Source organism: Oncorhynchus mykiss, chromosome 24, assembly GCF_013265735.2.
Source record: "Oncorhynchus mykiss isolate Arlee chromosome 24, USDA_OmykA_1.1, whole genome shotgun sequence".
NCBI lineage: Eukaryota > Metazoa > Chordata > Actinopteri > Salmoniformes > Salmonidae > Oncorhynchus > Oncorhynchus mykiss.
Window position 1 is genome coordinate 18,227,331 of NC_048588.1, and position 72,089 is coordinate 18,299,419.

Sequence of the window (72,089 nt, forward strand, 5' to 3'; positions counted from 1 at the left end):
TGTCTCAGTGTACAATCGAAAGTTTTGTGTTCAATAGCTTTAAGCCCTTTTCATTTGAATTAGTCAAATACTAACATTAATTTTCATCTAACGGATTATTCCAGAATGTTCTGTTCTCATTAAATTGACGTATATTTATTCTTACGTCTATTGAATTCTTTACTCAATGCTGACACCCCACATTGTTTGCTGAAAAAAACATAGATCTGTCTGTACTGCATGTCTGTAGGCATTATTCTAGTCAACAAGCTCAACCCCTCTATAGCCCATTACATGTTAGATTTGTGCACTAGTAAGCGCCTAAATTGGAACGCACTGGCTTTACAGTAACATGCTATGCATGAAGTCAGAGTTCTGTTTCTGATCTTCACAGCGCTGTATGGGTTTTGACTAACAGTCATTCTGAATTTGAGCACCGCGCGCAACAAGAAGTTGCCCGGTAAGTGGGCAACTTGTGCCCGTTTTTTTGGTCTTAGTGAGTGAAATTCTGTAAATTAATATGACTCAGTGTAGTCTGAAAGATTAGATGTTGATGATTCTAATAAATACTGCTTTGATATCATACAAGCAAGCCAAACACCTGTGAGTCCAAATGTGCACTTCACATTTCCACATCATAAAACTCACGTCATTATACAGTGTCAACGTTTCTGTTTCTCTGAATTGCCTTGTGAAAGCCTAACACTGTAACATTGGACTGTATAACTTAGCTAGTCATTTTAGCAATAGAACAAGCTTTCAAATCATGCCCACCTGACCCAGCTTGCGATTTATAAAATAACATTTTGGGATTGTGTAAACAATAGTAGTAATTGTGTGATTGTGGGGAAACAGAGTTGTGTTCCAATCGGGAAAAAAAATGACCAGTGTCCTCGCTCTCGTTCCTCAACAGCAGAACTAGGAGAGCTCAAAAAAGTACCTTATAGTTGAAGACTCTTCTTTGAGTCATAAAAGTGAATTAAAATTGCTTAGGAACTGTGTACTCTGGAGAAGTGTGTGGCCACTTGGAGACACCAGTTAGTCCTCTCACTCAAACCCTTATAATTTGTTTGTCTTATGTTGCACCTACCCCACCTTTTCCAGGAATAGTCTCATGTTACTGAATGTATCCAGAGTATTTTCAGATTTAGTTGTCAACAAACGTGGCGAAAAGTACAGTAAATGTAAATGCTAATAATATCGTGTTTGGATTCAGTCTTCTGTCAAATTAACTGTTGTGCATTCACCTGGTCTAATAATTTTCCAATTATCTCCAAACTGTTCCCTTTCAATTGTTACCATGCTTATGCATATGATTTTCATATTTCTTCTGTAAAAAACATTAGGCCAATTCCCAGGAGTGTAAAAGGTTAATGGAGTTGCTGTTTTGAGTGGCAGCTTCAGAGAGTTTGACTGGTCTTGGTGTGATGTGGTTCATTGGTCCAGACAGGTAATCCTAACTCAATGAAACCTGCCTGGTGTCAGGGCAATAAAAGTTTCCCAGACCGTGGTGGTCTGATGCCTAGGTCCTTGCTACTGGTGCTGCTGCCGGCCGCTACATTTATTTAAAGACACTGCACCTGCTGCTGACAGGACAGGAGACCTAGCAGGCCATTTCAGTCATTTGCCTCATAAAGACCCAGTCTTGTCCCAAAATGCACCTTATTCCCTATATAGTGTACTAAATAGTACACTATGTAGGGAATAGGGTGCAATTTAATTAACACTGACTAGAGAGATTCCACACAGGAAGTGAGTGGTGGATTACAGGTTATTCCACACTCACAGGGGTCTGTTTCCATGGCAAGAAGATCCTGGCCTAACATACCCTCATGGACAATCAATTCCTCAATGTCAAAAAGTGCCTATTACAGTAATGAACACGTGTGATGCAGTGCTTCTTTAACGGGATGCTGTGAAACACAGACTGTACGCTTCAGGCTGTAGTCATAAAAGCGGTGTTGTAAAATACTGTTTGCTCCATATTGAAGTGTTATGTGTTTCTTGCTGGTATAACATTACTGTGTTTGGTCCTACCAGTAAAACATAAACTCTGTGATAGTTTAACAATTGTTTCTAAGACCTACTGTAGGGACATATAACACAGGGACAATGCTTAGAATTTGAAATATCATGAATCCTCACATTGAATACTGATAAACAAGAAAAGGTTTAAATAGCCCTCAGGTAATTTGCATTAACAATTTAGCCATAATCCTCTCTGTATACATGGAGTAACACCACTGAAACACGCTCATTAAATGTGTCATAAACAGGCAGTATTCTAATTTGACCCATGACATCAACCACTCAGTTGGCAAATGAGCCACCTTACCACCCTGCTGGGTTTTGGTTAAAAAGGAAAATAAAATGTGCATGTTCAGAAGATGTACACCAATTTCGTGCCAAGTTGCCCCCCTCCGACTACAGAGAATGAATTGTTCATTATTAATTTGGGAGTTAATTAAATATGATTAGGGCGGGTCTGGGAGGGAGGAAGGGAGAGGTACAGTGGGTGGAAGTGGCATGGTGCCGGTCGCTAGCTGTGGTATGCTGTGCTTTCTGGCAGCAAGTGGGGGTCTTAATGAGCTCTCTGCTTTAGGGGAGATAAGCCTGTTACAATTACCTCAATTAACCAGTCAGTCCATATCTGCTGATGGGACTAATACACCAGAGACTGAGCTGGCAGGCTGACTGGCTGAGCTGATTGGCTGGCTTGCTGTATCAGGTATGAAGGTAAGACCCAGATGCAGACAACGTCGAATTAACAATGGTTTAATAATCCAACAGGGGAAGGCAATAGACAGGTCAAGGCAGGCAGGGGTCAGTAAACCAGACGTGGGGCAACAGTACAGGACGGCAGGCAGGCTCCGGGTAGGCAGAGGTCGATAATCCAGAGGTGGGGCAACGGTACAGTTCAGCAAGCTCGGCCTTCAATACCATAGTGCCCTATAAGCTCATTACAAAGCTTATGGCCCTGGGTCTGAACTCCTCCCTATACAACTGGGTCATGGAATACCTGACGGGCCGCCCCCAGGTAGTGAAGCTAGGCAACATTACCTCCTCCACACTGATTCTCAACACGGGGGCCCCACAAGGGTGCATCCTCAGTCCCCTCATGCATTCCCTGTATACACACGAGTGTGTGGCCTCACACAGTTCCAACTCCATCATCAAGTTCGCTGACGACACGACAGTAGTGGGCTTGATTACTAACAATGATGAGACAGCCTACAGAGGCACTCTGACTGTTTGGTGCCAGGTAAACAACCTCTCCCTCAACGTTAACAAAACAAAAGAGCTGATTCTGGACTTCAGGAGGAACCAGGCTGGACACGCCCCCATCTTCATCAATGGGGCCACCGTGGAAACAGTTAATAACTACAGATTCCTCAGAGTACGCATCGCAGAGAAGTTCAACCTCAGGATGCTCCCCCTATGGACATTCCCCTCCACCCCCTCAACAGTCTTTACTCTGCCTCCACCCCCTCAAAAGTCTTTATTCTGTCCCCACCCCCTCAACAGTCTTTTCTCTGCCTCCACCCTCCAACAGTCTTTACTCTGCCTCCACCCCCTCAAAATTCTTTACTCTGTCTCCACCCCTTCAACAGTCTTTACTCTGTCTCCACCCCCTCAACAGTCTTTATTCTTTCTTCACCCCCTCAACAGTCTTTATTCTGTCTTCGCCCCCTCAACAGTCTTTATTCTGTCTCCACCCCTTCAACAGTCTTTATTCTGTCTTCACCCCCTCAACAGTCTTTATTCTGTCTTCACCCCCTCAACAGCCTTTATTCTGTCGCCACCCTCTCAACAGTCTTTATTCTTTCTTCACCCCCTCAACAGTCTTTATTCCACCCCAATGGACATTTATTTATTAATTACTGCTACAGTTGTTATGATGTATATAGTGCTATTCTATTGTTGTTGTTTTTATGACCATTTTCATTATTTTATTTTTAACTTAGTCCTTAACTTAGGCATGTTGGAGCCTAACATTTTCACTGTACCCTGCATCTCTCTCTCTCTCTCTCTCTCTCTCTCTTTCTCTCTCTCTCTCTCCAGACGCAGCTGTGGTGGCTCTAAAACAGTGGTCCCACTCACTGCCGACACATTAACGCCACTGGGAGAATTTTGTCCCTGTGACCCTTCACACCTTCCAGATTCCATTTCTCTGGCACAGGAAAAACACAAGTAGTGCACTCTATAAGGAATAGGCTACATTCAATGATGTGGCTGAGTAATTTGTTTCAGACATTTATGTCACCCTATATTATTCCAGTTCATTGTAAAATAATGAAACATTCTAGAATCAAGGAAGCAGCAGGAAAATATTGACCTGAGTTTCTAAGGCTATACCAGCTTATTACCAATAGGGTCCACAGAATGAGAAAAACTTCACACTAAGCCTGAGAGTCGTCTCATTGGCTGGAAATCCCATTACACTAGCTGACATAACAGTTTCTTTGGCATGTCACTGTCCTATGGGCAAACACACCAACAGTCACACACCTACAGGGCAGGCAAACACACAAGGCTGTAACACATAACAGGGTACATACATCTGCATGCCTCTCCTGTCTCCCTGTAATCAGTGTCCTGACTACTAGAGAAACGGCCTGGCTGGTACTCCAGTCTGGGAGGCAGTGAGTGGCAGGCTCCTGTGTCTGTCACCTCTTGGCTACTCCCTGCTATTTAAAAAATATATTTTACCCTTATTTTACCAGGTAAGTTGACCGAGAACACATTCTAATTTACAGCTATATTGTACTGAAGTAGAGACAAGCCTGGTGGAGAGGAAAGAACTAACCCTCACACAATTTGTAATTCAATATTGTTACTAAACTAATTACAATGTTACTACACAGGTATAAGAGCACCAATATAAAGTGAAGGAGGTAAAGTCATATTTCAGTGCACAGCCTAAGAGTCAATTAATTTCTAACTGTGTTTGGAATGTTTACCCAAAGTCAGCACTATTTTAGTTAGGAAGCCCCTCTCCTCTCATTCCTATACTAGACAATACATTTGAACTGAGTCAGGTCAGTCAGGAGAATCAAACCCATGTGTTAGTGATGTATTGCATAAGCCAATTGAAAAAGCCCAGGCCATTGAAACGTGCAGTGATGACCCTGTGGGGCTCTGTGACTGAGGGTTCTCCGTCCCAAATGGCCACAGACCAGATCTGGTCCAAAGTAGTGCACTTTATAGAGCATATGGTGCCATTAGGGACGCAGGCAGGGGCTGGATGTTCTGCAGCCAGGCAGTGTTCCGTCTTTATGGGCCGTCAGACACAATCACACTGGAACATGTGTTTCTGATCTGCTCATGTTCGAGGCTGCAGCCAGTTAAAGCCCCAATACACAATGATTATTCTCTCCACTGTGTGCCACGGCAACCACAACCACATGCCTCTCTCTATCTGTCTCAACCCAAACGCCCCAACCAACCCCCAGCAGTTACTGCCTGCTCTGTTTACAATCCTGTCCCAAAGGAATCCTGTTCCTACACTCAATGCCTTCTTATTCATTACATTCTAAAGCAGTTATGGGCATTGTCATATTTGATGTTATTGGGTTTGTGTGTAAATTGTTCTGGATATAAAGAATTAGTGGTCTTGCTGTGAGAGTTTGTCCCTTGAGAGGGTTTTACAGGTTACTAGCCCTCACTGCAGTTCGTATAGAGAGTTAGAGAGCTGTTATAAGATATGCTATCCGCTTTTACATTGTTCATCTATTAGAGAGGATACTGTCATATTTCAGGGTGTGTGTGTTTTCCCACCCTCTCCCTAGGCAGATATTGTTGGTCTGCAGAAGGAGAATAAAAGGGGATTATTTGTTGCGGTTGGCTGTGTCGATATTTTACGCTGTCAGATATGGAGTGCGAGACTGGGCATGTTGAATCCAAATCTGTTCAGGCTTCGCAACCTCCTCCTCACGCAGCAAACATGGCTCTCTTTTTCCTCCGCTCATCTGTTTATCCCTATATCGCCTCTTTCCTCTCTCACAGATGCTCTGATTTCATCAGCACTAGTTCAGTATACACACTTTTCTCTCTCTAGCATTCTGTTCAAATCTCCCTACAAATTATTATTATTTTCAATTATCTTCAGTGATGTTGATCATAAATCGCTGGCTTATCCAACCTTATTGTCAGTTCCCCTATGACCTGCTTGAATCTGTGAAGTCACCCCTCTCCCCTCTCTCTCCCTGTCTGGACTGAGACATCTGAGTCGGCTACGACAGCATGTCAGCCGTAATGCTCTGCCAGCGCATTGATCAGCATTCGGATTGAGGTGCTCTAATTTAGTGCTGGGCTCATTGACCACCACTAACAGTCTGTTAGTAGTACTCTGTGTACTCTAGTAAACAGTCAGATGGGGAATGTCCCCCCCCACCTCCACCCTGGGAGCTTCCTAATCTCCTCCACTTTCCCAGGATGCCCTCCTCACACCTACACTGAGCCCACTGTTGACACAGACTACATGGAGAGTAGTGCTGAGCGATTAGCGCTTTTTCAGGTCGGTTCGGTTTCTGTCTGATTATTAAAAAAATAATTGAGGTTTTCAATTTCGGTTTCGATCATTTTTGTTAGACATTAAATGTACTATGCATTATGTGGGTTGAATGCTCTAACAACACAGAATAAAGCAATTATCAAAAGTCCCATGATGGTAGTGACTGCCTAATACTGCTTATCACTTATTAAGTAATATTTATTCACATTACCTTAATTTAATAAAATATTTGTTTATTTTATGACTTTATTATTTCATTCCAAGTCATCATTTCATCTCTATAGAGCTGCTGCCTATTCTGTCTGCCAAAATCACTATTTTAGTAGTTCTTCAAAGTAATTAAAGCATACATTTATGACTGCTGAATATCAACTATCAATCATTTAGATTATGTATTTTCAGGCTTGCGAAGCAACTGCTTTCTATCCCTCTCGATTGTATGTTCTGTCTTCTCTGTCTCCCTCCTCTGTTTCCATGTCTGCTCCACACAGACAGGACCAGTTTAAGCTGACGCACAATGGATTATGGTCATTGTTGTTAATTATTATCATTATTATCATGTTTTCTGCACTAAACTATGTAGAATATTGGCCTGTTGGAAACTACAACTCCCTACTACATCGCACAGTTCAGGCTTGATCTGATTGTTCTCTACAAAAACTGCACATTGAGCTAACAATGTATTTATTTGTTAAATGGAATTCTAATAATTGAACCGACCTTGGTCAATTAGTTGATTAAAAAACAAAAAATAACTGACGTTTCGGTTAATCATTCAGCACTAATGGAGAGTGCTGTGTCTGTGTTCCCTTGCTAGTGTTGCACATTTCTGCTGAGTGGTAGAAAGTGATAGGGTAGACAGGTCATGACCCTTAACTAGTGGTCAGTGGGAAGATGGGAGAGAGATGAGGCCTGTTCCTGTCAGCCTCACACTTTGTGTGAGAGTCTGTCTGTGTACCAAATGGCACCCTATTCCATTCATAGTGCAATACTTTGGACAAGAGCCCATAGAGCCATAGTGCACTATATAGGGAATAGGGTACCTTTGGCAGACAGACTATGTGAACTGTGCCAACTCTAATCTGCGGTTACATTCCAGCTCTGACCCTGAGCTTTCATTGCTCACTTCTACTCCTCAACACTCTATATACTCACTTCAGAAGAGCATATGGCCACTAAGAATACGTTCTCTCTAGTGACAGGTCGCATTCCGCCAGAGGGAAAACCTGGGTGATGACATGACTGACATTTATCTCTGCTTGTTGTCACAAGTCATCATTGTTGTTTTTTGCAAGGCTAGACACATTTTCGAATGAGGACATTTAGCACCAATCTTTTATATCGTAAATAAATAAAAGGGCATGACATTAAGGTGGCTTCAAACATCCTCCCAGGCTTTGTTCAGGGGGTAATTTGTGCTATCAAGTGACATACACAACTGTTCAAAAATTTGGGGTCACTTAGTAAGGTCCTTGTTTTTGAAAGAAAAGCAAATTTTTTGTTAAAATAACATCAAATTGGGCATCCCAGGTGGCGCAGTGGTTAAGGGCGCTGTACTGCAGCGGCAGCTGTGCCACCAGAGACTCTGGGTTCGCGCCCAAGCTCTGTTGTAACTGGCCGCGTCCGGGAGGTCCGTGGGGCGACACACAATTGGCCTAGCGTCGTCCGGGTAAGGGAGGGTCTGGCCAGTAGAGATATCCTTGTCTCATTGCGCACCAGCGACTCCTGTGGCGGGCCGGGCGCAGTGCATGCTAACCAAGGTTGCCAGGTGCACAGTGTTTCCTCTGACACATTGGTGCGGCTGGCTTCTGGGTTGGATGCGTGCTGTGTTAAGAAGCAGTGCGGCTTGGTTGGGTTGTGTATCGGAGGACGCATGACTTTCAACCTTCGTCTCGATGACTTTCAACCTTCGTCTTGATGTATCGATGAGACAAGATAGTAGCTACTAACAATTGGATACCATGAAATTGGGGGGGGGAAATAAAAATAAATAAAAAATAACATAAAATTGATCAGAAATACAGTGGTTAATGTTGTAAATGACTATTGTAGCTGGAAACGGCAGATTTTTTATGGAATATGGAATATCTACATAGGTGCCCATTATTAGCAACCATCACTCCTGTGTTCCAATGGCACATTGTGTTAGCAAATCTAAGTTAATCATTTTAAAAGGCTAATTGATCATTCAAAAACCCTTTTGCAATTATGTTAGCACAGCTGAAAACTGTTGTACTGATTAAAACTTCTTATGGCTGAAATCCTGTTAATAGGATTGATTTGACAACAGCCAGTGAAAGTGCAGGGCGCTAAATTCAAACAGAAATCTCATAATTAAAATGACTCAAACAGACAAGTATTATACACCATTTTAAAGATACACTTGTTGTTACAGTAATCCCACTACATTGTCCGATTTCAAAAAGGCTTTACGATGAAAGCATACCATGCGATTATGTTAGGTCAGTGCCTAGTCACAAAAACACAGCCATTTTTCCAGCCAAAGAGAGGAGTCACAAAAAGCAGAAATAGAGTTAAAATTCTTCACTAACCTTTGATGATCTTCATCAGATGGCACTCATAGGACTTCATGTTACACAATACATGTATGTTTTGTTCGATAAAGTTCATATTTATATCCAAAATCTCAGTTTACATTGACGAGTTATGTTCAGTAATGTTTTGCTTCCAAAACATCCGGTGATTTTGCAGAGAGCCACATCAATTTACAGAAATACTCATCATAAATGTTGATAAAAATACAAGTGTTATGCATGGAATTAAATATATACTTCTCCTTAATGCAACCGCTGTGTCAGATTTCAAAAAAGCTTTACAGCGAAAGCACACCATGGAATAATCTGAGTACAGCGCTCAGAGACCAAAACAAGCCAGATACCCACCATGTTGTGGAGTCAACAGAAGTCAGAAATAGCATTATAAATATTCACTTACCTTTGATGATCTTCATTGGAATGCACTCCTATGAATCCCAGTTCCACAATAAATGTTTGTTTTGTTCGATAAAGTCCATCATTTATGTCCAAATATCTCCTTTTAGTTTGCGTGTTTAGTTCACAAATCCAAATTCACAATGCGCGAGCACTAGGTCCAGACGAAAAGTCAAAAAAGTTACATTACAGTTCGTAGAAACATGTCAAACGATGTATATAACCAAGCATTAGGATGTTTTTGTCATAAATCTTCAATAATGTTCCAACCGGACAATTCCTTTGTCTTTAGAAATTAAAGGGAACGCAGCTCGCTCTCACGGCCGTGTGAGACTTAGCTCATGGCATTCTGCCAGACACCTGGTTCAAACAGCTCTTATTCGCTCCCCCTTCACAGTAGAAGCCTAAAACAAGGTTCTAAAGACTGTTGACATCTAGTGGAAGCCTTAGGAAGTGCAATCGGACCACATTTTACACTGTATATTGGATAGGCAAACCTCAGATTTCGCACTTCCTGGTTGGATTTTTTCTTAGGTTTTTGCCTGCCATATGAGTTCTGTTATACTCACAGACATCATTCAAACAGTTTTAGAAACTTCAGAGTGTTATCTATCCAAATCTGAAAATAAAGGCATATCTTAGCTTCTGGGCCTGAGTAGCAGGCAGTTTACTCTGGGCACCTTATTCATCCAAGCTGCTCAATACTGCCCCCCAGCCATAAGAAGTTAAAGAAGCAATAAAACTGGACTTCTTTAGACGAGTTGAGTATCTGGAGCATCAAATCATATTGTATTAGTCACATGCGCCGAATACCTTACAGTTGAAATGCTTACTTATGAGCCCCTAACCAACAGTGCAGTTTCAAGAAATACGGATAAGAATAAGAGATAAAAGTAACAAGTAATTAAAGTGCAGCAGTAAAAAATGAAATAACAATATATACAGGGGGGTGCCAGTACAGAGTCAATGTGCCTTGGGAAACTGATTAGTTGATGTAGTATGTGCATGTAGGTAGAGTTAATTAAAGTGACTATGCATAGATGACAACAGAGAGTGGCAGTGGTGGGGGGGGGGAGGGGGGTGAATAGTCTGGGTAGCCATTTGACTAGATGTTCAGGAGTCTTATGGCTTGGGGGTAGAAGCTGTTAAGAAGCCTCTTGGACCTAGACTTGGCGCTCCGGTACCACTTGCCATGTGGTAACAGAGAGAACAGTCTATGACTAGGGTGGCTGGAGTCTTTGACAATTTTTAGGGCCTTCCTCTAACACCGCCTGGTATAGAGGTCCTGGATGGCAGGAAGCTTGGCCCCAGTGATGTACTGGGCTGTTCGCAATACCCTCTGTAGTGCCTTGCGGTCGAGGCTGAGCAGTTGCCATACCAGGCAGTGATACAACAAGTCAGGATGCTCTCAAAGGTGCAGCTGTAGAAACCTTTGAGGATCTGAGGACCCATGCCAAATCTTTTCAGTCTACAGAGGGGGAATAGGTTTTGTCGTGCCCACTTCATGACTGTCATGGTGTGCTTGGACCATGTTAGTTTATTGGTGATGTGGACACCAAGGAACTTGAAGCTCTCAACCTGCTCCACTGCAGCCCCGTCGATGAGAATGGGGGCTTGCTTGGTCCTCTCTTTCCTGTAGTCCACAATCATCTCCTTTGTCTTGATCATGTTGAGGGAGAAGTTGTTGTTCTGGCACCACACAGCCAGGTCTCTGACCTCCTCCCTATAGGCTGTCTCATTGTTCTCAGTGATCAGGCCTACCACTGATGTGTCATCTGCAAATTGAATGATGGTGTTGGAGTCTGGCCGTGCAGTCATGAGTGAACAGGAAGTACAGGAGGGGGCTGAGCAAGTACCCCTGAGGGGGCCCTGTGTTGAGGATCAGCGTGGATGATGGTGTTGATGTGAGCCATGACTAGCCTTTCGAAGCACTTCACTTCCCTTCATGGCTACAGCTATCAGCATTTGTGGGTTCGATTACAGGCTCAAAATGGCCAGAAACAAATAACTTTATTCTGAAACTCGTCAGTCTATTCTTGTTCTGAGAAATGAAGGCCATGTGATACATTTCCAAGAAACTGAAGATCTCGTACAACGCTGTATACTACGCCCTTCACAGAACAGTGCAAACTGGCGCTAACCAGAATAGAAAAAGGAATGGGAAGCCGCGGTGGACAACTGAGCAAGAGGACAAATGTCGAGACTGTCTAGTTTGAGAAACAGACGCCTCACAAGTCCTCAAATGGCAGCTTCATTAAATAGTTCCCGCAAAACACCAGTCTCAACGTCAACAGTGAAAAGCTGACTCCGGGATGCTGGCCTTCTAGGCAGTGTTGCAAAGAAAAAGCTATATCTCAGACTGGCCAATAAAAAGCAAAAATGGGCAAAAGAACACAGACACTGGACAGAGGAAGATTGGAAAAAAGTGTTATGGACAGACAAATCTAAGTTTGAGGCGTTCGGATCACAAAGAAGAACATTCGTGAGACGCAGAACAAATGAAAAGATGCTGGAGGAGTGCTTGACGCCATCTGTCAAACACGGTGGATGCAATGTGATGGTCTGGGGGTGCTTTGGTGGTGGTAAAGTGGGAGATTTGTACAGCGTAAAAGGGATCTTGAAGAAGGAAGGCTAGCACTCAATTTTGCAATGCCATGCCATACCCTGTGGATGGCACTTAATTGGAGCCAATTTCCTCCTAGAACAGGACAATGACCCAAAGCACATCTCCAAACTATGCAAGAACTATTTAGGGAAGAAGCAGTCAGCTGGTATTCTGTCTATAATGGAGTGGCCAGCACAGTCACCGTATCTCAAACCTATTGAGCTGTTGTGGGAGCAGCTTGACAGTAGGGTATGTAAGAAGTGCCCATCAAGCCAATCCAACTTGTGGGAGGTGCTTCAGGAAGCATGGGGTGAAATCTTGGGGTGAAATTGACATGGCTGCATGGCTGTAATTGCTGCGAATGGAGGATTCTTTGACAAAAGCAAAGTTTGAAGGACACAATTATTATTTCAATTAAAAATCATTATTTATAACTTTATCAACGTCTTGACTATATTTCCTATTCATTTTGCAACTCATTTCATGTATATTTTCATGGAAAACAAGGACAATTCTATGTGACCCTAAATGTTTTAACGGTAGTGTATGTCAAGTAAGTAAAGTGCCTTGTCACATTCCACTACAGCCATAACCTCAGGCAGGGCATAAAGTTCTCTACTCAGTGCAACAGTTTATCCCTATTCATAACTTTTACATTGCCCCGAATGTGCTAGAGAGCGTGCTGAGACCCGGGATGCGTAACAAATGGCACCCTATTCCCTTTATAGTGCACTACTTTTGACCAGGGCCGTGGTCAAGACTAGTGCACTATAAGAGAATAGGGTGTCATTTGGGACATACCCCCGGAGAGGCTCAATGGGCTGGTGTGACCAGGCTGTATGTGGTGTCTCGTTCTCCCCAGGGCGGCAGTGGAGTGGGGTGGAGAGCAGGATTGTGGGAGCGATCAGGTTCTCCTCTACTGATGTGCTCTGACAGTGTTGTGGCGGAGCCGCTCTGCCGTGAGAGGTACAGATAAAACAGCAGGTCCATTCACACCGGGTGCTCTCTCTGTCTCTGCGGCAGTTGTAGCTTAACCTCCGTGGGGTGGACGGTGTGTGTTTGTGCACAAGCAAAAGGGATTTCCTCATTCCAGAAATGCACATTATCCACCAGTCCCCTATAGACTCTCTTCACATTTATCTCTTTCTGTCCCTCTCTCTCTCTCTCCCTCACTGTTGTGTTTGATTTAACACTGTGGCTCATTGGATGCAGCCCCCTGGCATTCCCGTCTCCTGGGTAGAGGCCCGATACGTGTTTTCTCAGAGCTTGTGTGTGTGGAGGTGCTCACCTCGTGGGAAATGCGTACATTCCACACCCACTTGTTGACCTTCCTGAACTCTCACTCTCACTGCACTCAGGATTCAACATATGCAAGAGAGAGCCCCCCCCCCCCCCCCCACCCACCCACCCCCACACACACACAAAATAAAGCCTACAACACATCGGTTTTGGAGCCCATAGGTTAAGTTGGCTCGCTGTGGATATAACTTCCTGATATAACAATGCCTGCAGTAATGTTACACTGTCTGTGGGTGTAGGAGGTCGACGGAGGACAGATCCCTAATGATATTAACATTACACTGTGGTAGTTATGCCTCAAGGAACCTCAGCAGCAATCTTTTATATCGTAAATGAATAAAAGGGCATGGCATTAAGGGGGCTTCAAACATCCTCCCAGGCTTTGTTCAGGGGGTCATTTGTGCTATCAAGTGACATATGTCAGTAACTCAAGTGCTCATTAGACTATTAAGCACATCCCACACCCTCAGTAGCAGGAAATACTCAATGTCAGAATACCAGGATATTGACAGGAAGTTGAGATGAAAGCAAAAAAATAAAACAGGAAGGTAGACCCCAGTAGAGACTCACTATTTTTGGACCTAAACATCAGGGTTGTACTCACAAAGAATCGCAGAGGAGTGCTGATCTAGGATCAGTTTAGCCTCTATATCAGCACTCCTAAACTCACATACGGTTGCAGGCAGTTTATTTTCCCCTGGTCACAGATGAATCATGTATAAAAAACAATACTAGTGTCACTTTGAGACCCTGTGTATTGCGTGACTGAGAGATGCTCCTGAGAGGTGCTCCTGAGAGGTGCTCCTGAGAGGTGATCCTGAGAGGTGCTCCTGAGAGGTGCTCCTGAGAGGTGCTCCTGAGAGGTGCTCCTGAGAGGTGCTCCTCCCTGCCATGTCCTGGGTCACTGTTGGAATGTCAGCCTCTTTCCATGCTGTTTTAACGAGGTTTGTTTTGGAACAGCTAAGATTTAGATGGCACCCTATTCCCTTTATAGTGCACTACTTTTAACCAGGGCCCATGGTCGCGTAAAGGCCTGATTGGTGGAAACAAACACCCTCTGACACTGTTGCTTAGAGGTAGAGAGAGAGAGAGAGAGAGAGAGAGATACCCCTCTCCTCCCTGCATGCAGCTCATTAAGCCACAGCTGTGTGTTAATTAGAGTGAATGGGCAGGTATATTAATTCATCAGAGGTGAAAGCAGCCTTTACAGAGTGATTACGCATTTACTGACAACATATAATTTGCTTAATCCTAAATTAAAGAAATTAGGACAAAAATGGTTTGGGGGATAGCCTTACTGTTTCACCCATTAAACACAGGATACAGCATTTTGTGTTTGTAAACAGAGATGAGGGATCCATCTTTTTGGCCACAGGGGTCATTTTGATCCTATCAACCCCACCTCTTAGGATTGGTACCAGGCTCTAATGTCTGTTAAACTGGTCTGATTGGCAGATGCCGAACTGATCAGAGCCCCAGAATTAGCTCTAGCTTCAGTCCCTCTCTGCCTGACTGGTAGCATTAATGTAGTAGTGAGGTCATAACGCCGTGCCATGCTCATCATCATTAAGGGTCTGCTCTGCTGTGAGGAACCGCTAAAGCAGAAAAGGCTAATGGACCAGACATGAGAGAGGAGAGATAATGAGATCATTGTTATTCATATCCATAATCCTTGGGATGTCCCTACCCTAAACCCTAAAACCTACTCTAACCTTAACCGTAACCCTAACCATAAGCCTTCACTTAACCTTAACCCTTACCTTAAACATTTGAAATGTCAACTTCAATGGGATAGGGACGTCCCAAGGATACCAGATAGCAAGGACCATCATGGCAATGGGAAAGACTGTTAATGATTGAACACATCATTCCTCTCTCTCCTCTGAATCGATATAAAACATTACCATACATACAGAACTTGTTTCAGGTCCTTATCAGATTTCAGTGTTGTGCTGTGCTGTACACACTTCAAATATGTTTTCAGGACACTTGGTTTTGATCTTCTATTTGTAGTTTTTTTCAGAAAATGTCCCTAATGAAGCTCCATATCCAATCTCTAATTTGGAGGGTAATGACAATGACATCACCCAGGTGTCTTTTGCTTCCATCCCTGTCCTAAAGCTTCAACTCCTATTCAAAGTGTATGCACCTATCCATTCCGTTTTAGCCCACTTTACTTTTTCAAAGGACTTAATCTTGTTACAAGACATCTCCATGAGAGTGACGCTTTAAATGTGTATTTTGCTCTGAGGAGAGGCTCTGGGGCGTGTGGCAGATGCCCTCCTTTCTTCACGGGGCCCTCATTTAAATCACAGCAGCTGGAGACTGCAGGGTTGAAGGGGAGTGGAGATGGTAGGGAGGGATGGGGAGTGGGGGAGTGATGGAGGAGGAGAATGGGGAGTAGGGGGCATCTGTTTGGCTAGTGCATAATCTGGCACACTTCTATACACAGGAACCCCAAGGCTTTGTGTCCTTTGATCCACAAAGGGGCCTGCAGGCCGGGGCAGGGGCAGGGGTGGGCATAGTCTGTCGTGCCTTTCCCTAGGACTCAGATGCAGGGGTTGGGAGCCACAGGGTAAAACAGGGTAAAGGCGGGGGGCCGTAGATGGAGAGATGGCAGGTTGTCTGCCAACAGACAGTGATGCTGCAGTCGGGGCCGTATAGAAGCACACGTCTGTGTGATGCTCACTTTATTCCCTTTGTTAGCCTCCCCTGTGGATAATGGATGCAGCCCATGCTCTAGATGTGATTTTATATGCCACCACATATGATTACCTGGCACGAGTAACAGAGAACTGCAGTGATTATTTCATTTATTTTCTGAATAGGTTGAAGCATGGTGAGTGCATGCTCTCCTGAGGCAGATAGTGGGCTGGACTACATGTAAGGTTCCTGCAGTTTATCTTTGATGTTTGTCCATTGTAGCAGCATTTGAACAGGCCTAGAATAATGCAGGCATCTCACAGGCAGTTGCATGAGTCCCAGTGTGCAAGAGTAACACTTCAGGATTACAGAGACATTGTAAACAATTTGCCCCTTTTTAATTTAAGTATGCTCTCTAAAAGTTATTTAGTCTGTCACTGAATAATAAATTGTCCCCACAGGAGGAGAGTAAAAAAATGTTTGTATGTAGTTCAGTGCTCTCTGAGATAACTGGTGCACCATCAAAAAATGACTGGTGCAGGATCATCACCTTGTGGTAAGAGAGAGTATGGCCCGAAAAAAGAGCAGAGTCTAGCAGGCTCTGTGGTCTCACACTCCTAGTATTTACATTCTTTGTTTTTGAATTATAAAGCCACTGTCACGATCGTCGTATGAATCGGGATCGCCGCTGGAGGCTCCGGACTGGGGACCGTCGCTGGAGGCTCTGGACTGGGAACCATCGCCGGAAGCTCTGGACTGGGAACTGTCGCCGGAAGCTCCGGACTGGGAACTGTTGCGGGAAGCTCCGGACTGGGTACTGTCGCCGGAAGCTCTGGACTGTGGAGGCGCACTGGAGGCCTGATGCGTGGGACCGGTACAAGTGGTACCGGGCTGATGACACGAACCTCAGGGCGAGTGCGGGGAGGAGGCACAGGACGTACTGGAGTCTGGAGGCGTACTGGAGGTCTGATGCGTGATGCCAATACTGGTGGTACCGGGCTGGGGACACGCACCTCAGGGCGAGGAGCAGGAACAGGACATACTGGACTGTGGAGGTGCACTGGAGACCTGATGCGTGGGACTGGTACAGGTGACACCGGGCTGATGACACGCACCTCAACACGCTCGCTCTGCAGCGCTCTCAATGCTAGCACCTCTCTCTGGAATCTTGCGTCGAACTCCTCATCCGACTACGTGACTGGCTCTGGTTCGCTCCTCGGCTCCGCCGACTGCTCCATGTGCCCCCCCGGCCTACCTCATTGGAATAATTCCTCGTACCATCGCCGTTCCGCTTTTGCTGCCTCTATTTCCTCCTTCGGAAGGCGATACTCCCCAGCCTGCGTCCAGGGTCCTGCTCTATCCAGGATCTCCTCCCAGGTCCATTCCTCCTGAACACGCTGCTTGGTCCATTTTTGGTGGGTTCTTCGGTCACGATCGTCGTATGAATCGGACCAAAGCGCAGCGTGGTATGCGTACATTCTTTATTATATTAAGAATGAACACTGAACAAACTAACCAAAATAACAAAACGACACGTGAAGCTATACAAATGAGTGCTGACAGGCAACTACACATATACAAGAACCCACAAACACCAAAGGGAAATGGCTACCTAAATATGATCCCCAATTAGAGCTGCCTCTGATTGGGAACCATATCAGGCCACCATAAACATACAAATACCTAGACCTACAAATACCTAGACATACAAAACCCCTAGACAATACAAAACCCCTAGATAATACAAAAACTAGCGTATTCAACGTAGTCACACCCTGACTACGGTTTCACCTATTACTACCTGTCAGGGCAAGGAGATTGAGGTTGTAACATACAAATATCTTGGAATTTTAATTGATGACGGCCTCTCTTTTAAATTGCATATTCAACAATTTACAAAAAATTGAAGCTGAAATTGGGATTTTATTTTAGGCCTGTTTTTCTTTTGAAGCCAGAAGGAGGCTAGTATCAGCTACATTTATGCCTTTACTAGACTATGGGGATATTTTATATATGAATGCTTCCGCTCAGTGTTTGAGATCAATTGACACCCTTTACCATGGCACTTTGAGATTTATTTTAAACTGAAAAACCCTTACGCACCACTGCACTTTGTATACCAGGGTTGGCTGGCCTTCTCTAGTCACTCGTAGGCTCAGTCACTTGCATACTTGTATTTACAAAGCCATTTTGGGTTTACTACCTTTTTATTTGGGCATTTTTATTGTTCCGAAATGTGGTGGGTACTCTCTTCGTTCGCTGAACTTTATCCCTAACTGTTCTAAATGTCCGAACTGAATTTGGTAAAAGGGCTTTTAGGTACTCTGCGCCATCGTCTTGGAACGCCTTACAAAATACTTTTAAACTGCAAGAACTTGTCCCGATTAGTATTTTAAATCACTGATGAATGATTTTGAGACAGATTCCCTGACCTGTCAATATTTTTAATTTGCTGTTTTTGATTTTGTTATACTCTTGTTAATTCTATGGTTTTTACTAGATTCGTTTTTCATGTTGTTCATCAGTAATTTTTGTAATGACTTGGTGCTGCCTATCTTGGCCAGGACGCTCTTGAAAAAGAGATTTTAAATCTTAATGAGCCCTTCCTGGTTAAATAAAGGTTAAATAAAAAATCTATAAAATTCATATGACCAACCAATACTGGTTCATGCACGTGACAGACCAATAGCTCACGAGGCTTCTTCTCTCTAAGCTGAGACCTTAAAACTGAGATATCTTTCACACAAAACAAGTCTAGGCTTACTGTCAAATTGCAGATACTGATAGTGAGGATTTTTTCAATCAGTCACTTGCATGAACACAGAAATTGGTTATTAGAAAAGCACAAACATAACATTTTCCATCACACATGTAACAAACAGTTACATGACCTACTTCATGGTCAAGCAAGTTAATATTACCGCAAGTCGCAAAGAAAACAGTAGCTGCCTCCACTATTCCAGCACCATTTCAACTTGAACATATTATCAGCATTAAATCACCTATGCTTAGTCTACTACAGTGACAACTAAAAGATACCAAAATAATTGTCCAGTCAATGTAATTGTCCAGTCAATGTAAGCTAAATATGATGTTGCTGTCCATGTTTCTAATGTCTGGCTGTGTGTTTGTGCAAGTAAAAAAAACATGTTGACTCAACCGACTTGTATAGACACGCCAATGCCATCCGCCTCTCTTTCATGTTGACAAAGCGTAGCGCTTAAAAATAGTCTGTCCTCAGTTGCAACAATCACTACCAAGTTCCAAACTGCCTCTGGAAGCAACGTCAGCACAATAACTGTTCGTTGGAAGCGTCATGAAATCGGTTTACATGGCAGAGCAGCTGCACACAAGTCTAAGAACACCATGTACAATGCCAAGCGTCGGCCGGAGTGGTCTAAAGCTTGCCGCCATTGGACTCTGGAGCAGTGGAAACGTGTTCTCTGGAGTGATGAATCCCGCTTCAACATCTGGCAGTCCAACGGACAAATCTGGGTTTGGTGGATGCCAGGAGAACGCTACCTGCCCGAATGCATAGTGTCAACTGTCAAGTTTGGTGGAGGAAGAATAATGGTCTGGGGGCTGTTTTCATGGTTCAGGCTAGGCCCCTTAGTTCCAGTTAAGGGAAATCTTAACGCTACAGCATACAATGACATTCTAGATGATCTTTGCTTCTAACTTTGCGCCAACAGTTTGGGGAAGGCCCTTCCCTGTTTCAGCATGACAATGCCCCCATGCACAAAGTGAGGTCCATACAGAAATGCTTTGTCGAGATCTGTGTGGAGGAACTTGACTGGCCTGCACAGAGCACTGACCTCAACTCCATCAAAAACCTTTGTGATGAATTGGAACTCCGACTGCGAGCCAGGCCTTATCGCCCAACGTCAGTGACTGATCTCACTAATGATCTTGTGGCTGAATGGAAGCAAGTCCCCACAGCAATGTTCCAGTGGATCTAGTGGAAAGCCTCCCAGAAGAGTGGAAGCTGTTATATCAGCAAAGAGGGGTTGCTCATGATTTTGGAAAGAGATGTTCGACAAGCAGGTACATACATGTAGTGTACATACATTTGCCAAGGACGTGTAACATAGACACAGGGAGTCGGGAAACAAGCGCAGTGTGAGTTTAATGATAACGAATATGGAACGAATACAAAAGAAGAGAAGCGTTTAACTAGGAAACATAAACAATACTACCTGACGATTGATAGAACAGAGTGCTAGATGAATAGCAAGGAATCAAGCTAGTAATGAAGTCCGGGTGTGACTGATGATGGGGCACAGGTGTGGGTAATGATGGGTTGCCAGGTGTGCGTAATGATGGGTTGCCAGGACCGGTGGTTAGTAAACCGGTGAAGTCTAGCACTGGAGCTGGCAGTGGGAGTAGACTTGACAGGAGGGAGGCAGGTCAGGGCTGAATGATGCACCCTATGATGGCTTACCGTGTATTGATTGGGGGACCAAGATGAAAAAAATGTGTAGTCCTGCCTTGTGGCATTTCGGAAGGCTCTATGTTATACTGATAACACTATAAGTTGTCATGGATGTAGATATGGTTGTCCTTGTTCGATAGAGCCATTAGACATCTTCCAGCGATGTTTCTATTGGCGGATTCATTGCTAAATATACAAGCAGACATTTTTGTTCAGTCTTCTGAAAGACTGAAACTTGTTTTGGGAGGTGCTTCGTGCTCTGGCCCCCGTCCCTCCCACAAGGCTACCACAAGGCAGGCTTTTTTTTTAAAGGGCTCGGACACTAATAACAATCCTGACCAGATGCAATGGCTTCAAGTGATTCCTCTCATCAACACGAATTTGCTGATGGAGCATATTAGCCACATGGTGACATTTAACCATTCATATTTCAACAGGAATATAGCGAAGAGGATTTGAAACAAAAACTTGGATTTAGCTAACGTTAGAAGCCCAGCTACAGCCGATCCCAAGAAAGCAGATGACAAATACGATGCCTAGCTAAGTAAGTTATTTTTCCTGCAAGCCACCTAGCTGGCTAACTTTAGTTTATCTACTGAAACCCATATTGTGTATTGCCGGCTAACATACTACTGTGGGGGGAAATGTAATTATTTGTTTGTTTGCTAATTTAGTTAGTTAACCCTAGGTGTAAAATAGTAAATAATGGCTACTTCTCAGAAAGTATTAAACTGTCAAGAGAAGTAAAACAAGGTTGTCCACTATCGACATATCTATTTATTACGGCCATCGAAATGTTAGCTGTTAGAATCAGATCCAACAATAGTATCGGGGGGCTAGAAATCACCCTGATTAACTCTTTAGTCATATCCCAGATTATAGTGTATTCAGAAAGTATTCAGACCCCTTGACGTTTTCCACTTGGTTACGTTACAGCCTTATTCAAAAATTGAATACATCGTTTTTTCCCTCATCAATCTACACACAATACCCCATAATGACAAAGCAAAAACAGGTATTTAGCAATTTAGTTTAAAAAAACAAGGAAATATTACATAAGTATTCAGACCCTTTACTCAGTACTTTGTTGAAGCAACTTTGGCAGCGATTACAGCCTCGAGTCTTCTTGGGTATGACGCTACAAGCTTGGCACACCTACAGCACTAGTCAAAAATTTGGACACACATTCACAAGGGTTTTTCTTTATTGTTACTATTTTCTACAACATAGAATTTTTTTGGTATATCCTACCAACGTGACATTACAAACTGTAATATCTTCTGTTTCAAAGAGTCGTAGCTGAACGACAACATGATTAACATACACCCTGCGGGCTATACACTGTAATGAAGTCCGGGTGCGACTGAAGATGGGGAAATTTATTTTTTTACATCATTTCTACCAGCATGCTAAATGTGAAACCAGAACGGAAAAAAACTCTAGACCACCTTTACTCCACACACAGAGACGCATACAAAGCTCTCCCTCGCCCTCCATTTGTCAAATCTGACCATAATTCTATCCTCCTGATTCCTGCTTACATGCAAAAATTAAAGCAGGAAGCACCAGTGACTCGGTCAATAAAAAAGTGGTCAGATGAAGCAGATGCTAAGCTACAGGACTGTTTTGCTAGCATAGACTGGAATATGTTCCGGGATTCTTCCGTTGGCATTGAGGGGTGCACCACATAAGTCACTGGCTTCATCAATAAGTGTTTCGATAATGTCGTCCCCACAGTGACTTTACATACATACCCCAAACAGAAGCCATGGATTACAGGCAACATCCGCACTGAGCTAAAAGTTAGAGCTGCTGCTTTCAAGGAGCGGGACTCTAATCCGGAAGCTTATAAGAAATCCCACTATGCCCTTCGGACCAACCATCAAACAGGTCAATACAGGACTAAGATCGAATCCTACTACACCGGCTCCGGACGCTCGTTGGATGTGGCAGGGCTTGCAAACTATTACAGGCTACAAAGGGAAGCACAGCCGAGAGCTGGCCAGTGACACAAGCCTACCAGACAAGCTAAATGACTTACAGTGCCTTGCGAAAGTATTCGCCCCCCTTGAACTTTGCGACCTTTTGCCACATTTCAGGCTTCAAACATAAAGATATAAAACTGTACTTTTTTGTGAAGAATCAACAACAAGTGGGACACAATCATGAAGTGGAACGACATTTATTGGATATTTCAAACTTTTTTAACAAATCAAAAACTGAAAAATTGGGCGTGCAAAATTATTCAGCCCCTTTACTTTCAGTAAGTTCAGAAGTTCAGTGAGGATCTCTGAATGATCCAATGTTGACCTAAATGACTAATGATGATAAATACAATCCACCTGTGTGTAATCAAGTCTCCGTATAAATGCACCTGCACTGTGATAGTCTCAGAGGTCCGTTAAAAGCGCAGAGAGCATCATGAAGAACAAGGAACACACCAGGCAGGTCTGAGATACTGTTGTGAAGAAGTTTAAAGCCGGATTTGGATACAAAAATATTTCCCAAGCTTTAAACATCCCAAGGAGCACTGTGCAAGCGCTAATATTGAAATGGAAGGAGTATCAGACCACTGCAAATCTACCAAGACCTGGCCGTCCCTCTAAACTTTCAGCTCATGCAAGGAGAAGACTGATCAGAGATGCAGCCAAGAGGCCCATGATCACTCTGGATGAACTGCAGAGATCTACAGCTGAGGTGGGAGACTCTGTCCATAGGACAACAATCAGTCGTATATTGCACAAATCTGGCCTTTATGGAAGAGTGGCAAGAAGAAAGCCATTTCTTAAAGATATCCATAAAAAGTGTAGTTTAAAGTTTGCCACAAGCCACCTGGGAGACACACCAAACATGTGGAAGAAGGTGCTCTGTTCAGATGAAACCAAAATTGAACTTTTTGGCAACAATGCAAAACGTTATGTTTGGCGTAAAAGCAACACAGCTGAACACACCATCCCCACTGTCAAACATGGTGGTGGCAGCATCATGGTTGGGCCTGCTTTTCTTCAGCAGGGACAGGGAAGATGGTTAAATTTGATGGGAAGATGGATGGAGCCAAATACAGGACCATTCTGGAAGAAAACCTGATGGAGTCTGCAAAAGACCTGAGACTGGGACGGAGATTTGTCTTCCAACAAGACAATGATCCAAAACATAAAGCAAAATCTACAATGGAATGGTTCAAAAATAAACATATCCAGGTGTTAGAATGGCCAAGTCAAAGTCCAGACCTGAATCCAATCGAGAATCTGTGGAAAGAACTGAAAACTGCTGTTCACAAATGCTCTCCATCCAACCTCACTGAGCTCGAGCTGTTTTGCAAGGAGGAATGGGAAAAAATGTCAGTCTCTCGATGTGCAAAACTGATAGAGACATACCCCAAGCGACTTACAGCTGTAATCGCAGCAAAAGGTGGCGCTACAAAGTATTAACTTAAGGGGGCTGAATAATTATGCACGCCCAATTTTTCAGTTTTTGATTTGTTAAAAAAGTTTGAAATATCCAATAAATGTCGTTCCACTTCATGATTGTGTCCCACTTGTTGTTGATTCTGAAATGTGGCAAAAGGTCGCAAAGTTCAAGGGGGCCGAATACTTTCGCAAGGCACTGTATATCCACAGTAAAACAAGTCCTATATCGACATAACCTGAAAGGCTGCTCAGCAAGGAAGAAGCCACTGCTCCAAAACCGCCATACAAAAGCCAGACTACGGTTTGCAACTGCACATGGGGACAAAGATCGTACTTTTTGGAGAAATGTCCTCTGGTCTGAAAATAGAACTGTTTGGCCATATTGACCATTGTTATGTTTGGAGGAAAAAGGGGGCGGCATGCAAGCCGAAGAACACCATCCCAACCGTGAAGCACGGGGGTGGCAGCATCAGGTTGTGGGGGTGCTTTGATGAAGGAGGGACTGGTGCACTTCACAAAAGGAAGCGAAATTATGAGAAAGAAAAATTATGTGGATATATTGAAGCAACATCTCAAGACGTCAGTCAGGAAGTTAAAGCTTGGTTGCAAATGGGTCTTCCAAATGGACAATGACCCCAAGCATACTACAAAAGTTGTGCAAAATGGCTTAAGGACAAATAAAGTCAAGTTTTTGGAGTGGCCATCACAAAGCCCTGACCTCGATCCTATGGAACATTTGTGGGCAAAACTGAAAAAACATGTGCGAGCAAGAAAGTCTACAAACCTGACTTAGTTACACCAGCTCTGTCGGGAGGAATGGGTCAAAAAATTCACCCAACTTATTGTGGGAAGCTTGTGGAAGTCTACCCGAAACGTTTGACCCAAGTTAAACAATTTAAAGGCAATGCTACCATTTATATTAATATTGACTAAAATACTGTATATGGGGCATATTTGTTCTTAGAAGTATTTCTTAAGGACAACAACAGCAAAAGCAGGAAGCTATGCCGAACGTGAATTATCTTCATTTGACCAGTTTGACCATAACAGACACATTTTAGAAACACTGTGAGTCACGCAATATGCTGTGAAACCACTTTAGACAACTCCAGAATGACACTGTGATGTTATTTTGTAACTTTCTCACTCATAATTATTCACGATTCATTCAGGATCCCCTAAAATGGGGGGGACTATGTACTGAAATGTCTTAACGGTTCACCCGATATGGATGAAAATACCATCAGATTAAAGCGGACAGTCTGCACTTTAACATCTTAGTCATTGTATCATTTAAAATCCAAAGTGCTGGAGTACAGAGTCAAAACGACAAACTATGTGTCAATGTCCCAATAGTTTTGGAGCTCACTGTACTTGTTGAAAAAAGCTTGTAAAATACTTTAATTGAATGTCAGTAATGTCAGGAGACTAACAAAATACGTAACTAAAGATTTTTCTCTAGGTTCCACTGCAGTGTGAGGATGACCAATTTGGTTTCAATGAAGTTGTGGTTATAGGAGAAGTCTCTTTTCCTTTATGGAGATGTACTCCATTTGTAAGCCATGACAGGTGAGTTGTCTCAGTCTGTATATTATATTTGTAGTACAATATAACTTTAAAAGATGGCGGCCCAATTGATCTGTCAAATTTGCAAAAATTCATGTATGAGGTTTATTTTTGTCTTTTTAGACCAAACAACCTTGCAGAAGTAGACAGAGGTCTGGAAATAATGGTAAGTTTATCAATTATTATCGGGAAACAGTTACCAAAGCACTCCGTTCTGCTACCTGTGGTCTCTTGGCCCCCCCAGCCCTACGGGAGGGTAGCTCCCGCTCAGCCCAGTCCAAACTCTTCTCTGTCCTGGCACCCCAATGGTGGAACCAACTTCCCCCTGAACTTACGACAGCAGAGTCCCTGCCCATCTCCCGAAAACATCTGACACCCCATCTCTTCAAACAGTATCACCCCCACCCCAAAAAAAACCCTGAACCAGCAGTTTTACTTTGCCCCTCCCCCCTTTACTGATAGAAACTTTGAGAAAAAATGACTCTATGCCTGTGATATGTGGTTGTCCCACCTAGCTATCTTAAGATGAATGCACTAACTATAAGTCGCTCTGGATAAGAGCATCAAGTATATTACTAAAATGTGAAATTGCAAACCAATAGCTGGCAACACATGGATGCTTTATAAAGGACATATTTTTTGTTGTTGTCTGGAACTGTATTATGAATCCATGATAAAGATTCCTGTTACATTCCTCTAATCTAATTTATGAGAAGGTTTCTACTGTGCCAGGTTTGGGCTTGATCATTGACATTTGATCTTCTCTCATATTCAGGAGAAATACTGGATCTGGTGGTAAATGAACAACCTTTTCCATTCTTCCCTCCAAGACCATCTGACCATGTGCATTTACCTCATACATATCCTAGTGTGAACAACTACCTCACTCAAGGTAAGGGACTCAAGGTAAGGGACTCATACAGCCACATTGAACTATAACTGTTACCACCAACGATGCCTGATATATCTAAACATATAGTAAACCAAATGACTTATTCATTTGTGTTGTTATACAATCCAAAACACAGAAGTTAAATGATCCACTGAGCAATCAGTCCAAATTATGTGAAGCAATATACTGTATATAGCTAAGCAATGCATTGTCATTAGCTCTGAAGCTGTCCAGAGTACAAATAACTAAAGCAAACCTGCTACGTCTGGTTGCATGTCTTGGTAGATGTGGAGCCCTCATGACTGATCAAGCATTAGTATGAAGAACTAAACATGGTGGATGAGGACAAACAGGATCGGGAGGAGGACAGAGTTAAAGTGGCGTGATATTGCCTGAGCATCAGCATAACTGAACAACACAGACAGCAAAATGATGTTCATCAGCAAAGAAAGAGGGTCAGGAATGGGTGGTTGTCACAACAGCGTGCTAAGTATTGATGTCTCACAAGACATCACGTTAAACGTTTGACCATAACATACACATACTGTAACTTTACTATTTTATTTGCTTCCTGCTCCTGTGTTGTTTAAATGTATTGTACAGTTTGTAATGTTCCTGCAAATAATTATAAAACAACTATTTGAAGTTAAGTTAATAAAGAACAGAAAATGTAATGTCTTGTCCCTCTGATTCCTAAGGATATCTGTCGGTAAATCTGTAAAAGCCTTTTGATATTTTAACTCACCACCCCTAAAAACACCTTGCTGATGTTTATTCATAAGTAAACAGTTAACAGCATATAGCTAGTCTGGGTACCAGTCTGTTTAGCTATCATTCCACTCCTTGCCACTCCTATCATGCTAAACATATGGCATATGACACCAAATACAAAAAGTAGAAAGTTAGCTAAACAGATTGGTACCCAGGCTAGCATATTGCATGATACATCAGATGATTTTGGAGTAGGACAGACTCAGGCATAATGCAATGTCAGTGTGGGCCTAGAGTACAACTTCAGGGGGAAAGGAGGGGAGCCTCACTCTAGATCTGGGCCTTGATTTTGTGTGGGCGTGGGCATGTACGTGTGTGTGTGTGTGTGTGACCACCACTGTGCTGTGCTTTTTTCTCATTTGACTTCAGGAGTGGTATGAGATGCTCACCTTGTGGCGAGAAGAAGAATGGTCACAGAAGGACAGACAAGTAGTTTACCACCAAGGTTGGAGTTAGTTATGTATGTTAACTTGATATGAATTGTTTCTCATGCCTTCTTATTGACATTACAACAAATACTAGTCTTATAAACCTCATCAAGTCAAATGAAACAATGAATGATGATCAGCAAAATGTCAATGGTTCAACAGTCATATTGTCTATACAAGCTAGTTTTATTAAATAAAAAAAATGAGGCCTGAATTCTGTTTGTTTCTCAATAATGATGTTGGTTTACTTCTGAACAAGGTTTAATTTCCTCTTGTAACATATCAGCTTTAACTCAGTCATGACACAAATGGAAACTTAGCACCAACGCACAGAGCACTGTCAACGTTACGAAACCAGAAAATAGGTTTGGCATGAGTTAAATAGTGCAGTGAGTAATAAAGCAGTAGTTTACCGCCAAGGTTAGAGTTGGAGTTAGTTATGTATGTTAACTTGATATGAATTGTTTTTCATGCCTTCTTATTGACATTACAACAAATATGTGGAGTCTTATAAACCCCATCAAGTCAAATGAAACATGAATGATGATCAGCAAAATGTCAATGGTTCCACAGTGCTCTTCTGGTCTCACAATCCTAGTGTCAATACAAGCTAGTTTTATTAAATAAAAAAGTGGGAATGAATTCTGTTTGTTTCTCAATAATGATGGTTTAATTCTGAGCAATGTTTCATTTCCTCTTGCAACATAACTAGCTGCAGCTTTAACTCAGTCATGACACAAATGGAAACTAGGCACCACCGCACAGAGTTGTCAATGTTATGAAACAAGAACATATGTTTGGCATGAGTTAAATAGTGCAGTGAGTAATAATGCAGTCATTTACATATCCCATAAGTGTCTTCCTATTTTATCTATCATTGAAGGAGGACACTCCTTCAAGCGAAACAGGTTTTAGTTGGAAGAACACTTTTTCAAAAGCTCCCAGACATAGCATATACAGCCTTATTTGACTCGGGAATAGGACAATGAACACCATTTGGCACAATAAGTAACTTACTGAAGGATTCATGTCAACAAGACTTTAAGTTTGGAGAAGAGAACCTCCCCAAGGTAAGGAAGCTGAGGAACTGTATGGTTTCAATCAGTTAAATATCTTAAATTATTGATATGTTAAACCCTCAAAATACATAAATGTCTTAAAAATATATACGGTTTGTTACATAGTTACTAAATACTAAGAGTTAAGGTTAAGGAAATGATGCACAGTGACGCCAAACGTACAGTCAACGTACTGACGTAGGTTTGTGGGAAATCCCTTTCCACATTCACACCGAATACAAAACATGGGGAATACATGTTTCAATGCCAAAAAGGTAATGTTTTGTCTTTCGAAATACTATTTTTATGTATTTCTCTGTATATATAGAAATTAGGAACATTGACATAAATTCAACATTGGCTATGTGTATGCATGTATGTAGATTTTTGTCTAAGTGAATGTCAACAGCATGTTGTTTGTGCTATGCTACTCAACAAGTGCAAGCTAATAACGAAACTAAAGAGTATTTTTGCTATCATTTTACAACATTTTGAAAATTTGCACAATAGTGTAGACGGGAAGTTTGACAAAACTGTAGACTATAGGGACCATTCATCCCTCAGAGCAGACCACAGTTGAAGTCAGTTTTGGCCAGGTAACCAACACACGCAGAACTGCTAAAGGCCATTGAGTTTCAAATGAGTAAACTACAACAATTTAACTATATGATCAAGGAAATTGAGCCACAAGTTTGTTTGAGACTTAGTTTTCACTTTGATTATGTTTTATTCAGTACAGAGGATATTAAAGTTATGAATGCATTTTGTGATGTTGCAGACCCAGAGTGAGGAACAGCATGAGAAGAATCAAGATGCCAGCCCCTCTGAGGGTCAGAATCATAATAATTGCCATCCTCACCAACCTCTAACGGTATTGGTTTCAACTACTAAACTACTGGACGGTCCAACTACTCATCACTGAATTTCTAATGTTACAATAACATATTAAATTAATGTGTAACTCAATTAGCTTATATTTGCTGTAACATCAAAAAATTCTAGATGCCACAACAATGTAAAGAAGACCAATCTGGCACCAAGACAGAGGTGTATTATGAAAAACATTTTCTTCCTTGGAAATGGAACATCACAGCCTTGTGAGTTGTCTGTGTATTTGTTTTAGTGATTGGAATTTGGTGATGGTAAGGAACCTTAAGGTGTGTTGAAAAATCTTTTATACCTAGGTCTACTTTTTTTTCTTTTTAGAATTCAGAACAACCACATGGAATCAACTGTGCCTGTAAATAGCAGTAAGTAAAGCTAGTGGAATTAAAGTGGCCTACTAGAAAGTATTCCGTCTACTAGTTTGTCTTAAAGTTTTGAGATTTCAAAATCGTACTAATTGCCACCTGTGAATATTGTATGATATCATGTCATATATATTGTTATCACTTTACCTTTAATATATTCTAATCTCCTCACAACAGCGGTGGTCCCATTTCAGGCTGGGGTGGCGGGTGTGGATATACATCCTCATCTAGGCTTCATCTCAATAGGATCATCTCCAGACTGTGTTCAGGCAGCTCTACCTCATACCGATGGCTCTTCCTCACAGCATTCACCTCAACACCAGCTTCTTCAATGATGGTAGGGTTTCACAATAGTGAGGGAACAAAAGCACAACCATACCTTCAATCAAGCAAGGTATCTAGTTATATCTCAAACAGAATGGAGGCACACAGAGCAGCAACATTAGTAAATATATTTATATTACATAACGTACACAAGAATCCCCAAGTGTGAATTCACAGCCACCGATAAATGAAATGATACCATGCAGAAAGCACACCATCATTTTACGACTGATCTATCATAGATCTAAAACTGAGATTAAACTGTGGTGGTGTTTCCCAAATGAGTCACTCTCAGTCAGATATAATCATCTGTCATTTCATGAGTGCTTCTAACCTGTTCTGTCCTGTTGTTGCAGCAGTCATAACATCAGGTATGAAAAGCTCCAGTAGCCTTGGAAGAAGAGATTAAGTGAAGGAAGAGGCTGCTTATGAAAACATTTCTGCTGCTATTTTCTGCTGCTTTTAAGATGTATGTATGTATGTATGTATGTATGTATGTATGCATGTATGCATGTGTGTGTGTGTGTGTGTGTATAAGCATGTGTGCGTATGTGTGTGTATAAGCATGTGTGTGTGTGTGTGTGTGTGTGTGTGTGTGTGTGTGTGTGTGTGTGTGTGTGTGTGTGTGTGTGTGTGTGTGTATAAGCATGTGTGTGTGTATGTGTGTGTGTGTGTGTGTGTGTGTGTGTATAAGCATGTGTGTGTGTGTGTGTATGTGTGTATGTGTGGTAGCTAGGAAATGTATGTTTTTGTATTTAAGTAAATATTTGCTATTACTTATGCAGTGAGATGGCCTTTTCATGTTCCGATCAAAATCATAAAAACACCAAGAGTGCTTTGGTGATTCCACTCTGGTTGCAGATAATATTTTTTCTGAAAGATTAGTTAGCCTTCAAAATTCTTTACATATGAGCATGAACTAGCCATAATATTATCGCCTTGATCACACTGACAGCATCATTGTGCATTGTCTAGATATGTGTGCAACAAAAGTTCACCTTCTGCTACCATTTTTGTCAAGCTGTCTACACATACAGTATGACTCATACGTTTGATAAATCCAACCTATGCACCACACAGACCGCACTGCAACTGCCTCTGCAACGCAATGCTGTAAGTCAAACGCAGCATTCCATTGGAAATGAATGTACTTCTGGTGTACTAAAACGCAATGAAGCTGTTGGTGTGACTGAGGCATTTTAAGTTGGATTTATCGAAGATATGCGTCAAACTGTATGCATAGAGGGCTTAACAGAAAGGGTAGCAGAAGGTGCATGTTGAAGTTTTGTAGCACACATTTCAAGATGATGCTGCGTACCATTTTGCGCAATAACACTGCAGGTGTGATCAAGGCATTATCCATCGAACTAGCTTACGGCTCAGCTCGTCTCACTACTTTAGATAATTAACATAGATACATAGCTAGCTAATGTTAGCTACCTGGGTCAATCTTACAATTTTCTGTCCCCAGGAAATATCAGTTCTTATTTAGTGTAAAATGTGGATTCCAAAAAGGCATTAAATATAAGGTCATGTGTCCTTTACCTTAAAAACACCAAAATGTGGATCCTGAAATGGAATTTTATGCATTTTAAACACTTTTTGTTAGTGGATGTAGGCGTTTTTTGGAATGTCCTCAGGTGTTATTCATCAACCGCGACAAGAAATATAAGCCATAAAATAATAAAATGTTTAGAATATTTCTTCACTATTTCATAGTTCTAGTTAAAGGTTTTTTTTTTTTTTTTTTTACATTAGAAGGTTCCTATTCCGCTTAAATGGACCCTGTATCATCTGATGTGTCTCCAGTATGACACATGGGTTTATCAAGGCTTCATGCCCAAAATGCAGTAAGCTCCACTGAAAAATGGAGGGTGCTACATTCAGGCATAGTAGTACCGAATTCTGTGAGACTCTGCATTACTATAAAGTATACTGTAAATGTCACACCTGCTTCCGATCCCCCTCTCTGGTGCTCAATGTCACCAGCGCACTCATCATTACACACACCTGCGCTTAATTATGGGACTCACCTGGACTCCATCACATCATTTACCTCCCCTATATCTGTCACTTCCTAAGTTTCATTCCAGAGTCAGCATTGATGTTGTTACGTTTCTCCTGTTCAGAAGCTGTTCTTGTTTTGTTTCGTGTCTATTTATTATTAAATCCACACCCTGTACTCGCTTCTCGTCTCCCAGCGTCTGTCATTACAGAACCGCTACAATAAAGGTACAAGTATCCGGCAGTTAAGGGAGCTCCCAAATTAAGTAAGGCCTGGCCATTGGCTTGTTTTTGCCCTTTGTTTTACCACATACACATCTGCAAACACACACAACACCCTTCTATACAAATAAATATTTGTTTGTGGTGTTAAAACCGTGTCTGGTTTATTGTGTAGGTTTTCGACTTTGTTTTAGTAGGTTCTTCATGGGCTAAAAAGGATGTACCTTCAAGGGCATACAAATGCAATTTACTGAAGTATCGATTGTCTGAATTTTGGATGAACACATGTAAGTTCTCCTGATGAGAAATGTACTGAAAAACCCAATGTAAACCTGCTATAGAGAATCTTTGAAATGTTTTACAACAATGAGTCTGAAATAAAAGGGAAAGAACAGACTCAAAGAACAGGTATTGAAAGACCTCTGTTCTGAAGTTCTGGTGAGGCCTGATCACCCTCGCAAGAAAGATCAGGGACAATGCTTGACATTTTTAATTAATATGTATTCATTGCGAATTTTGAAGAACTTTATAATTGATAAATTCTTCTAAGTGTGATTCAGACCCCGTGAAGGAGAGAGGGAGGGAGCGCTGTCCCTGAATGAGGGAAACCTGTCTCTAGTCTATTTGACTATTCCTTGAATTCCCTTAAGGGATAAAAGTATTTCCTTATGGAGTTATCAAGGGTTGTAATTCTAATTTTATTTGTTCTGAATCGTTTATATTTTTATTTAACCGGCACTGTTGGGTTACCTTGGACGCATGAATCACAGTGTGGCTTGAAGCCTTCCCCACATTAAATAAGGAAGAAAAGACTGTGGCTTAATGCCTGCTACATGATATTGTTCCACGATTCGGTATACCACAAAGTCAAGATAGCGATGAGGGGACACATTTCAACTCAAAGATAATAAAATAACTGTGTAACATGATGCAAGTTAAGAGAAGGTTGCATGTACCATTTCAACCGTAAAGTTCTGGAATTGTAGAACGCTACAATGGCATTCTGAAAATAAACTGGCAAAAATATGTGCTCAACCAGGACTACCTGGGTGGATACACTACCCATAGTCTTGTTTTCAATGCGTTCCACCCCAGTCAGGAAAACTGGACTTGGTCCACATGAGGTACTCATGGCCTGTCCCATGAGGACCCCAGCATCGCCACCAGCTGCAGTCCCAGATCTGCATCTGTTGGATGACACGATGATGATGTACAGTATAACTCTGACTAACTGTACTCAATCTATTCACTCACAGGTCTCTGCTGCCCAAACCTCCCCAGACGACTGTCCCCATCACGATCTCCAGCCCTGAGATTGGGTAATGGTGATCTCCCTCACAAGCCCAACGGTGGTAAAGTGCTTAGGGAAAGACACCTGGATCCACGCCTCCCACTGTAAGCAGGTAGCAGAGCCAGAAGATGTTACTCCCGTTACTCCTACACCCCAGTAGGCAGTAGATGAACAACCTTTTCCATTCTTCACTCCAAGACCATCTGACCATGTGCATCTACCGGGTACATATCCTAGTGTGAACAACTACCTCACTCAAGGTAAGGGACTCAAGGTAAGGGACTCATACAGCCACATTGAACTATAACTGTTAGAACCAACGATGCCTGATATATCTAAACAAACATTTGTGTTGTTATACAATCCAAAACACAGAAGTTAAATGATCCACTGAGCAATCAGTCCAAATTATGTGAAGCAATATACTGTATGTAGCTAAGCAATGCATTGTCATTAGCTCTGAAGCTGTCCAGAGTACAAATAACTAAAGCAAACCTGCTACGTCTGGTTGCATGTCTTGGTAGATGTGGAGCCCTCATGACTGATCAAGCATTAGTATGAAGAACTAAACATGGTGGATGAGGACAAACAGGATCGGGAGGAGGACAGAGTTAAAGTGGCGTGATATTGCCTGAGCATCAGCATAACTGAACAACACAGACAGCAAAATGATGTTCATCAGCAAAGAAAGAGGGTCAGGAATGGGTGGTTGTCACAACAGCGTGCTAAGTATTGATGTCTCACAAGACATCACGTTAAACGTTTGACCATAACATACACATACTGTAACTTTACTATTTTATTTGCTTCCTGCTCCTGTGTTGTTTAAATGTATTGTACAGTTTGTAATGTTCCTGCAAATAATTATAAAACAACTATTTGAAGTTAAGTTAATAAAGAACAGAAAATGTCATGTTTTGTCCCTCTGATTCCTAAGGATATCTGTCGGTAAATCTGTAAAAGCCTTTTGATATTTTAACTCACCACCCCTAAAAACACCTTGCTGATGTTTATTCATAAGTAAACAGTTAACAGCATATAGCTAGTCTGGGTACCAGTCTGTTTAGCTATCATTCCACTCCTTGCCACTCCTATCATGCTAAACATATGGCATATGACACCAAATACAAAAAGTAGAAAGTTAGCTAAACAGATTGGTACCCAGGCTAGCATATTGCATGATACATCAGATGATTTTGGAGTAGGACAGACTCAGGCATAATGCAATGTCAGTGTGGGCCTAGAGTACAACTTCAGGGGGAAAGGAGGGGAGCCTCACTCTAGATCTGGGCCTTGATTTTGTGTGGGTGTGGGCGTGGGCATGTACGTGTGTGTGTGACCACCACTGTGCAGTGCTATTTTCTCATTTGACTTCAGGAGTGGTATGAGATGCTCACCTTGTGGCGAGAAGAAGAATGGTCACAGAAGGACAGACAAGTAGTTTACCACCAAGGTTGGAGTTAGTTATGTATGTTAACTTGATATGAATTGTTTCTCATGCCTTCTTATTGACATTACAACAAATACTAGTCTTATAAACCTCATCAAGTCAAATGAAACAATGAATGATGATCAGCAAAATGTCAATGGTTCAACAGTCATATTGTCTATACAAGCTAGTTTTATTAAATAAAAAAAATTAGGCCTGAATTCTGTTTGTTTCTCAATAATGATGTTGGTTTACTTCTGAACAAGGTTTAATTTCCTCTTGTAACATATCAGCTTTAACTCAGTCATGACACAAATGGAAACTTAGCACCAACGCACAGAGCACTGTCAACGTTACGAAACCAGAAAATAGGTTTGGCATGAGTTAAATAGTGCAGTGAGTAATAAAGCAGTAGTTTACCGCCAAGGTTAGAGTTGGAGTTAGTTATGTATGTTAACTTGATATGAATTGTTTTTCATGCCTTCTTATTGACATTACAATAAATATGTGGAGTCTTATAAACCTCATCAAGTCAAATTAAACAATGAATGATGATCAGCAAAATGTCAATGGTTCCACAGTGCTCTTCTGGTCTCACAATCCTAGTGTCAATACAAGCTAGTTTTATTAAATAAAAAAGTGGGAATGAATTCTGTTTGTTTCTCAATAATGATGGTTTAATTCTGAGCAATGTTTCATTTCCTCTTACAACATAACTAGCTGCAGCTTTAACTCAGTCATGACACAAATGGAAACTAGGCACCACCGCACAGAGTTGTCAATGTTATGAAACAAGAACATATGTTTGGCATGAGTTAAATAGTGCAGTGAGTAATAATGCAGTCATTTACATATCCCATAAGTGTCTTCCTATTTTATCTATCATTGAAGGAGGACACTTCTTCAAGCGAAACAGGTTTTAGTTGGAAGAACACTTTTTCAAAAGCTCCCAGACATAGCATATACAGCCTTATTTGACTCGGTAATAGGACAATGAACAACATTTGGCACAATAAGTAACTTACTCAAGGATTCATGTCAACAAGACTTTAAGTTTGGAGAAGAGAACCACCCCAAGGTAAGGAAGCTGAGGAACTGTATGCTTTCAATCAGTTAAATATCTTAAATTATTGATATGTTAAACCCTCAAAATACATAAATGTCTTAAAAATATATACGGTTTGTTACATAGTTACTAAATACTAAGAGTTAAGGTTAAGGAAATGATGCACAGTGACGCCAAACGTACAGTCAACGTACTGACGTAGGTTTGTGGGAAATCCCTTTCCACATTCACACCGAATACAAAACATGGGGAATACATGTTTCAATGCCAAAAAGGTAATGTTTTGTCTTTCGAAATACTATTTTTATGTATTTCTCTGTATATATAGAAATTAGGAACATTGACATTAATTCAACATTGGCTGTGTGCATGCATGCATGTAGATTTTTGTCTAAGTGAATGTCAACAGCATGTTGTTTGTGCTATGCTACTCAACAAGTGCAAGCTAATAACGAAACTAAAGAGTATTTTTGCTATCATTTTACAACATTTTGAAAATTTGCACAATAGTGTAGACGGGAAGTTTGACAAAACTGTAGACTATAGGGACCATTCATCCCTCAGAGCAGACCACAGTTGAAGTCAGTTTTGGCCAGGTAACCAACACACGCAGAACTGCTAAAGGCCATTGAGTTTCAAATGAGTAAACTACAACAATTTAACTATATGACCAAGGAAATTGAGCCACAAGTTTGTTTGAGACTTAGTTTTCACTTTGATTATGTTTTATTCAGTACAGAGGATATTAAAGTTATGAATGCATTTTGTGATGTTGCAGACCCAGAGTGAGGAACAGCATGAGAAGAATCAAGATGCCGGCCCCTCTGAGGGTCAGAATCATAATAATTGCCATCCTCACCAACCTCTAACGGTATTGGTTTCAACTACTAAACTACTGGACGGTCCAACTACTCATCACTGAATTTCTAATGTTACAATAACATATTAAATTAATGTGTAACTCAATTAGCTTATATTTGCTGTAACATCAAACAATTCTAGATGCCACAACAATGTAAAGAAGACCAATCTGGCACCAAGACAGAGGTGTATTATGAAAAACATTTTCTTCCTTGGAAATGGAACATCACAGCCTTGTGAGTTGTCTGTGTATTTGTTTTAGTGATTGGAATTTGGTAATGGTAAGGAACCTTAAGGTATCTTGAAAAATCTTTTATACCTAGGTCTACTTTTTTTTCTTTTTAGAATTCAGAACAACCACATGGAATCAACTGTGCCTGTAAATAGCAGTAAGTAAAGCTAGTGGAATTAAAGTGGCCTACTAGAAAGTATTCCGTCTACTAGTTTGTCTTAAAGTTTTGAGATTTCAAAATCGTACTAATTGCCACCTGTGAACATTGTATGATATCATGTCATATATATTGTTATCACTTTACCTTTAATATATTCTAATCTCCTCACAACAGCGGTGATCCCATTTCAGGCTGGGGTGGCGGGTGTGGATATACATCCTCATCTAGGCTTCATCTCAATAGGATCATCTCCAGACTGTGTTCAGGCAGCTCTACCTCATACCGATGGCTCTTCCTCACAGCATTCACCTCAACACCAGCTTCTTCAATGATGGTAGGGTTTCACAATAGTGAGGGAACAAAAGCACAACCATACCTTCAATCAAGCAAGGTATCTAGTTATATCTCAAACAGAATGGAGGCACACAGAGCAGCAACATTAGTAAATATATTTATATTACATAACGTACACAAGAATCCCCAAGTGTAAATTCACAGCCACCGATAAATGAAATGATACCATGCACAAAAGCACACCATCATTTTACGACTGATCTATCATAGATCTAAAACTGAGATTAAACTGTGGTGGTGTTTCCCCAAATGAGTCACTCTCAGTCAGATACAGTGCCTTGCGAAAGTATTCGGCCCCCTTGAACTTTGCGACCTTTTGCCACATTTCAGGCTTCAAACATAAAGATATAAAACTGTATTTTTTTGTGAAGAATCAACAACAAGTGGGACACAATCATGAAGTGGAACGACATTTATTGGATATTTCAAACTTTTTTAACAAATCAAAAACTGAAAAATTGGGCATCTTTAAAATCTTTCTTCACTATTTCATAGTCCTAGTTAAAGTATTTTGTTTTACTTTAGAAGGTGCCTATTCTGCTTAATGGACCCTGTATCATCTGATGTGTCTCCAGTATGATTATGTATACACATGGTTTTATCAAGGCTTCATGCACAAAATGCAGTAAGCTCCACTGAAAAATGGAGGGTGGTACATCTTGTCACGTTCTGGCCTTTATTTCCGTTGTTTTGTATTTATTTAGTATGGTCAGGGCGTGAGTTGGGTGGGCAGTCTATGTTTGTTTTTCTATGTTTTGGGGCATTTCTATGTTTTCGGCCTAGTATGGTTCTCAATCAGAGGCAGGTGTCATTAGTTGTCTCTGATTGAGAATCATACTTAGGTAGCCTGGGTTGCACTGTTTGTTTGTGGGTGATTGTCTATGTTAGTGGCTTGTGTCAGCACAGGTCTCATGTTGTAGCTTCACGGTCGTATTTGGTTTATTGTTTTTGTTATTCTTTTGTATAGTGTTCAGTCTTTCTTTATTAAAGATTCACCATGGACACTTACCACGCTGCGTATTGGTCCTCAGATCCATCTCGCATCTCCTCTTCAGATGAAGAGGACCGCCGTGACAGAATCACCCACCAACCAAGGACCAAGCGGCGTGGTAGAAAACAGCGACGACAGCAGCAGCAGCAACAGCGGCCGGTATCACAGGACTCCTGGACATGGGAGGAGATACTGAACGGAGAGGGACCCTGGGCACAGGCTGGGGAATATCGCCGCCCCAAAGCAGAGCTGGAGGCAGCGAAAGCTGCGCGGCGGCGATATGAGGAGGAGGGGGGGGGCACACGAGGGGTGGAGCTAAGCCAGGTAGCAGACCTGCGCTCACTCCTCGTGCTTATTATAAGCAGCGTGATACTGGGCAGGCACCGTGTTATGCGGTTAAGCGCACGGTGTCGCCAGTACGTGTCCATAGCCCGGTGCGCTATAGGACAGCCCCGAGAGTGTCATGCGAGTGCGGGCATCGAGCCAGGTCGTATGGTGCCTGCTCAGCGGGTCTGGTCGCCGGTACGCAGTTTTGGTCCAGGGTATCCTGCGCCGGCTCTGCGTGCTGTGTCTCCGGGGCGCTGGGAGGGTGCAGTGCGTCCTCTGCCTGCGCTCCGCTCGTGCCGGGCGAATGTGGGAGTGGAGCCTAAGGGAGAGATGTGTGTAGTAAGCACTAGATCTCCCGTGCTTACCCACAGCCCGGTTCAACCTGTGCCTGCACTCTGGAGGGTCCGGGCTAGAGTGGTTATCCAGCCTGGGGAAGTGGTGCCAAGGTTGAGCTCCAGTGCTCCCCCACAGCCCGGTCCTTCAGGTGCCTCCTCCTAACCCCAAGCCTCCTGAAGGTCTCCCCAGCCTGGTGGTTCCTGTGGCAGCCCCACGCACCAGGCTGTCTCTCTGTCTCCTCCCTGCAGGTGGTCCTGTCTGTCCGGCGCCGCTGATGGAGCCTCCCGCCTGTCCGGCGCCGCTGATGGAGCCTCCCGCCTGTCCGGCGCCGCTGCCCCGGAGCCTCCCGCCTGTCCGGCGCCGCTGCCGGAGCCCCTCTGCCCCGAGCTGCCCCTCTGTCCAGTGGGGTCATTGAGTAGGGTGGCCATGGTGAGGAAGCCACGGAGGCGGACAATAAAGCGGACTAAGACAATGATGAAGTGGAGTCCGCGTCCTGCGCCAGAGCGGACAGACGCCCACCCAGACCCTCCCCTATAGGTCAAGGTTTTGCGGCCGGAGTCCGCACCTTTGGGGGGGGGGGGGGGGGGGGGGGGTGGTACTGTCACGTTCTGGCCTTTATTTCCGTTGTTTTGTATTTATTTAGTATGGTCAGGGCGTGAGTTGGGTGGGCAGTCTGTTTGTTTTTCTATGTTTTGGGGCATTTCTATGTTTTCGGCCTAGTATGGTTCTCAATCAGAGGCAGGTGTCATTAGTTGTCTCTGATTGAGAATCATACTTAGGTAGCCTGGGTTGCACTGTTTGTTTGTGGGTGATTGTCTATGTTAGTGGCTTGTGTCAGCACAGGTCTCATTTTGTAGCTTCACGGTCGTATTTGGTTTATTGTTTTTGTTATTCTTTTGTATAGTGTTCAGTCTTTCTTTATTAAAGATTCACCATGGACACTTACCACGCTGCGTATTGGTCCTCAGATCCATCTCGCCTCTCCTCTTCAGATGAAGAGGAGGACGGCCGTGACACATCTAGCCATAGTAGTAATGAATTCTATGAGACTCTGCATTACTATAAAGGTACCTGTATCCGGCTGTTAAGGGAGCTCCAAATTACGTAAGGCCTGGCCATTTGTTTGTTCTTGCACAATGTTTTACCAAACACATATCTGCATACACACACACCACCCGTCTATACAAATAAATATTTGTTAGTGGTGTTAAAACTGTCTGGTTTGTGTGAGTGTTTCTACTTTGTTTTAGTAGGTTCTTCACAGGTTAAAAAGGATGTACCTTAAAGTATCTGTCTGAATTTTGGATGAAAACATGTAAGTTCTCCTGATGAGAAACGTACTGAAAAACCCAATACCTGGTGTAGAGAATCTTTGAAATGTTTTACAATAAGGAGTCTGAAGTAAAGGGAAAGAAAAGTTAAAGAACAGACTCAAAGAACAGGTTTTGAATGACCTCTGTTCTGACTTTCTGATCTGTTCACCCTTGCTAGAAAGATCAGGGACATTGGTTGAAATTTAAATGTATTATGTAAACACTGAGAATTATGAAGTTTATAATTGATCAGTAGTTCTAATTGTGAGAAGGAGAGAGCGAGGGACCGCTGTCCCGACTGAGGGAAACCTGTCTAGTCTATTTGACTATTCCTTGAATTCCCGTATTATATAAAAGTATTCCCTTTTTAGTTATCAAGGGTTGTAATTGAAATGTTATTTGTTTATTTTTATTTAACCGACACTTACCTTGGATGCATGAATCAGTGTGGCTTGAAGCCTTCCCCACATTAAATAAGGAAGCAAAGACTGTGGCTTAATGCCTGCTACATATTGTTCCACGATTCAGTATACCACAAAGTCTAGATAGCGATAAGGGGACACATTTCAACTCAAAGATAAATGAACTGTGTGACATTGTCACGTCTGCTCCTGCTCCTCCCCCCCGGGTTATGACGTCGCCAGAGTTCTAACCACCGGTCCTGAGATTCATCATTACGCACACCTGGACTCCATTACCTTCATCATATTCCTCCCCTTTGCATGTCACTCTCCCATGTTTACTCACCAGTTGGTATTGTTCTTGTGTATCGGCGTAGTGCCTTATGTTAGTGTCGTGTTCTTGGTTTAATTGTTTTAAAACGTTTCACCTGCACGTGCTTCTGACTTACCACCCCATTATTACAGACATGATGCAAGTTAAGAGAAATTTGCATGTACCGTTTCAACTGGAAAATTCTGGACTTGTAGAACACTACAATGGCGTTCGGAAAAATAAACTGGCAAAAACATGTGCTCAACCAGGACTACCTGGGTGGATACACTACCCATAGCCTTGTTTTCAATGCGTTCCACCCCAGTCAGGAAAACTGGACTTGGTCCACATGAGGTACTCATGGCCTGTCCCATGAGGACCCCAGCATCGCCACCAGCTGCAGTCCCAGATCTGCATCTGTTGGATGACACTATGATGATGTACAGTATAACTCTGACTAACTGTACTCAAGCTATTCACTCACAGGTCTCTGCTGCCCAAACCTCCCCAGACGACTGTCCCCATCACGATCTCCAGCCCTGAGATTGGGTTATGGTGAGGAGGCACGGCAGAGGTAAAGAACCTTCAAAACCCAGGTGGAAGGGACCACAACAAATCTCCCTCACAAGCCCAACGGTGGTAAAGTGCTTAGGGAAAGACACCTGGATCCACGCCTCCCACTGTAAGCAGGTAGCAGAGCCAGAAGATGTTACTCCTGTTACTCCTACACCCCAGTAGAGGCACTCTGCTTACCCTGGGACCTCCTATAACCCAGTAGAGGCACTATGCTTACCCTGGGACCTCCTATAACCCAGTAGAGGCACTATGCTTACCCTGGGACCTCCTACAACCCAGTAGGGGCACTCTGCTTACCCTGGGACCTCCTACAACCCAGTAGGGGCACTCTGCTTACCCTGGGACCTCCTACAACCCAGTAGAGGCACTCTGCTTACCCTGGGACCTCCTACAACCCAGTAGAGGCACTCTGCTTACCCTTACCACTTTCTTATAGTTAGCTAGTAATGTCTCTGTACTACAGAATGAATCAGATTGTTGGGTTTGTTACCAGACAGTGCAGAGACTATGCCATTACTAGCTATACCTCTCTGTGCTTACTAAATATTGATGCAGACCAAAGCAGGTAACCTTAGAGACGGAGAGCTTGATTGGGTGGAGGATAAGGTGATTTTATTTTAATAATGCCACCTCTCTGCCTAAGCAACCCATCACCCTGGCCTACTCTCCCCCAGGTTATTTGTGTTATAAAGCATATGGAATCGGTCTCCAGTTGGGGGAAAGTTATTGTAAGTATAACCTTTCATTCTACAATAACATAACCGTACACATATTGTTGAGAAATGAAACATTCCACCCTAACATGTCGATGGGAATACATTATAAAATTAAGAATGTCAGTGTGTATGCTAAACCTACTTCCTCAGTCAGTGGATCTATGCATGTGTTTGGGGGGAAAGCCTATACTATTATCTGCCTACAAACTGGTCAGGATCATGCTATGCTGCCTATGTTGTTCCTGCTATGTGTGCTACCCCAGTACCCCCAAATCACCTTTTCTCCCACTTGTATAGGAAGACCATTGTAATGTTTTTTTCTATGCATTAATTCCCAAAATGGCATGACAACTGTGCTTGATTCCATTATAGAACTAGGAAATGAAGTAGAAAGAATACGTAATGCTACTGCTACTGCTTTTGAAGAATTAACTGCTGAACTTGTGGCTATACCTAACATGGTCTTACAAAATAGATTGTCTTTGGATATTCTCCTAGCAGCTGAGGGGTTTGTGCAGTGGTGGGTGACGAATGTTGTACTTACATTCCAGACTTATCTATTGGTGTTGCTGAGTAAGTTGCCACTATCAGACAGGAGGTATATACTGTAAACAAGCAAGATAACGAGAGAGGTCAGCATCTGTTTGCACGGGTGAAAAGTAGCCTGAGGAACATTAGAACTCTTGTGTTGCAATGTCTCCTAGCCCTGGTTGGAGTCCTTATGCTATCATTCTGCCTGTTCTCATGCATTACGACCCTGGTGAGGAGATTGTGTGAAACAGCAGTAAATCTTCCCCACCAGATGGTCATGACCACAGAAGTAAACATGAATGAGCTGACGGATCTTACCACTGTTTCACTCTTTACCATTTAGAGTTTGAGTTCTTACCTGTGAAATCAGAGATAGATCTCCCTCGCAGCTGCTTGATTAAAGATTTTTCTATTATACAGTCTCTACCTTAATTTTTCGATCGAGTTGTCCTCAACAGTACTGAAGGTCGGGTTTATAACACTTCCTTGCGGATATTTTGCATCAGATTACCCCCCGAAATAGGGACAAAATCAGCAGACAACAGGTAATGTAGGTTGAAATTATGTTTGTTCAACATTCTGACTTGTAATGGGACTGTTCGGGAATGCTGAGCCTAGATGATAGAGATGAGTGTAAGTATTTCACTCTCAGATTCTAAAAGAGCCTAGCTGTATGTACGCCTATCTATAGTGCCTTCAGAAAGTATTCACACCCCTTGACTTTTTCCATATTTTGTTGTGTTAGAGCCAGAATTTAAAATTGATTAAATAAAGATTTGTTTTGTCACTGGAGAACACACAATACCACAATGTCAAAGTGGAATTGTTTTTATTTTTATTTAGACAAATTAATAAACAATGCTAACTTGTGTCAATAAGTACTCAACCCATTTGTCATTGCAAGCTTAAATAAGTTCAGGAGTAAAACTTAACAAGTCACATAATAAGATGCATGGGCTCACTCTGTGTGCAATAATAGAGTTAAAAAAAGAATGTTAATGGCTACCTCACCTCACACACAATTATCTGTAAGGTCCCTCAGTCAAGCAGTGAATTTCAAACACAGATTTAACCACAAAGACCAGAGATGTTTTACAATGCCTCACAAAGAAGGGCACCTGTTGGTAATTGGATAAAAATGTAAAAAGCAGACATTGAATATCCCTTTCAGCATGGTGAAGTTATATCACTTTGGAGTGTGTATCAATACACCCAATCACTACAAAGGTATAGTCGTCCTTCCTAACTCAGTTGCTGGAGAGGAGGGAAAATGTTCAGGGATTTTTCTATGAGGCCAATGGTGACTTTAAAACAGTTAGAGTTTAATGGCTGTGATAGGAGAAAACTGACATTTTAGTTACTCCACAATACTAACCTAAATGACAGAGTGAAAAGGAAGCCTGTACAGACTAAAAATATCCCAAAAACATGTATCCTGCTTACAACAAGGCACTAAAGTAATACTGCAAAAAATGTGTTGTTCATTAGTTTACTCCAATTAGGGGAGGGGTGGTAGAGTTAGAAGAAAAACATGTATATACACACACATATATATATATATATATATATAGTACCAGTCAAAAGTTTGACTATTTTCTACATTGTAGAATAATAGTGAAGACATCAAAACTATGAAATAACACATATGGAATCATTCAGTAAACTAAAAAAGTGTTAAACAAATCAAAATATATATTTTCTATTCGAGATTCTTCAAAGTAACCACCCTTTGCTTTGATGAGAGCTTTGCACAATCTTGGCATTCTCTCAATGGGATGGTATTTTCATGTTCCACTCAAAATCATAAAAAACACCAATTTAGCTTTGGTGGTCCAACTCTGGTTGCAGATAATCGGTGTTTTCCGATAGATTAGTTAACCTTAAAAATGCTTTACTTTTGAGCATGAACGGTGCAGCGTTTGCGCGAATGCATTGCATTCATCCAGCCAGAGAATCAACAAAGTTGCGCAAATGCTGCCTTTTCAGACACGCTGAATCGAACGCGAAGAAATACATTGGCAACAAACAACATATTCGGGCTTCAGCTGATTGGTTGACCTTATGGACCGCTTGGCATGTTTTGGAAGTAAGTGTTGGCTAAATTGCACAGATAGAAACAGCGCACAAACACGGCTGAAAACGAGTTTGCACGAGATATCGTTTTCCATCTAACTATCTGCTCAGCTCGTCGCACTAACGCAACGTTAGCTACATACAGCTAGATAGAAGGATAGCCCAGCTAGCTAACAATTATCCATTTTAGCTAACTATGTATTTGCCTTCGGGTAGCTAATCGATTCAACCAGCTACTGTAGCTAGCTAACCAATGCATCTCTGTTAGCTACATAATTGTCAGCTAGCTTCCGACTTGAAGGGCCTACGCTAGCTTGCTAGTTACAGTGTATTCAGACCCCTTGACTTTTCCCATATTTTGTTACGTTACAGCCTTATTCTAAAATGTAATTGTTTTCCTTCATCAATCAACACACAATACTCCACAATGACAAAGTGAAAACAGGTTTTTAGAAATGTTTGCAAATGTATATAAACTCGAAATTGAGCTCTAGTGCATCCTGTCGAAATTGATCATCATTGAGATGTTGCTACAGCTTGATTGGAGTCCACCTGTGGTAAATTAAATAGATTTGGAAAGGAACACACCTGTCTATATAAGGTCCCACCGTTGACAATGCATGTCAGGGCAAAAACCAAGCGGTGAGGTCGAAAATTGCTGTGCAGCGACGCGCCACCTTAAACCTTGACAGCGCTTGAGAGGATCTGCAGAATAATGGGAGAAACTCCCCAAATTCAGGTGTGCCAAGCTTGTAGCGTCATACCCAAAAATATTTGAGGCTGCTAAAGGTGCTTCAACTGAGTAAAGGGTCTGAATACTTGTAAATGTGATATTTCAGTTTATTGTTAGTACATTTGCAAAAAATTCTAGACCTGTTTGTGCTTTGTCGATATGCTATATTGTGTGTAGATTGGAGGGAGGGAGGGACAATTTAATAAATTTTAGAATGATGCTGTAACGTAACAATGTGGAAAAAGTCAAGGGGTCTGACTACTGAATGCACCTTCTGTTAGCCAACGTTAGCTACTGCTAAACCTGTGATGCTTGCTTTAAATCTGACCAATAATACAGATTTTAACAGAATATTTCTAGTAGCTAATGTCTGCATATGGTTACCAGTAGAATTGGCCAGTTTTGGACATTACTCTGACTTATTTTCAGATGACCCTTCTGACAAGCCCCCATGTCGAGGTTGCTCATCTAACCTGGTGGAACCCTACATAAAATGTGCTGAGTGTGGACCCTCACCTTTCCTTCTATGTCTCCAGGTGAGGGGGGCACATTGCATCCTCTGGCATGCGCATAAAACTGTTAATACATTTTGCCTAACTAGATAACTCTACTGACACTATACCTCCCCCCCCCCCCCCCCCCCCCCCCCACACACACACACACACATTCTGTTTCAGTGTTTTACCAGAGGGTTTGAGTTCAAGAAACATGAGAGTGATCACAAGTATGAAATAATGGTAAGATATTCGTGTTAATTGTGCTGTCATCCATTCTGAGTAATGCATATTATTATAATATTGACTCTTAAGTTATCCATTATTTACCAAAATTCTGGCTAAACAATAGTGACCATGCTCAATACCATGCCTCCCCCTCACACAGACGTCAGACTTCCCTGTGCTGGAACCTGGCTGGACAGCACAGGAAGAGATGGCCGTACTGGAAGCAGTTATGGACTGTGGCTTTGGGAACTGGTTAGTATACACACACACACACACACACACAATCGCTCTCTCGTCATATATTACAAACTTGCAGACGAGGGGCCATTTGCAGTCTAACTTGTTTCGTAGCAGCACTCTCGTGTACTGTCTGCCAATATAAACATGTTCAAATTGATTTCAAAATCATAACTGTCACTTTTCTATTTGACTCTGCACAGGCAGGATGTAGCATATCAGATGCGCACCAAAAGCAAGGAGGAGTGTGAGGCCCACTACATGAAGAACTTCATCAACAACCCCTTGTTCTCCTCCACCCTGCTCAATCTCAGACAGATAGAGGAGGCTCGTACTGCAGTCACAGCCATTCCCTTCAAACGTCAGTATACAAACAACAAATCAAATCAAAATCAAATGTATTTATATAGCCCTTCGTACATCAGCTGATATCTCAAAGTGCTGTACAGAAACCCAGCCTAAAACCCCAAACAGCAAGCAATGCAGGTGTAGAAGCACAGTGGCTAGCAAAACTCCCTAGAAAGGCCAAAACCTAGGAAGAAACCTAGAGAGGAACCAGGCTATGTGGGGTGGCCAGTCCTCTTCTGGCTGTGCCGGGTGGAGATTATAACAAAACATGGTCAAGATGTTCAAATGTTCATAAATGACCAGCATGGTCGAATAATAAGGCAGAATAGTTGAAACTGGAGCAGCAGCACAGTCAGGTGGACTGGGGACAGCAAGGAGTCATCATGTCAGGTATTCCTGGGGCATGGTCCTAAGGCTCAGGTCCTCCGAGAGAGAGAATTAGAGAGAGCATATGTGGGATGGCCAGTCCTCTTCTGGCTGTGCCGGAACACACCTACTCCTCTGGATTTCTCCCTCCATAGTAATAAGGAGAGTTTTTGTCTTACAAGTTATTATAGAATTCTGAAGCCATACAACAAATACAATTTAGGCTATGCTTCAAAAGAAATTGTAAACTGGGTGGTTCGAGCCCTGTATGCTGATTGGTTGACAGCTGTTTTATATCAGACCGTATGACAAAACATGTATATTTACTGCTGTAATTACGTTGATAACCAGTTTATAATAGCAATGAGGCACCATGGGGGTTTGGGATATATGGCCAATATACCACGGCTAAGGGCTGTGTCCAGGCACTCCGTGTTGTGTTGTGCATAAGAACAGCCCTTAGCTGTGGTATATTGGCCATATACCACACCTCCTCGGGCCTTATTGCTTAATTAGACTTTTGTGTATGATTTCCAGCTGATAAAGGCAGGGAGGAATACATGGCTTTTGTGATTTATCTGATATGCAACTACATCGTTCCTCATTTATGCTTGCTTTCTTACACAGTAGTAACATGTTTATCATGAGGGCCATTTCAGAGCACTAGGTATAAGTACTATTTTGGTTTTCCTCCCAGCCACTGACGATCCCCCCAGGCCCACCTTTGACTCTCTGTTGTCTCGAGACATGGCTGGATACATGCCTGCCAGAGCAGACTTCATGGAGGTGAGGGGAACTAGGGTCTTAAAGCATCCATGCCTTTAGTTGTTCTAATCTCAGAAGCCATAGTCAGACAATCACTTTCTCTTCTTCTGCTAAAAACATTTCCCCATGTCATAATGAGCATGTCCTCATACTCCTGGCACATTATAATTAGAATCATAGTAACTACTTAACGATAACCAAGACAACCCTTGCCACCCTGCTAATGTATGCATGAGTGAAGATATTAGTTCTCCAGAGGGCCATCTCTCTGCAGTCCTATTGAACTCTTACTCATCTCCTTGTCCTTCTGTGGTCCCCTCCTGTTATTTGTCATCCTGTCTAGGAATTTGACAACTATGCTGAGTGGGATCTGAAAGACATTGATTTTGTGGATGATGACTCAGACCTACTACATGGTGTGTTGATAGTGCTATAATTGTATTTGAATTGAAAGTGAAGTCCAACCCTGCTTTCAATAGAGATTGGAAGTGTATGTTTATTGTACAAAATATCCTCATTGCTTTGTCTGACATATGTTTCTGGTTCAATCTAGCGTTGAAGATTGCTGTTGTTGACATATACCATTCAAGGTTAAAGGAGAGGGGTAGAAGAAAGAAGTAAGTTGAAATGTTTTAACTCTGTTGTAAGGGGCTTATTCAGCCACTAGATGGCCTCAAATATCTTTGAATCTTTGCCCTTCATCATATGCCTATAACACTGCAGATGTTTCCACAAGAACATTTAATTGCTTTCCAAAATTGGAAATGTGATACCTACACAAGTAACACAAGTCTACTGACACTAGCCTATTACCATAAGCACTGGTTCAGAATCATCGGTTGCTATGAATTCTGAAAGGCTTAAACATTACACAACTGTCAAATTTGAGTGTTCTTTGACCTGGTCACTTATTTTTTATTTTTAGATTTGAGACGTTCATGAATTGTCAAACTCCGTCCTCAGCCCCCTTCAGTGTGTGTCAGTACTGGTCTTGGCCATGGTGGTCAGTCCATTCATGTGGTAATACATCCATCACTAAATCAAACATAATGAGTTGCTACTCCCCTAACTCTGTGGTATGGCATGTGGGGTGTGTATTGTATGTTAGCTGGCCAGAGCTCCCAGGACCGTGCATGTTTGTCTCATCTCAAATGACCCCCTATTCCCTACATAGTGCACTACTTTTGACCAGGGCCCATCAAAATAGTGCACTATGTAGGGACTAGGGGGCCATTTGGGATGTAACACTGCTAGTCTGCCCAATGACCCCCACCCCGAGCTGGTGACATGGCAGAGGCCCAAAGCAGTGACTCTTGACTTGCAGGCCACATAGTTCAAACTCAGTAAGCCCCACTGTCAGGTCCTGTTTCACAGCATAGGAAGCCTACTTGTTGCAAAGCTGTTCTCACAACCATACCTTCAAGCTATACTATATATACAAAAGTATGTGGACACCCCTTTTTAAATTTGTGGTTTTGGCTATTTCAGCCACCTGTTGCTGACAGGTGTATAAAATTGAGCACACAGCCATGTAGGGCAGCAGGGTAGCCTAGTGGTTAGAGCGTTGGACTGTTAACCCACTGTTCCTAGGCCGTCATTGAAAATAAGAATTTGTTCTTAACTGACTTGCCTAGTTAAATAAAGGTGTAAAAATAAAATCTCCATAGACAAACATTGGCAGTAGAATGGCCTTACTGAAGAGCTCAGTGACTTTCAATGTGTCACTGACAAGTCAGTTCGTCAAATTTCTGCCCTGCTAGAGCTGCCTCGTTTCCACTTCACAATAACACAGTTGACCGTCTAGGAGCAACAAAGGCTCAGCTGCGAAGTGGTAGGGCACACAAGCTCACAGAACACGACTGTTGATTGCTGAATCGCGTAGTGCTTAAAAATCGTCTGTTCTTGGTTGCCACACTCACTAACGAGTTCCAAACTGCCTCTGGAAGCAACCTCTGCACAAGAACTGTCGGGACTCAGGAGCTTCATGAAATGCGTTTCCAGCTGCACACAAGCCTAAGTTCACCATGCGCAATGCTGAGTGATGAATCCCACTTCACCATCTGGCAGTCCGACAGACGAATATGTGTTTGGCGGATGCCGGGAGAATGCTACCTGTCCAAGTGCATAAAGCCAACTAAAATTTTTGGTGGAGGAAGAATAATGGTTTGGGGCTGTTTTCATGGTTTGGGCAAGGCCCCTTAGTTCCAGTGAAGGGAAATCTTAACACTACAGCATACAATGACATTCTAGACTATTCTATGCTTCCAACTTGGTAGCAACAGTTTGGGGAAGGCCCTTGTGTCGGCATGACAATGCCCCCGTGCACAAATGCTCTTGTGCTGCGGGGATTTGCTACCTTTCGGCCAATGTTTCAACAGCTAGTGGAAAACCTTCCCAGAAGAGTGGAGTCTGTTTTTAGCTGCAAAGGGGGTGGACCAAATCCATATGAATGCCCATGATTTTGGAATGAGATGGTTATCGAGCAGGTGGCCACATACTTTGGTCATGTAGTGTATGTGGTTCAGGTTTAGCAGATATAAGGTACCATCACTCATTCAATAAATGTCAGTCTAAACCCTCTGCTGTTTTCACTCTCTCTACCGGCCTGAGAATTGGCTGGTATTCACCAATGGACGTGTCCATATTTTTGACTTTGTTGTCTTACAGGATCATCAGGGACCATGGACTGATCAACCTGAGGAAGTTCCAGAGTAAGTGCTCTCCTAACAGATTAGAACTGGGCTGCAGAACAACCAGGAGACCAGGCGTTACTATAACACCCAGACTGAGTATGCATTATGTATCCATGGTTGTATGTAAACAACTGTTGCAATAATGATCAACAGTAACCCGAGGGACCCTGAAGGCACTGCCTGTGCTTTTATTTACGCTGGAAGCTGAGAATAGCCCAGTGCGACGCGTGCCAGAGCATGCCGCAGCATAATTATTGCTCCACTATGAATAGATGCCTATGAAATGAACACTGCAGGTCTAATGACCAACTGTATTGGAGATTTGTGAGCTCTTATTGATCCCCTCTCCATGGGCAGTTTTTCATCTAGCTTGGTAATATAATACATTTTTGTGTCCCGCTTTTTATTCATGGCAGATGGGACTGCAAGAGACTCCCTGACTAGATTTATACAATCGGTTCCTCTTTTTCCATTACTGGCCAGTGCAGTGTTATCTCCAGGTGATGCTCTGGGAAATTGGCTGTAGTTTTAGGGGTGGAAAAGGACACCCTTATGTTTTATTTACCAGTCTCCAGTCACTACGGCCCTCCTCCCCATCTCTCCTCCTATCTCGTTAGTCTTTCAAGACAAAAGAGAACCCAGAGTTGCGGTAGAGCTGCAGCGTGGTTGTCATGGAGACTGTCAAAGTGTGTGTGTGTGTTAGTCATACGGTAATGGAAGCCGTGTCCAAGCCTGGGAGGCTCACAGTGTCGTGCCTAGGCTGATCATGCTGTTGCTCCAGGCAGTTTGAACAAACCGTCTCACTCAGTACCTCAGGACCACCAATCCAGCCCATTCCTGTTATGGAGTGTTTCAAATATTTGACTCCGCAGGACATTGACTCTACCTGTGTGTGCATGTCAGACACGTTCTCATCACTGTACAGCCACTAAATCAATGAGGAACTCTTGCTGCCAGCTTGCAGATAGACAAAGCTGTGCCAGCCTTGAGCTGCTGTCATACTACCCCACATTCACTGTGTACAGAATATATAATATAGAAATCACCATGTCTGCAAAGCCACGAGAGTCCACTCAATAAATATATATATCTATGTCTCAGCAAAAAAAGAAATGTCCCTTTTTCAGGACCCTGTCTTTCAAAGATAATTTGTAAAAATCCAAATAACTTCACAGATCTTTGTTTTAAAGGGTTTAAACACTGTTTCCCATGCTTGTTCAATGAACCATAAACAATTAAGGAACATGCACCTGTGGAGTGGTCGTTAAGACACTAACAGCTTACAGATGGCAATTAAGGTCACAGTTATGAAAACTTAGGACACTAAAGAGGCCTTTCTACTGACTCTGAAAAACACCAAAAGAAAGATGCCCAGTGTCCCTGCTCATCTGTGTGAACGTGCCTTAGGCATGCTTTAAGGAGGCATGAGGACTGCAGATGTGGTAAGGAAAATCTCAGTCTGTCTTGTGAGATGCTTAAGACAGTGATACAGGGAGACCGGATGGACAGCTGATTGTCCTCGCAGTGGCAGACCACGTGTAACTCCTGCACAGGAACGATACATCCGAACGTCACACCTGCGGGACAGGTACAGGATGGCAACAACTGCCCGAGTTACACCGGGAACGCACAATCCCTCCATCAGTGCTCAGACTGTTCGAGAGGCTGGACTGAGGGCTTGTAGACCTGTTGTAAGACAGGTCCTCACCAGACATCACTGGCAACAATGTCGCCTATGGGCACAAACCCACCGTCGCTGGACCAGACAGGACTGGCAAAAAGTGCTCTTCACTGACGAGTTGTGGTTTTGGCTTACCTGGGGTGATGGTCGGATTTGCGTTTATCGTCGAAGGAATGAGCGTTACACCAAGGCCTGTACTTTGGAGCGGGATCGATTTAGAGGTGGAAGGTCCGTCATGGTCTGGGGCGGTGTGTAATAGCATCATTGGACTGAGCTTGTTGTCATTGCAGGCAATCTCAACGCTGTGTGTTACAGGGAAGACATCCTCCTCCCTCATGTGGTACCCTTCCTCAGGCTCATCCTGACATGACCCTCCAGCATGACAATGCCACCAGTGACACTGCTCGTTCTGTGCGTGATTTTTTTACCAGGGATTTTTACCCCCCCCCCCCCCCCCCCACAGAAATGTCCGGAAACTTGCAGGTGCCTTTGTGGAAGAGTGGGGTAACGTCTCACAGCAAGAACTGGCAAATCTGGTGCAGTCCATTAGGAGATTTAATGCAGCTGGTGGCCACACCAGATACTGACTGTTACTTTTGATTTTGACCCTCTCCCCCCTTGTTCAGGGACACATTCCATTTCCATGTTGGTCATGTGTCTGTGGAACTTGTTGAGTTTGTCTCCAGTTGTTGAATCTTGTTATGTTCAAATGCCCATCGGGGGAGCTTTTAAACCGTTCATGGCCACAGCAGGTTATCTCAGTGATGCAAGGGGGTCACTCAATGTGCAATGTCTGGACATGTTCTCCTCTGGTGTTCCTCAAAATCCTCTAATCTACCAAGATTGAATGTGATACAGATCACTGCTGTCATACCCTCTTCCTGGAGATCTACTGGGTTTACAGTCCAACTCTAATTTACCACCTCATTCTACTTATCTACTTATGTAGTGTTAGACTGAACCTACCGGACGGTAGATCTCCAGGAAGAGGGTTGGGCAGTCCTGCTCTACAATTACAGCTACGTCTCGCGACCATTGTGTTTTTATCTTCCAGTCCTGGAGCATCGCTACCCTAAGGAGGTACAGGATCTGTATGATGCTATGAGACGTTTCGCCAGGGTGGTGGGCCCTATCGAACACGACAAGTTCATAGAGAGTCATGCATGTGAGTATGACATTCTAATGTGCACACACAGTAGTCATTTGATGTTCACACCTGTCTGTCTGTCTCTGCCTGTCTGTCCCTGTCTGCAGTATAGACCGGTGAGGTGAGTGGACAGGCCTTTCTGATCTCATGTCATCCTTGTCTTTCAGTGGAGTTTGAGCTGAGGAGAGAGATTGGCAGGCTGCAGGAGTACAGGAGAGCAGGCATCCAGTCTTTCTGCAGTGAGTCCAGTCTACCCATATAACCCTGTCCCCCCCCCCCCCCCCCTACTGCCAGACAGTCCCCCTCAGAATCTGTGTCCGAAATGGCACCCTATTCCCTATTTAGTGCATTACTTTTGACCAGAGCCCATACAGCGCTGGTCAAAAATAGTGCATTTTGTAGGAAAAGGGTTAAATTTGGGACAGAGGCAGAGCCTCATTAGTGACTTCCTTGTGTCAGCCAGGACCCAGGGCTGACTGCACCAGTAACCCCCTCCCTCCTCTGTGTCCCCCTGCAGGTGCCAAGGTGTATGAGCGTGTGAAGCACGTGCGGGAGGATGAGCGGAGGAAGAGGACCATGCTAGTTGATGTGCTGCAGTACATTCAGGACGGACGGGCCTGCCAGCAGTGGCTCAGCAAACAGGCTGCCATGTGAGGCCCGTCCGCTTACCCTTTTGTCCAGTGTTTCACAATCCATTCCTCTGGACCATGTGGTTGTACGTTCATGTTTAAGTCCAACACTAGCCCACCTGATTCTACTAATCAATGGCTTGATGATTAGTTGACTATTTGAATCAGGGGTATTAGTGCCTGGCTGTAACTGAGATACCACCCACTTCTGCAGTTTATTACTGTGTGCTTGGCTCTAACTGCAACAAGCAGTGCTTGATTGTTGATTGTTTGTATGTAGAGCTGTTCTTGTCATTTTGTTGTTTATCCTAAGCACAGCTCTTGGGTGTTCTGATAATTATTCTTTATGGAAGGAGAAAAAAAACAACTGCTAGTGATTAATTCTCTCTGTGGACAACGATCCCGGAGAGTGAAGTGTGTGCCTGTAGTGACACTTCTCTTTCCACAGTGATGCTGGTATCACTCCTGTTGTCATCACCACATCAGGTAAGGACTCTCTTCCTTTCCCTCTCCTTCCCCCGCTACCTCTCTTCTTATCATGGTCCCAGGTGCAGTCACATGAATGTATTCTCAGAGATGCTCCTCCAGAAATCCAGTCAACGTACAGGACTGTTATGCTTATTTGTCTGTTTCCGTTGTCATTCAGTGACCTCCAGTGCACAAGTAGGACACATCTATGTACTCAGTCATTTCTACACAGCTATATTTATACTAATTTGCCTGTCATAAATATTTGTCTTTATTTTCCTCACAAAACTGATTTTGTAAACCCATCAGTTTGTCATTTATAACAATAAGAGAATAGTCTTTTCTTAATTTTTTTTTTTTAGATCTGTTATAGTGTTATTGTTCCACAGCAACAGGCAGGAGAAGCGCCCCTCCTCTCAACCTGACTGGCCTGCCAGGGACAGAGAAGCTCAACGACAGGGAGAAAGAGGTACACACAGAATCCATTCCATTACAAATGAATTCTAGGATCTCTATGGATGTAAGGCTCTCAGCACCACCAGGGCATGAAATGAAGGGCTAAACAGAGTGTGTGTCCTAAATGGTACCCTATTCCTCGTAGGCCCTGGTAAAAAGTAGTATACTCTATAGCAGGGCTCCAACTCTGTTCCTGGAGAGCTGTCCTCCTGCAGGTTTTTGCTCCAACCCCAGTTGTAACTAACCTGATTCAGCTTATCAACAAGCTAATTATCAGAATCCGGTGTTGTAGCGAAAACCTACAGGACAGCACCTCTGCAGAAAACGGCTTGGAGAGCGCTGCTCTATGGGGAATACAGTGGTATTTGGGATGCAGTCACGACTGGCATTTTGTTGAAGTAAAATGGCGTGTCTCTTTCTCGCTCTCTCTCTCTCTCTCTCTCTCTCCTGTGGCTGGCTGCAGCTGTGCCAGGTGGTGCGTCTGGTGCCAGGTGCCTACCTGGAGTACAAGCAGGCCCTGCTGAACGAGTGCAGGCGGCAGGGTGGTCTACGGCTGGCACAGGCCCGGGCACTCATCAAGATTGATGTCAACAAGACACGCAAGATCTACGACTTCCTGATCAAGGAGGGCTACATCAACAAGGCCTAGACCAGCCTAAGACCAAGGTTGTGTCATAAATGGAACCCGATTCCCTAAATAGTGCACTACTTTTGACCAGAGCGGGGTGCTATTTGGGACGCATCCAGAGTCAGAACTGTTCCAGCAGAGGTCATGGCTGGACTGGACCCTAACTGATACGTTTTATTCTCATGTTGTCTTGGTGAAATGATGCTGTCATGTGCTGTGAGAACTACGTTTCAATGCCCTTCCTTTGAAAGAAACACAATGAATTGTACACTATATTTACAGAAGTATGTGGACACCCCTTAAAATTAGTTGATTCTGCTATTTCAGCCACACCTGTTACTGACAGGTGTTTAAAATAGAGCACACAGCCATGCAATCTCCATAGGAAAACATTGGCAGTAGAAAGCCTTACTGAAGAGCTCAGTGACTTAAGTCAGTTTGGCAAATTTCTGCCCTGCTAGAGCTTTCCCAGTTAACTGTAAGTGCTGTTATTGTGAAGTGGAAGCGTCTAGGAGCAACAACGGCTCAGCCGCGAAGTGGTAGGCCACATAAGCTCACAAGACCGGCGCGTGCTGAAGCGAATAGCGCTTAAGCATCGTCTGTCCTCAGTTGTAACACTCACTACCAAGTTCCAAAATGCCTCTGGAAGCAACGTCAGCACAATAATTGTTCATCGGGTGCTTCATGAAATGGGTTTCCATGGCTGAGCAGCAGCACTCAAGTCTAATATCACCATGCGCAATGTCAAGCGTTGGCTGGAGTGGTGTAAAGCTCAACGCCATTGGACTCTGGAGTGATGAATCACACTTTACCATCTGGCAGATCGACGGACGAATCTGGGTTTGGCAGATGCCAGGAGAAGACTACCTGTCCGAATGCATAGTACTAACTGTGAAGTTTGGAGGAGGAATAATGGTCTAGGGCTGTTTTTCATGGTTCAGTCTAGACCCATTGGTTCCAGTGAAGGGAAATCTTAATGCTACAGCATACAATAACATTCTATATGATCCTGTGCTTCCAACTTGGTGGTAACAGTTTCAGCATGACACTGCCCCCGTGCACAAAAAGAGGTCCATACAGAAATGGTTTGTCGGGCCTCCGGGGTGGCGCAGGGGTCTAGGGCATCGCAGCGCTAGCTGTGCCACCAGAGACTCTGGGTTCGCGCTCAGGCTCTGTCGCAGCCGGCCGCGACTAGGAGGTCCGGGTTAGAGAGGGTTTGGCCGGTATGGATATCCTTGTCTCATCGCGCACCAGCGACTCCTGTGGCGGGCCGGGTGCAGTGCATGCTAACCAAGGTTGCCAGGTGTACAGTGTTTCCTCCGACACATTGGTGCGGCTGGCTTCCGGGTTGGATGCACGCTTGGTTGGGTTGTGTTTCGGAGGACGCATGGCTTTCGACCTTCGTCTCTCCCGAGCCCGTACGGGAGTTGTAGCAATGAGACAAGATAGTAATTACTAACAATTGGATACTACGAAAAGGGGGTAAAAAAAATGTTTTTGTCGAGATCGGTGTGAAAGAACTTGACTGGCCTGCCTAGAACCCTGACATAAACCCCATCGAAAACCTTTGGGATAAAATGAAAAGCTGACTGTGAGCCAGGCCTAATCCCCCAACATCAGTGCCCGACCTCAATAATGCTCTTGTGGCTGAATGGAAGCATGTCCCCGCAGCGACGTTCCAACCACTAGTGGAAAGCCGTCCCAGAAGAGTGGAGGCTGTTATAGCAACGAAGGGAGGACCAATGCCCATGATTTTGGAATGAGCTGTTTGACGAGCACATACTCTGAATTTGTTATCAACTTCAGGTCCTACATTTTGCGTCAGTCTTGCCTTGTATATGTTACCAGTCAAAAGTTTGGACACACCTACACGTTCAAGGGTTTATCTTCAATTTACTATTTTGTACATTGTAGAATAATAGAGAAGACATCAAAACTATGAAATAACACATGGAATCATGTAGGATTCAAAAAAAAGTGTTTTAAAAAAATCCAAAATATATTTTAGGTTCTTCAAAGTAGCCACCCTTTGCCTTGATGACGACAGCTTTTCATTCTCTTAATGGTTGTACAGTCGTCTCAAATAAAACTGTGAAGGACCTCGGCGTTACTCTGGACCCTGATCTCTCTTTTGAAGAACATATCAAGACCATTTCAAGGACAGCTTTTTTCCATCTACGTAACATTGCAAAAATCAGAAACTTTCTGTCCAAAAATGATGCAGAAAAATTAATCCATGCTTTTGTCACTTCTAGGTTAGACTACTGCAATGCTCTACTTTCCGGCTACCCGGATAAAGCACTAAATAAACTTCAGTTAGTGCTAAATACGGCTGCTAGAATCCTGACTAGAACCAAAAAAATTGATCATATTACTCCAGTGCTAGCCTCCCTACACTGGCTTCCTGTCAAAGCAAGGGCTGATTTCAAGGTTTTACTGATAGGCAAACAAAGCATTACATGGGCTTGCTCCTACCTATCTCTCTGATTTGGTCCTGCCGTACATACCTACACGTACGCTACGGTCACAAGACGCAGGCCTCCTAATTGTCCCTAGAATTTTAAGCAAACAGCTGGAGGCAGGGCTTTCTCCTATAGAGCTCCATTTTTATGGAACGGTCTGCCTACCCATGTCAGAGACGCAAACTCGGTCTCAACCTTTAAGTCTCTACTGAAGACTCATCTCTTCAGTGGGTCATATGATTGAGTGTAGTCTGGCCCAGGAGTGGGAGGGTGAACGGAAAGGCTCTGGAGCAACGAACCGCCCTTGCTGTCTTTGCCTGGCCGGTTCCCCTCTTTCCACTGGGATTCTCTGCCTCTAACCCTATTACAGGGGCTGAGTCACTGGCTCTACTGGGGCTCTCTCATGCCGTCCCTGGAGGGGGTGCGTCACCTGAGTGGGTTGATGGGTCACTGATGTTGTCATCCTGTCTGGGTTGGCGCCCCCCCCCCCCTTGGGTTGTGCCGTGGCGAAGGTCTTTGTGGGCTATACTCAGCCTTGTCTCAGGATGGTAAGTTGGTGGTTGAAGATATCCCTCTAGTGGTGTGGGGGCTGTGCTTTGGCAAAGTGGGTGGGGTTATATCCTTCCTGTTTGGCCCTGTCCGGGGGTGTCCTCAGAGTGGGCCACAGTGTCTCCTGACCTGACCTGTCTCAGCCTCCAGTATTTATGCTGCAGTAGTAGTTTATGTGTCGGGGGGCTAGGGTCAGTTTGTTATATCTGGAGTACTTCTCCTGTCCTATTCGGTGTCCTGTGTGAATCTACGTGTGCGTTCTCTAATTCTCTCCTTCTCTCTCTTGGAGGACCTGAGCCCTAGGACCATGCCCCAGGACTACCTGACATGATGACTCCTTGCTGTCCCCAGTCCACCTGGCTGTGCTGCTGCTCCAGTTTCAACTGTTCTGCCTTATTATTATTCGACCATGCTGGTCATTTATGAACATTTGAACATCTTGGCCATGTTCTGTTATAATCTCCACCCGGCACAGCCGGAAGAGGACTGGCCATCCCACTTATGCTCTCTCTAATTCTCTCTTTCTTTCTCTCTCTCGGAGGACCTGAGCCCTAGGACCATGCCCCAGGAATACCTGACATGATGACTCCTTGCTGTCCCCAGTCCACCTGACTGTGCTGCTGCTCCAGTTTCAACTATTCTGCCTTATTATTATTTGACCATGTTGGTCATTTATGAACATTTGAACATCTTGACCATGTTTTGTTATAATCTCCACCCGGCACAGCCAGAAAGCCTGGTTCCTCTCTAGGTTTCTTCCTAGGTTTTGGCCTTTCTAGGGAGTTTTTCCTAGCCACCGTGCTTCTACACCTGCATTACTTGCTGTTTGGGGTTTTAGGCTGGGTTTCTGTACAGCACTTTGAGATATCAGCTGATGTACGAAGGGCTATATAAATAAATTTGATTTGATTCTTAACCAGCTTCACCTAGAATGCTTTTCCAACGGTCTTGAAGGAGTTCCCACATGCTGAGCACTTGTTGGCTACTTTTCCTTCACTCTGTGATCCAACTCATCCCAAACCATCTCAATTGGGTTGAGGTCGGGTGATTGTGGAGGCCAGGTCACCTGATACAGCACTCCATTACTCTCCTTCATGGTCAAATAGCCCTTACACAGCATGGAGGTGTTTTGGGTCATTGTCCTGCTGTAAAACAAATGACAGTCCCTAAGTGCAAACCAGATGGGATGGAGTATCACCGCAGAATGCTGTGGTAGCCATGTTGGTTAAGTGGGCCTTGAATTCTAAATAAATCACTGACAGTGTCACCTGCATGTACCATCACACCACCTCCATGCTTCACAGTGGGAGCTACACATGCGGAGATCAAGCGTTCACCTACTCTGCGTCTCACAAAGACACACAATAATCTCAAATTTGGACTCATCAGTCCAAAGGACAGATTTCCACCGATCTAATGTCCATTGCTCATGTTTCTTGGCCCAAGCAAGTTTCTTATTATTGGTGTCCTTTTAGTAGTGATTTCTTTGCAGCAATTTGACCACGAAGGCCTGATTCATGCAGTCTCCTCTGAACAGTTGATGTGTCTGTCACTTGAACTCTGTGAAGCATTTATTTGGGCTGTAATTTCTGAGCCTGGTAACTCTATTTAATTTATCCTCTGCAGCAGAGGTAACTCTGGGTCTTCCTTTCATGTGGCTGTCCTCATGAGAGCCAGTTTCATCATAACACTTGATGGTTTTTGTGACTGCACTTGAATACATTTTCAAAGTTCTTGAAATGTTCCGTATTGACTGACCTTCATGTCTTAAAATAATGATGGACTGTTGTTTCTCTTTGCTTATTTGAGCTGTTCTTGCCATAATATGGACTTGGTCTTTTACCAAATAATCTATCTTCTGTATACTGAATGGGTTAGGAAGAAAATAAATTCCATAAATTAACTTTTTAACAAGGCACACCTGTTTATTGAAATGTATTCCAGCTGACTACCTCATGAAGCTGGTTGAGAGAATGCCAAGTGTGCAAAGCTGTCATCAAAGCAAAGGGTGGCTACTTTGAAGAATCAAAAATATATTTTGATTTGTTTAACACTTTTTTTTGTGTTATTTCATAGTTTTGATGTATTCACTATTATTCTGCAATGTAAAAAATGGTACAAATAAAGAAAAACCGTGGAATGAGTAGGTGTCAACTTTTGACTGGTACTGTCTGTACCTTCCTATTTGTACAGTACTTTAATTGTCAGTGACACAGGAGCAGATAAGAAAATTGTGTAGTTATTTCTTGTAATGAAATGTTTTATGTGAAATGTATAACCGTACATGGTATATTTTACTTATCATCAATGTGTAATAGCAGTTACCTGTTACATGATAACCAACTTTCCATCGTAGCATCGGTGCTGAGTTGCTTTACCTAAGCAGGTTCTGTTAGCAACACCTCTCCCAGTTTGATAATGGGCTCCATCTCTGATTCAATTCCTTCTCTGCCAGTGGAGTGAGTCTGGGGCTGTATTTCTACAACTTTTCAGAGTAGGAGTGCTGACCTAGGATCAGACCACCCCCCCCCCCCCCCCCCCCCCCCCCCCACCCCACCCCCCACCCATCCATGTAATCTTAGAAATCCAAAAGGCAAAACTGATCCTAAATCGGCACTTTTAACTTGAAACTCTATATACATACAGGCCCTGGTGTGACGTGAGAGATGTGACTAATGCTAACTATCACCTAGACCCAGCCAGCCAGCCCAGCGGCCTCTCCCTCTACTCTGATGGCATTATCAGAGCAGCGGTGTCACGTCAGCCAGCGCTAATAGTCTGATTACAGCTCCAGATCCCCCCTTTGATGATAAGGAGGAGGCTCGAAATGTGCTCTGTCTACAGGGATGAAGAACCCAGAAAGTCTGTTTTGCAGCCTATTGTTATTTCTCTTTTTTGCTATGATACTAGAATATTGTTTATGATTCTGCGGTTCAGCAAAATCGGTGTCTGTTACTGTGGTCCCTAACTAGTATCCTTTGCCCCAATTGCATAGTTTCTTATAATACCAGTCTGCTGCAGACTATGCAGGACCTTGTTAAGACCAATGCAGTTCAAGATGGCTTGTGAGGTTGTAGGTGTATTGGAGAGTTTGAAAAAGTTGTCAGCATTGTTGGTATAAGCTCTGCCTCCCAGGTACAATGACTGGACTCTCAATCAATGTGGCTCAGTGGGGCCACGTGAACCCCTTATCTACATTGCAAATGGGTCCTGGTCAAAAGTAGTGCACTATATAGGGAACAGGGTGCCATTTGGGATACACACACTCTGCCACCTGCCTACCTCCTGGTGAGAAGATGGAGGAGTGTGAAATAGGAAAGAGAGACTGTCCCAAAAGGTACATTATTCCCTATAAAGTGTACTACTTTTGACCAGAACCCATAGACCCTGGTCAAAAGTAGTGCACTATAAAGGTACTAGGGTGTTGTTTGGGACATAGACAGAGTGCAGCTGTCAGCAGGTGTCATGGGAGGAAATCGGGATGAGGTTCTGTGGGCGAGAGAACGTTTATCAGGCAGTAAGAAGCTCTGGGACATTCATTTTGACACCAGTGTCTCATGGCCAGGTAAACAAGTTAATTTGCTGGGTTGTCTTGGAATAAGCCTGACATGGCAATGATCAATAAAATAACGAATCAGTAAGGTTAGTTGTTCAAATTACAAGAGCTGTTGCTTGTTATGGGGGGAGTCTCAAATTAAGCAGGTTAGGTTTAGCTACAGGCTTGGCTCAGCTGCACTGTAAAACCAAGCAGGCTGGGCTCAGCTGCACTGTAAAACCAAGCAGGCTGGGCTCAGCTGCACTGTAAAACCAAGCAGGCTGGGCTCAGCTGCACTGTAAAACCAAGCAGGCTGGGCTCAGCTGCACTGTAAAACCAAGCAGGCTGGGCTCAGCTGCACTGTAAAACCAAGCAGGCTGGGCTCAGCTGCACTGTAAAACCAAGCAGGCTGGGCTCAGCTGCACTGTAAAACCAAGCAGGCTGGGTTTAGCTACAGTGTACCATTTCTCTCTTCACCCACACACTGTCTGTTCAGATGCACTCACCATCACTCCCTTCCCCCATCCATCCCTACAGGGTTGAAGTGATACTGACTTCCTTTAGGGGAAACTCTGCCTCTGTTCATCCATTGAAGTTAAAGTGCATGTGATGGAATAGCGCCACTCTACATTACGCATAAAACACAGAACACAAGTGGAACGTGTTAAGATTTTAAGAGCTTTCTTTTTGTCACACACTCCTGTTGTTTTTCATTTTTGCTGACAACAGCTGGTAATTTTTTTATTAACTTTTATTTCACCTTTATTTAACCAGGTAGGCCAGTTGAGAACAAGTTCTCATTTACAACTGCGACCTGGCCAAGATAAAACAAAGCAGTGTGACAAACAACAACACAGAGTTACACATGGAATAAACAAACATACAGTCAATAATTCTTACGTGAATTATGTTATCAATGTTCATAAACTGAACTTCAATTAAACGACTCAGTCTGCAACCCAGCATTTGTAAGATTATGGTTGAATGAAAGAGAGTCCCAGCTACAATAGCCAAAATGTTTATTCATGAGGAGTAGAGTGTTGGATGCTATTTTGTAAATTACATCACCAAAGTCAAGGATCGGTAGGATGGTCAGTTAATATATGAGATGCATTGGATGGCATCTTTCTAGTACTCCTACTCTGTGCCAAATCTGAAGCATTTCTAATGCACAACTACCAGATCAATCAGTTCAATTATGTAGGCCTATGTTCAGTCATCGAGGAGATATGATCAATCGATAACCTACAATACATCTGACAAACATGTATTTGGATGAATAGTATTCACAGCTCTGTTGTGTACGCATACACAGTAAGGACAAGACACTGTATGATAAGATAAATGACCCTTCAGGGATCATGAACAGGAAATAATGTTGATTTGCTGCTTATTTGAGAAGGCATTGTTAAGTGCCTGCCAAGTCCCCCCTAACATGATCTTGTTCTGTGCCGTTCTCAGTGTTGAAGTGAGGATGCATTTTACAGAGCCCTAAGTACAGTATTGTGTAAACTCCGAAGAGACCTTGGTTAGAAACACAGCTCTCCTAAAGAAATGGACGTCTTGATTTTAAAGCATCCCTCGTCTTCCTCAGTATCGATTTTGAACTGCAGTATTATTTTGTGAAAATGGAAGAGAGATGTTTCCTTCCAGTTGGTTGAATAAACAAGCAGTCTTGGCTTTTTTTCCTGGTCAGTGGAGTCTTGGGCTGTGTGCTAAATGACACACTATTCCCTATATAGTGCACTACTTTTTGCCATGACCAATAGAGTCCTAAACCCTGTATAGTATCCCACTATTTGGGGAATAGGGTGCCTTTTGGGACATAACCCTGCTCCTGCTGAAAGGACAAGCTCTAGCCGTTGCCCCCCCCCCGCCCGCCCTTCTGCCTGGCCCCTTTCAAGCCATTATTGCTAGGCAGTGATTAACACAGAGTGGAACCTGTCTGCCATTGTCAACATGCTTGGTTCCCTTGGAAACCAGTTCTCAGGCACTCTAGAGCTGAAGTCTGAAAAGAGGATTGGCTGGTGGAAGGAGGAGCAATGGGGGGAGATGTGTCAATAGCCACACACTCGCGCACGCACACACAAGCACACACACACTTTCTCTTGCCCTGTTGCTCACGCTCATCACTGACTGAGTCACTAACGAAAGCCGAGAGCAAGCAGCTGCATTCCATTTAACACATAACATAGTGTTTTTACACTCAATGAGGCACACTTATTGCAGACATTTACTCCAAGTAGAATTTGAATTCTCAGTCAGTCAAATCCTTCTCCTATCAGGACACAGAGCAACAGCGAAGAGTGCAACCTCGTTGACGCTCTGTTATCACAGGTTCTACATGGTTTTCTTTGCAGGAGCTAGCAGCAGCTAAATGTGTTGTTTGATGTGGGAGTAGTCCTGGTCACTGTGACAGAGACACCATGCTAAGCCCAGCCTCTCCTGCTGACATGTTGCCACTGCAAACACTTACGATCCCAGGTCTATTTACTGCAGTCACAGCTGGAGCGATGCAGGGAGGGAGGCGCCTACGGGATCAATGGCAGCAGCCAGGGCTTAATTTAGACCGCCAGCCAGGGCTTAATTTAGACAGCCAGGTATTAATTTAGACCGCCAGCCAGGGCTTCATTTAGACCGCCAGCAAGGGCTTAATTTAGACCGCCAACCAGGGCTTGATTTAGACCGCCAGCCAGGGCTTAATTTAGACCGCCAGCAAGGTCTTAATTTAGACCGCCAGCCAGGTCTTAATTTAGACCGCCAGCCAGGGTTTAATTTAGACCGCCAGCCAGGGCTTAATTTAGACCGCCAGCCAGGGCTTAATTTAGACCGCCAGCCAGGGCTTAATTTAGACCGCCAGCCAGGTCTTAATTTAGACCGCCAGCCAGGGCTTAATTTAGACCGCCAGCCAGGGCTTAATTTAGATCGCCAGCAAGGTCTTCATTTAGACCGCCAGCCAGGGCTTCATTTAGACCGCCAGCCAGGGCTTCATTTAGACCGCCAGCCAGGGCTTAATTTAGACCGCCAGCCAGGGCTTAATTTAGACCGCCAGCCAGGTCTTCATTTAGACCGCCAGCCAGGGCTTAATTTAGATCGCCAGCAAGGTCTTCATTTAGACCGCCAGCCAGGGCTTCATTTAGACCGCCAGCCAGGGCTTAATTTAGACCGCCAGCCAGGGCTTAATTTAGACCGCCAGCCAGGGCTTAATTTAGACCGCCAGCCAGGTCTTAATTTAGACCGCCAGCCAGGGCTTAATTTAGACCGCCAGCTAGGTCTTAATTTAGACCGCCAGCCAGGGCTTAATTTAGACCGCCAGCTAGGTCTTAATTTAGACCGCCAGCCAGGGCTTAATTTAGACCGCCAGCCAGGTCTTAATTTAGACCGCCAGCCAGGGCTTAATTTAGACCGCCAGCCAGGTCTTAATTTAGACCGCCAGCCAGGGCTTAATTTAGACCGCCAGCCAGGGCTTAATTTAGACCGCCAGCCAGGTCCAGCACATCTACTCTCCATCACTGACCACAAAACACTTTCCACACGCCTCATCTTACCAGCTCCCTGCCAAGGGGGAGAATGTATCAATGGCAGTCCCAAAATGAATGGCAGAGCAATCCGTAATGTGACTCTTCCCTTTAGGTTGCGATAGTGTTGCAGCAAGGCTATGTGACAGAGCAGAGCAGAGGATTAGGGTGGATCAGACTGTGCATCTGTTGATTTAGTTTATTTTCTCAGGCATCACCATTAATCATATTATCAGAGGAGAGTATCAGGTGCTGTCTGAACTTTGTCCAACTTAGCCGTTTTTACACAGGCCTTTAATTCCACTATAGAGACTGTACTGTACCAACATATAATTCATATAATCTCTGCTGTCCAGAGACATGCCCACCTAAACCATTGAAGCTCCCTGGCTGACCCCTAAACCCAAGGCCAGTCCCCTCTCACTCTAACCCCCTGGAAGTGGCCTCCTGGTGTGGAGGGTCCTGGGAGAGAGCAGTACACTCTTAGAAAAAAAAGGTGCTATCTAGAACCTAAAAGGATTCTTCAGCTGTCCCCATTTAAAGAACGCTTTTTATTCCCAGGTAGAACCTTTTCCATTGAGATGTATACATGGAACCCAAAAGGGTTCTACCTGGAAACAAAAAGGGTGCTCCAATGGGGATGACCTAAGAATCCTTTTGTAACCATTTTTTCTAAGAGTATACTAACATCTCTTATGGGGCAGGTCCTGCCAATGCTTCTGGCGCAGCACTTCTATTTCTGCTGTAGGGCTCTCTCTAACTGGGACGCTAAAATGGGTTAGCTGTCACGTCCAGCATTCTTCCTAAATGATTTAATTAGAATCTGGCTCTCGTGCCATGTTTTTATGTTCTTGATTTATTAGTGCGATTCAAGGTTTTCTATAGGCCCCATTGACACGCGATAGTAGTTATACCCCACCAGTCTTCATTATTTAGAAACTACATACTACAATGTTATGTGGAAAGATGCCTGTGTGTGAAATGTTTGATACTCCAGTGGTAGGTGTGACAGATATGTGTGACAGTCACTATGCTTGCTTAACAGCTTTGCTTCCACAAGTCTGCTACAAACAAACTCTGTTATATAGGAAGCCTCAGTCAAGTCATTGTGGCCCTAGTGCACCCTGCACCATCATCTGAGCACCTCTCTGAGTAACGGGAAGTGCTACCGCCCACCCATTCGGACCAGACAGCTCCACTGAAATGAGGCTGCAGGTGCTTGTTGTTTTTGGGTGACAGTGAGTGTATATTTTCAGCCTCCATCGCAGGAGGCTCTGGAACAATATTAAACCACCTCACCATCTCACCGGAATGCCTGTGACTCATCTGACATTTCCGTCTCCCTCTCCCTGCAGCCTCCAGCACTCAAACACACTCTCTTCTCTGTGACGCTCTGTCTCCCAAATGGCACCCTATTCCTGATATAGTGCACTACATAAGGAATAGGGTGCCATTAGGGATGTATCCCCTGTCGCTCTCCCTCAATCTTTTTTCAGTTTTGCCCTCACCCTCTGTCCGAACACTCCTTATTACATCTTACTGCTGGCTTTAATCTCCTTCACTCTATTGGCAGACCACTATTTGCTCTGCTTTTACAATTTGCTCCCCTCCCCACGCATTTCTCCTGTGGTTCTTTGATAAGCACTGACATGTAGCATGAGCTAATATCTGTCTCCTACACCTTGTCCTGTCCTGTGAAATATGACATGCCAATATAGAAAGAGGAACAATGTGTGACTAGCTGTTTACTCCCTGTGTATGTCCCAAATTGCACCATATTCCCTATATAGTGCAATACTTTTGACCAGGGCCCATAGGAAATAGAGCGCCATGTGGAACACACAAAGCTTTTTGGTTTTCATTTGCCCCTGTTTCTTTGCCTTCCTGCCCATCCGGCCAGGCAGTCAGCTCTATATCACCAGTGTTGTGTTGTATTGTGGCTGCACAGCCAGGTAGACAGACCACTGTTTCTTTGCCTTCCTGCCCATCCGGCCAGGCAGCCAGCTCTATATCACCAGTGTTGTGTTGTATTGTGGCTGCACAGCCAGGTAGACAGACCACTGTTTCTTTGCCTTCCTGCCCATCCGGCCAGGCAGTCAGCTCCAAATCACCAGTGTTGTGTTGTATTGTGGCTGCACAGCCAGGTAGACAGACCACTGTTTCTTTGCCTTCCTGCCCATCCGGCCAGGCAGCCAGCTCTATATCACCAGTGTTGTGTTGTATTGTGGCTGCACAGCCAGGTAGACAGACCACTGTTTCTTTCACAGTTGATTGAGTTTGGTGATTATCATCATGGAACGTAATTAGGAATGACTCAGAGCGGGGACCATGCTTGGGTTTATGGGTAGGAAAATACCCCCCTCAGGATCTCTTCAAATAACATTGACTTTGTCTGCATCCCAAATGGCACCCTATTCCCTACATAGTGCACTATTTCACCAATAGGACTCTGGACAAACGTAGTGCACTTTATTTGAATTACGGTGCCACATGGGATGCAGACTTTGGCATGCAGCAGCCTTGATAATGGCTGTGTATGGATGTAGTGAAGACATTGTATATCACAGTGGCTTTATGGAAAGCTCTACTGGGGCAGCTGTTCTGCCTGGTCTCAGAGCTGTGACATAGTTGCCATGGGTCATGTACGGTCATCTCACCCAGCCAACAGACTGCTTCAACACATTCACAGCTTGGGCTGCCTCCGTCTGCTCTGCTCTACAAGGAAATCAAAGAGATTACTCACAGGATAGGGACATGTGTATTATTAAACACATTGGCCTATAGCAACAGGCTTATGTAGTCCAGTCTTTGTGAAATAAATGTACCTCATTGTTTGCATTTCTTTTGTGTTTGTTGTTACATTTCTTGAATCACATAATTCAAATGTAATGTGAAGAATGCAAGGATACCCAAAGGCAGAAAACGTTCAACCGGTACACTGTAGTGCATGGAATTCTCCATCCTGTGTTCTATCTCTGAGCCTAATGAGACAAGCCAGACCTTCACAGGGGCTTGGTAACTGGCCAACAGCATTCATAGAACTGGGATGTCTATTGTCACCAAAGCCCCATATACTACCCACCATTGCGACCTGTACGCTCTCGTTGGCTGGCCCTCGCTTCATACTCGTCGCCAAACCCACTGGCTCCATGTCATCTACAAGACCCTGCTAGGTAAAGTCCCCCCTTATCTCAGCTCGCTGGTCACCATAGCATCTCCCACCTGTAGCACACGCTCCAGCAGGTATATCTCTCTAGTCACCCCCAAAACCAATTCTTTCTTTGGCCGCCTCTCTTTCCAGTTCTCTGCTGCCAATGACTGGAACGAACTACAAAAATCTCTGAAACTGGAAACACTTATCTCCCTCACTAGCTTTAAGCACCAACTGTCAGAGCAGCTCACAGATTACTGCACCTGTACATAGCCCACCTATAATTTAGCCCTATCAACTACCTCTTTCCCAACTGTATTTAATTAATTTATTTATTTTGCTCCTTTGCACCCCATTATTTTTATTTCTACTTTGCACATTCTTCCATTGCAAAACTACCATTCCAGTGTTTTACTTGCTATATTGTATTTACCTTGCCACCAAGGCCTTTTTTGCCTTTACCTCCCTTCTCACCTCATTTGCTCACATTGTATATAGACTTGTTTATACTTTATTATTGACTGTATGTTTGTTTTACTCCATGTGTAACTCTGTGTTGTTGTATCTGTCGAACTGCTTTGCTTTATCTTGGCCAGGTCGCAATTGTAAATGAGAACTTGTTCTCAACTTGCCTACCTGGTTAAATAAAGGTAAAAAATAAAAATAAAAAATAAAAATTGTTGTGTCAGTCCCAAATGGCATCTGATTCCTAATGTAGTTCAGTACTTTGCGGTATAGGGAATAGGGTGCCATTTGTGCCCCGTAATAGACATTCCAGATCTGATTCCTGCTAAAGGTATCAGGTTTTCATCTGACCTTTTCTCTCTTTGTTTTCTTTGACTCCTTTAAACTCTGACCATGAGCGCAGCTGGCTGTTCTAACAAACAACAAACACTGGCATTGTGTCTTGTTTCAGGAAGTTTCAAGTTCAAGTATGCTTCCTTGCAGTTCTATTAGTAGACATCGGTCATCTATGACAGCCATGCTCTTTGTGACCCTGTATGGCAGAACATTTTATTGCTTTCTGTTGCCCTTACCGCAAGACCCTACTTTGACCTATGGCTGTGACATTTTTGAAGCGATGCAGATGTTCATGTCTATGTTTTCAAAGAACTGCCTTTTGGAGAGATGTCCCCCTGACCAGCTTTGTGAGGCAATGTAGTTGAAGTTCTGTAGAATACCTAGTAGCAAGTCAGATTTCACCATAATTTCACAGAGGCTTGGTACTAACCTATTGTACCCTACCCACAGCTACTTCTACTGCGTTGTTCAGAGGGGAGGCGCTTCAATATACCACCTAGGTTCTTGCTTCAGTACCGAATGTTTTCCTGCGCGAACGTTGGAGAGCTGGCTGAAAAAATTTCATTCGCATGGAGTTCTCTCTCTGCTGACTTTGACATTTTAGTGATATTGTTACATACTTATTCTTCAATATTGTATTTTATTTCCCACAAGACTACGACTCTGCGAATTATCTGCTTTACCTAATGTTCAGAGTTTGAATCATCTGCAACCGCATGCCTGGAATCGTGCGTTAGCAACTCGCTTGGAAAATCATCGACTCAGGCAAAGTAAAGTGGTTTGGTAAGTTGGTTTATCCTCTACTGTATGTAGCCTATAGATCAAATATCTAGATTTAGTTTTATTCTTGTGATGATAATATTTTGTGTAAAACTCACATATTAGGCAAAGCATAGCCTATGCATGTCTTTCTGAATGATTTTCTACAATATCTTATATTAGGCAGAGAAGGTAGGATTTTCAGCTGTCCAAAGAGTGACAGTAGCGTATTATTCAAGAGACCAAAACATGTCTAGCCTATATCGCTCTATATATATTCACAGTTCGTTTGCATAATTCGTAGTTATTTTATCATACCCTGCTAATTTGGTGTGTGATCCAGATGGGATAAAGCTAAAAGGGGAATAATGTGTTTGCACTACAATCAAATAGACTACCATGTGATTTACAAGACCCTATAATCACATGTCCTTGTATTCTTGTAGTCTACTGGAATTATGTTCAACACATGGCATACACGCACACCTATTCACTTTGTACACACACAGTGTAACAGGTTGAGGTTTCCATTCTCATATCTATGAAAGTAGCAGGGATGAAAAGGAGATGACTACTCAATAAGCAACAACATGTATCTCCAACCTCTTTTTTAATACTGTACAATGCTATGGTCTGATCATCACAGGTAATCCTATACCTGTGACATAAAAATAGTTGTAGACTGTACAACACTCACTCACTCACTCACTCACTCACCCTCATTGTGCCAGCTGGCCATAGGGCAGCAACAAAGGCTCTCCATGTTAGCATTATAAATACAGTGATACTTATCATATCATTTATACTGTGTATTCTGCCACAACAACCAATGAATGTGTTCAGTCTTTGTGTCTGTATCGACTAGAGCGAGAGAGATCAAATTACATACATTGAACAAATCAAACCCTTCAAACAGGATATTCTCAAACAATTAAACATAGCCTTATCTTATGCTTACTCTTCCGCAATGTTCTGTCATTAAATTAGCTGGTGCTGCAGGTGGCTTGGGTCCACTTCTCTAGCTGATAGAGAGGGACTTTAAAAAGGGGGCGGCAGGACTATGTAGAGGGTTACATGGCAGCTTCCACAGACAGGAGACAAATTGCTGGTGTGAATGAGCAGC

General features: G+C 43.3%; 2 protein-coding genes and 3 long non-coding RNA genes across 13 annotated transcripts in view; all 5 read left to right on the forward strand.

Moving 5' to 3' along the window:
- The first annotated feature begins 26,203 nt into the window (after window positions 1-26,203).
- LOC110503462 lies at window positions 26,204-26,965 on the forward strand. Of its 2 annotated transcripts, none has more exons than XR_002470473.2 (2): window positions 26,204-26,305; window positions 26,577-26,965. It is a non-coding gene; the product is annotated as an uncharacterized LOC110503462 (long non-coding RNA). The 2 variants fall into 2 exon arrangements; XR_002470472.2 differs by having other exon boundaries at window positions 26,204-26,291.
- A 1,198-nt stretch (window positions 26,966-28,163) lies between these two features.
- On the forward strand, window positions 28,164-30,660 carry LOC110503913. Of its 3 annotated transcripts, XR_005039350.1 has the most exons (6): window positions 28,164-28,560; window positions 29,327-29,419; window positions 29,551-29,645; window positions 29,755-29,798; window positions 29,976-30,135; window positions 30,479-30,660. It is a non-coding gene; the product is annotated as an uncharacterized LOC110503913 (long non-coding RNA). The 3 variants fall into 3 exon arrangements; XR_005039349.1 differs by having other exon boundaries at window positions 29,976-30,660; XR_002470532.2 differs by lacking the exon at window positions 28,164-28,560 and adding an exon at window positions 28,568-28,823 and having other exon boundaries at window positions 29,976-30,660.
- A 5,153-nt stretch (window positions 30,661-35,813) lies between these two features.
- LOC110503916 lies at window positions 35,814-38,125 on the forward strand. 2 transcript variants are annotated; one of them, XR_005039351.1, is made up of 4 exons: window positions 35,814-36,146; window positions 36,913-37,005; window positions 37,137-37,231; window positions 37,341-38,125. It is a non-coding gene; the product is annotated as an uncharacterized LOC110503916 (long non-coding RNA). The 2 variants fall into 2 exon arrangements; XR_005039352.1 differs by lacking the exon at window positions 35,814-36,146 and adding an exon at window positions 36,189-36,409.
- Window positions 38,126-45,177: 7,052 nt separating this feature from the next.
- Window positions 45,178-56,609, forward strand: LOC110503917 (transcriptional adapter 2-alpha). Of its 2 annotated transcripts, XM_036961672.1 has the most exons (15): window positions 45,178-45,331; window positions 46,481-46,587; window positions 46,729-46,788; window positions 46,934-47,025; window positions 47,214-47,371; window positions 48,422-48,510; window positions 48,833-48,905; window positions 49,043-49,106; window positions 51,157-51,200; window positions 53,918-54,028; window positions 54,178-54,249; window positions 54,528-54,660; window positions 55,088-55,125; window positions 55,497-55,576; window positions 56,027-56,609. In XM_036961672.1, exons 1-15 carry the CDS (start codon window positions 45,307-45,309, stop codon window positions 56,210-56,212), a joined length of 1,332 nt encoding a protein of 443 aa, XP_036817567.1. In that variant the 5' UTR covers window positions 45,178-45,306; the 3' UTR covers window positions 56,213-56,609. The 2 variants fall into 2 exon arrangements, with proteins under 2 accessions (XP_036817567.1, XP_036817568.1); XM_036961673.1 differs by lacking the exon at window positions 56,027-56,609 and having other exon boundaries at window positions 55,470-55,576.
- Window positions 56,610-70,188: 13,579 nt separating this feature from the next.
- The window catches only part of LOC110503918 (dual specificity protein phosphatase 14), a 9,087-nt gene continuing 7,186 nt past the window's right edge, over window positions 70,189-72,089 (forward strand). For 3 of the 4 annotated variants that reach the window (XM_021582551.2, XM_021582552.2, XM_021582550.2), the window contains exon 1: window positions 70,189-70,990. The gene's annotated coding sequence lies outside the window, so the exon portion shown is untranslated. The remainder of the gene's footprint in view (window positions 70,991-72,089) is intronic. The other variant, XM_021582549.2, reaches the window with a different exon arrangement.

Coding starts and splice junctions, on each gene's coding strand:
- LOC110503917 (XM_036961672.1), top strand. CDS start 45,307: ATGGACCGCTTGGCATGTTTTGGAA. Junction 45,332..46,480: donor CCGCTTGGCATGTTTTGGAA/GTAAGTGTTGGC, acceptor ACTTATTTTCAG/ATGACCCTTCTGACAAGCCC. Junction 55,126..55,496: donor TGTTGTCATCACCACATCAG/GTAAGGACTCTC, acceptor ATTGTTCCACAG/CAACAGGCAGGAGAAGCGCC.